This window comes from Nicotiana tomentosiformis, chromosome 2 (assembly GCF_000390325.3).
Source record: "Nicotiana tomentosiformis chromosome 2, ASM39032v3, whole genome shotgun sequence".
NCBI classification, from domain to species: Eukaryota; Viridiplantae; Streptophyta; class Magnoliopsida; order Solanales; family Solanaceae; genus Nicotiana; species Nicotiana tomentosiformis.
In genome coordinates, this window is record NC_090813.1 from 23,458,908 (window position 1) to 23,530,996 (window position 72,089).

The window sequence follows — 72,089 nt, forward strand, 5'->3', positions numbered from 1 at the left end:
GTCAGTTGCCTTTTGCTGCTTCCAGCCTTTTCTTTAGGTTTTGAATAATTAATTTGTTTGTTGACTCCGCTTGACCATTTGCGTTCGGATGATAAGGTGAAGAGGTAATCCTCTTTATCTCCAAGTCTTTAAGGAACTTTGTAACTTTTGCGCCGATAAATTGCGGCCCATTATCGCATGCAATCTTTTCTGGTATTCCAAACCTGCAAATTATATTTTTCCACAGGAAGGCAACAACTTCGCGTTCTTCGATCTTCTGATAAGGACCTACTTCCACCTATTTAGAAAATAGTCAGTTAAAATTAAAAGAAACCTTACCTTTCTAGGAGCCCGTGGCAGTGGTCTGACGATGTCCATCCCCCATTTCATGAACGACCACAGGGATAGAACCGAATGTAGGGACTCTGCCAGTTGATGTACTAGTGGTGCATAGCGTTGGCATTTACCATATTTTCGTATGAAGTCTTTGGCATCTTGTTCCATACTGGGCCAGTAATATCTTGCCCAAACTAATTTCAGCACCAAAGAATCTGCACCCGAATGGTTGCCGCATATCCCTTCGTGGACTTCTCTCATGACATAGTTAGCTTCTGATGCTCCTAGGCACCGGGCCAACGGGCCTTGAAAGGATTTTCTGTACAATTGGCCTTTTTTGAAGCTATAACGTGCAGCTTTAGCGCACAACGCTCTTAATGCTTTGGGATCTTCGGGTAACTTTCCATGCTCGAGATAATTGATTATTTCGTTTCTCCAGTCCCAGACCAAACTAGTCAAATTTACCTCATAGTAATCTATGTCCAAGACTGAGTTTATCAGTTGTACTACCATCCCTGATTCCGATCCTTGGATTTTTGTTGATGAGCCCAAATTTTCCAATGCATCTGCTTTCGCGTTATCTTCCCTCGGGATATGAGTAATTGACCACTCCCGGAATCGTGCCAATAGAGCATGAACCTTTCCCATGTATTGTTGTATACGTTCCTCTTTGGTGTCAAAAATTTTGTATACCTGATTTACCACCAACTGTGAATCACATTTGATTTTGACGACTTAGGAGTCAAGTCCCCGGGCCAATTTGAGCCCTGCAATCAAAACTCCGTACTCTGCTTCATTGTTAGTTAAAGGAATCGTTCTGATGGTTTACCTTAAGGTTTCACCCGAAGGTGTGATTAAGACTATTCCGAGCCTGGACCCTTTTACGTTTGAAGCTCCGCTCGTAAATAAGGTCCAAACTCTTGATGTCGATTCTGGCACCATTATTGCCTCCTTAGCTGCCATAGGTAATAGTCTTGGACTGAAGTCGGCCATGAAGTCAGCCAAGACTTGCGACTTAATTGTAGTCCTCGATCTATACTCTATATCGAATTCGCTCACTACCCGAGAGTTCGGGTTTATGAAGGATATTCCTCAGATGGAAAGTAGTTACCACAACTATCGGGTGACATTGGAAATATGGCCTCAGCTTTCGAGCGGCGACTGCGAGAGCTAAGGCCAGCTTTTCCAGATATGGGTAGCAAATTTCTGCTCCCGTTAAAATTTTGCTAACGTAATAAATAGGAGATTGCGTACCTTCGCCCTCTCAGACTAAAACTGCACTTACCGCAACTTCTGAAACCGCGAGGTAGACTAGCAACATTTCACCTTTTTTTGGTTTTGAGATCAACGGAGGGCTTGACAAATATTTCTTCAACTCCTTCAAGGCTTGCTGACACTCTGGTGTCCATTTGAAATTATTTTTCTTTTTGAGTAGTGCGAAGAAGCGATGATATTTTTCTGATGAACGGGAAATGAACCTGCTCAAAGCTGTCAATCTCCATATGAGCCTCTGGACTTGTTTTACGTTAGATAATTGATCTAGGATGTCCTCTATAGCCTTTATTTAATGGGGATTTACCTCAATTCCCCTTTGTGAGACCAAGAATCCTAGAAACTTACCCGAACTGACCCCGAACGCACACTTCTCGGGGTTAAGTTTCATATTGTGCTCCTTCAGGATGTCGAATATTTCTTGCAAATGCTTCAAGTAGTCACCTGCATTCAAATACTTAACGAGCATATCGTCTATATATACTTCCATAGTCTTTCCTATTTGTTTTTCGAACATCTTATTCATGAGCCGTTGATAAGTGGCTCCGGCGTTTTTTAGCCCGAAGGGCATCATATTGTAACAATATATACCAAATTTGTTATAAATGAAGTCTTATCCTGATCTTCTGGGTTCATCTTGATTTGATTGTACCTAGAATAAGCATTGGGGAAACTCATTAACTCGTGCTCGACCGTAGTATCAATCATCTGATCGATATTTGGTGATGAGAATGAGTCTTTCGGGCACGCCTTATTAAGATCTTTATAATCTACGCACATGCAAAATTTATTACTTTTCTTAGGTACTACTACTACATTAGCTAGACAGTCCGGATACCTTACCTCTCGGACTGAACCAATCTTAAGTAAATGAGTTACCTCTTCTTTGAAAAATTTACTCCTTGCTTCAGCAATAGGGCGCTTCGTTTGCCTGTCATATCCTCGTGCGACCATGCAAAACAGTCGGCATTAGTTTTAAGGAATTCAATAGAAGAAGACCTGAGTTCCGAGTGCAGTCCTGTTCCCAAATTGAATTTCCTTTCTAGGAATTCTTCTAGCAACACAACCTGCTCCAGTTCATCGCGTCCGTATCTTCCGGCACTTGAAAATACCTTGTTACCTGATTTTGTTCCGACTCTTCTGTCCCCGAGTTATCTTTCTCTGGTTCAGGGGCAGGTGCTGGTTCCAATAATTGCTATGCCACACATTCCTTTTTTTATCCGCTGGAAACTGAAATTGCATTCATCTCCCTTGCTGCCGGTTGATCACTCCTTAATTGTTTGATCCCCTCGGTGTCGAAAATTTTAACAATTGGTGATATGTTGAAGGTACGACTTTCATCTTGTGCAGCCATGGTCTTCCCAAGATGATGTTATACCCCATGTCTCCATCTACTACTTCGAAGAGTGTTGTCTTCATTACTCCCTCAGCATTCGTGAGCAGTAAAATTTCACCCCGGGTTGTCACGTTTGCGAGGTTGAATCCGGCGAGAAGTTTTGTTGCCGGGATAATGCTTCCAGTAAGTTTAGCTTGCTCCAGTACTCTCCATTGTAGGATAATAGCTTAAATTCCTGGATCCACTAAAACACGTTTAATTTTAAAATCTAGCACATTTAAATAAATTACCAGTGCGTCATCGTGCGACAGTAGTAATCCATCAGCATCTTCGTCTGTGAATGTGATATCGTCTTCCAGGAGACTTTTTTTATGAGTTATCCATACTTTTGTCTTCTTCGCTACTAAAAAGGTGACTCCATTAATCTCATTCCCTTCGAAGATCATGTTGATCGTTTGGCGTTGAGGTTCTCTCCTGCTTTCGAGGTTTACGCGTCACCCCTGTTCCGACCATAGTTGTTTTTAGCTCGATCACTCAAGAATTCTTTGAGGTGACCATTCTTTAACAGCGTTGCCACTTCTTCTCGGAGGTGTCGGCAGTCCCCAGTCCGGTAGCCGTTAGTGCCATGGTATTCACACCATAAATTAAGATCCCTCTGGCTGGGATCGAATTTCATATGTCTTGGGAATCGTGCCTCTTTGATATTCCTCATGGCCGACACAAACTCTACGATAATGACATTAAAGTTATATTCTGATAAATTTGGGTAAGAGGAATCTCGCGGCCCCAAGATTTCTCTGTCCTGCAGCGATCTATTGTTCTGGCCACGATCAATCCTTCTATCAACGGTGAACCTGTCTGCTGTCCGAAAGTTCCTGCCGCGACCTTCTGTCCGCTCGTAGGGCAAAAACCGCCCCTCGTAGTTCATCTATCCATGTCAATATCATATTTCATTTTTTTTCTGTTCTTCTCCCGTCCTTTGGTCAACGATGAAAAGCCGACCTGATAGTATTCGATCCTTATTTTTGACCCGTACTAGTTGTGTAAATCCTCCCAAGTTGTCGCTTGGAACTCGAGCAGACTTTCCTTCAACTTCTATGAAGCGTCCAAACTTTTTGGATTTAAGCCTTTGGTGAACGCTTCAGCTGCCCATTCATCGGGGAATGCCGGTAGCAACATCCTTTCCTTCTAGAACTGGGTAAAAAACTCTCATAATAACTCGGATTCTCCCTGCACGATCCAGAATATGTTGGCCTTTCGGGCATGTACCTTACTAGCACCGGCATGAGCCTTGATGAAAGAATCCGTGAGCATCTCAAAGGAATCTACGGAATGCTCGGGCAGTAGTGAATACCACGTTAAAACTTCCCTGGTGAGAGTCTCACCAAATTTCTTCAGCAACACAGACTCAATTTTGTGAGGAGACAAATCATTTCCTTTCACTGTTGTTGTGTAAGTGGTAGTGTGCTCCTGTGGATCTGAAGTGTCGTCATACTTCCGCACCTCGAGCATTTTGAACCACTTGTACGGTAATTGAATATACTTTTTCGAGTTCGGGCCTTTCAATACTGGTGGCACGCCCGGGATTTTATTGATGCAGACGTTTACTTCCTTCATGAACCGTAAAGACTCCTCCTTGAACGGGTCGTTATCATTGTTGAGGCCGGATCTGCTTCCCCCGGCCCCGTCGGAGCCAAATTCGCCCCCGGGAGTGTTGTTGTTAATTCTCCGCGTCGTTTGATTTGCGGGAACCTTTAGAGGAATTGTATATCGCCTATTCGCATTATTTGAAGCACCTGATAGCACCTGCTTTAGTTCCATCATAACCTAATCCTGCCGCGTGAGATGGCCTAGAATGACTGCATGTTGCTCTTGCAGGACCCTTACTGCATCCGCCACATGCTTCTCATCAGCATCATCAGGAGTTGCCTCCCGAACCTATCGAGGGTACCGCCTGTCATATACCGGTGTGGCGTCGTTCCCCTCATTGTAAGTGTCACTGAATGAATCCACGAAATGAAGTTGTTCCCTTTAAATTTCAAGGTTGCGTATGCTGTTAACAGTGTTATCTGCCATTTTTTGTGATTTTTCACTCAGATAAAGTAATCAAAACACATTAGTAAAAAAGGTAAGGATCAATTTAACTGCACGGCTGTCTAGGCCCCACAGTGAGCGCCAAACTGTTTACCCGAAAAATAGTACAGTTGAATTTGTTCGTGATTTCTAGTCAAGTGAATTAATTTGATCCAAAAGGTAATGAAATAACTGATAAAAAATAAAATACTTAGCCTTAGAATATAGATGAAACAACAGAGCTAATGAGTCCGGGAGCAAGGTCTCCGGACACAACAATGATAAACCAAAAGTGAGAATAAAATTGTATTAAAATGCTGTATAGAATCATGCCCTTCTTTAATATCAATTATAAAGGCCATTAATAAAGATGTAACGTAGGACATAAATGCTAAATTCCTTGTAACGAACCATCATCCTTAATGGTGCAAAATACTTTGTATTAAATGTTACCGGGCGCAAAGCATTTAATACTCCATTTATGATCGTTATTCCTTCCGGTGACAAGCGGAACAACTATGTTCGGTGGTTATCCCCATCTTGCATTCCATGTGTCCTTCCTTTAAGCGGCCACATATCATGTCATATTTTTTTCTATATAACCCTGTGAATAAAGGCTCAAGAAGTATGGGAAACACCATATCTATCCCCTAAAATAATTATTGGTAAATGTATATGTAACGACCCGGCCGGTCGTTTTGAGTATTACAGCCTCATTCCCCCATTCACTGCTCAATTTATGCTTTACAATTGTTGTATGACTTGCCGGGGTAATGGGTTCGGGTCCGGTGAGGTTGTGAAATGAATTGAGACACTTGATCTCCAAGATAAAAACTTAAGTTGAAAAGATTGACCGAATGTTTACTTATGTGTAAATAACCCTAGAATAGAATTTTGATGATTCCAATAGCTCCGTATTGTGATTTTGGACTTAGGAGCGTGTCCGAAAAATTATTTGGAAGTTTGTAGTTAAATTAGGCTTGAAATGGCTAAAATAGAAATTTAAGTTTGGAAGTTTAACCAGGGAGTTGACATTTTGGATATCAGGGTCGGAATCTGATTCTGAAAATTTGAGTAGGTCCATTATGTCGTTTATGACTTGTCTGAAAAATTTGAGGTCAATCGAACTTGAATAGATAGGTTTCGGCATCGAATGTAGAAGTTGAAGATTCTTAGTTTTATTAAGCTTGAATTGGGGTATGATTCACGATTTTAGCGTTGTTTGATATGATTCAAGGCCTCGACTAAGTTTGTATAATGTTTTAGGTCTTGTTGGTATATTTGGTTGAGGTCCCGGGGGCCTCGGGTGAGTTTCGGATGGTTAACGGATCAAATTCGGACTTAGAAGAAATCTGGAAAATTTATGTCTTCTGGTGTGATCGCACCTGCGGAGAATTGGCCGCAGGTGCGATGCCGCAGATGCGGCTTGTTTTACGCAGAAGTGGAGTTAGGCTGGCCTGGGCAGGGCGCATGTGCGAGGGGATTAACCGCATCTGCGAGTGCGCATCTGCGAGCGAGGCTCCGCAGATGCGGAGTTGAGGGAGAGGCACGTTCCGCAGGTGCGGGGGATGGAGCGCAGAAGCGGCTCTGCAGGTGCGGGATATGGAGCACAAGTGAGGATTTTGGGAAACCAAGTGGCTTCCGCAGACGCGGTTCCGCAGGTGCGGATAGGGGGGTCGTATGTGCGAAAAGCCTGGACAGAATGTTAAAAACAAGGTCCGCGATTTTGGCTTCATTTCTAACATTTCCAACATGGTTTTGGGGAGATTTTCATAGAGAATTCATGGGAAGAGTTGAGGTAAGTCACTTGTGATCATTTTTAGCCAATAATATTGGATTATCATTGAGTATTTTGACTAGATTACGTGTTTTGAGGTGAAATTAGAGGATTTGGGCCTAGGGATTTGAAAATGAGATTTGGGGGTTTTAAGGTCGAGTTGTTGTCAGAATTTGGTAAATTTGGTATGGTTGGACTCGTGGTTGAATAAGAGTTCATATTTTATAATTTTTGTCGGGTTCTGAGATGTGGGCCCCACTGGTGATTTTTGAGTGTAATTTTGGATTTTGTGAGAAAAATTAGTATTTTAATATGGAATCAATTCCTATAAGTTGTGTGGACTGAATCAAATTAATTGTAACTATATTCGAGCTATTCAGAAGTTGATACACGCAGAATGGAATTTCTGGAGCATTGTTTAGCTTGCTCGACATTGGATTCGGCTTGTTCGAGGTAAGTAACTCTTCTAATCTTGGAGCTGAAGGTATGAACCCTGACTATACATGTTATGTGTTTGGTGTTGCGGTGACACACATGCTAGGTGACGGGCGTGTGGGTGTGCACCGTGTGAACTGTGACTCTGTTATTTCTATGGTACTGTGTAGTTACCTGAACTTATCTATAATCATGAAATCTCTACGTACTAGAGTTATCGAGTTATGGTTCATATTCGAAACCATGTCTAGGCTATATGCTTATTCTGTGGGGGCCCACTGAGGTCATTATTGTTGTTGAGTTATTTGCTTACATTGCAATATCATACTTAGTCATATTCATTCATTGCATATCATATTTCAGTCTCTGTTATTATTTATTGATACATCATATCATCATGATTGGGCTAGTTCATGTCATTGTGAGCCCGAGAGAGACTGGAGAGATTGATGACTGAGTGAGGCCGAGGGCCTGATTTTGAGATATTGATACTATAGCACGTGAGTTGTCCGTGCAGCACGTGAGTTGTCCGTGCGAATTTTAGCGCTTGGGCTGAAGGAGCCCCTCCAGAGTCTGCACACACCCCCAGTGAGCGCGGTTGATTTATATTGAGGGATGGATCTTCCCTGAACATGGATCTTGTCCGAAGCATTTATACCTGGGATGGATCTTCCCTACGGGATGGATTGGCCCTACTCGGTATTGAGTGACTGAGGGTCAGTTGATGTATATATTCCAGGATGGATCTTCCCTGAGCCGGATTGGCCATATACAATACCGAGTGATTGAGCATGATGAGTGAAAAGTGTGAGACATCGAGATTGAGTACTCTGAGAGTGTAAGTACATGAGTTCATCTCTGAGATACAATGTATTGACATGCACACATGACATACAGGCATAGAGATGTATTTTCCTCATGCTATATGGTATCACGTCATTCATGACTTCTCACACATATTGACATATGGGTATAGAGATGTATTTTACACTTGCTATCTGGAAAGAAAAATGGAACATCTTATCTATTATTGAAAGGATATTTTGGAAGAATTTCTGTTTTTAAACTTACTCATATTTTTGACAACTTCGGTAAACGACTTGGGTTTTCACTGATATACTTGAAAAGCAGAACTATTTTCAGAAATCATGATTAAGTTGAGCATTCTATCTCTGAGTTACTTCTTTTATTACTTGCTTTACGTTGTTATGGACTGTTGTCAGCTATTGGTGTTGGACCCGACCTTTGTTTCAGCTCGTCACTACTTTCAACCTAAGACTAGGTTTGTTACTTATTGAGTACATGGGGTCTGTTGTACTCATACTACACTTCTGCACCTTACGTGCAGATGTTGGATGCCGATGTTGCGGAGACCGACGGGAGCTGGATTTGAAGATGTACATGTGTTTCGGTTGTAGCTGCCTTTTGTTCATGGTAGTCTTAGATTTATAAAGATCTGTTTAAGTACATTTCGAACAGATGGTGTATTATGTCATACTAGCTTTGTAAATTCTAATCTTAGAAGCTCATGATTTGTACTACCAGTCATTGGGGAATGTATAAGATTTAGATATTTTCTTTTACTTAATTGTCTTGTTAAATTTCATTGGAATTGGATAGTTGATAATTGGCTTACCTATTGGGTTGGGTTAGGTGCCATCACGACTAGTTGAATTGTGGGTCGTGACAAGTATATTTTTTGTATATTATATATATATATTTCACGCCATTTGTATGAATTCAAGTGACCGTTACCGAATTGCCTAAAATTTTACGGGTCCATCGAAAATGACATAATAAACAATAGCCATCGCTTCGCCACGACCATTCCTCGTTTTTGGCATTTAGGGCCATAAAACAGAAATTCAAGATGATTTACAAATTTTCGTGTACTATAGTCCACGCCATCTACATGAATTCGTGCGCCCGGCTCCGAATCGCCTAAAATTTTAAGGGCCCATCGAAAACGACCTAATGAATAATATTCATCGCTCGCCATGACCGTTTCTTGTTTATTGTTGTTTTAGATCCATAAACAGGAATTCAGGACTATTTTCGAATTTTCATGTGCTAGTCCACATCATCTGCATGAATTCGGACGGCCGCCTCGAATAGCCTAAAATTTTGCAGGCCCATACGAAACAACCTAATAAACAATAGTCATCGCTTCTCCATGATCGTTCCTAGTGTTTTGGCGTTTTAGGGTCATAAAGAAGGAATTTAGGTCGATTTTTGAATTTTTCGTGTGCTATAGTCCACGCAATCTGCATGAATTCGATCTGACGGCTCTGAATCGCCTAGAATTTTACGGCCCCATCAAAACGACATAATGCACAATAGTCATTGCTTCGCCCATGACCGTTTTCCGTTTTCTTGGTGTTTTAGGGCCATAGAACAGGAATTCAGAATGATTTCCGAATTTTCGTGTGCTATAGTCCACGTCATCTATATGAATTCGGGCAACCGACTCCAAATCGCCTAAAATTTTGCAGGCCAATCTGAAACAACCTAATGAACAATTATCATCATTTCGCCAAGATGGTTCCCATTGTTTGGCATTTTAGGGCCATAAAATATAAATTCAGAACGATTTCCGAATTTTTGTGTGCTATAGTCCACTCCATCCACATGAATTCGGGCGACCATCTCTGAATCACCTAAAATATTGTGGGCCCATAAGAAATGACCTAATAAACAATAGTTATTGCTTCACCATGTCCATTCCTTGTTTTGTTGGTGTTTTAGGGCCATAAAACTGGAACTCATGACGATTTTCAAATTTTTGTGTGCTAGTCCACGCTATTTGCATGAATTTGTGTGGCTGGCTTCAAATCGCCTAAAAAAATTTGGGCAATCAGAAGCGACCTAATGAACAATATTCGTCGCTTCACCATTAGCATCCCTTATCTTTTGGCGTTTTAGAACCATAAAACAAGAATTCTGGACATTTTTTGAATTTTCGTGTGTTAGTCCATGCCATCTATATGAATTCAGACGACCGGCTCTGAATCGTCTAAAAATTTGGGGTCCCCATAAAAAATGACCTAATAAACAATATATATTTCTTTGCCATGATCATTCCTCATTTTTAGGGTTTTAGAGCCATAAAGAAGGAATTCAGGATGATTTTTCGAATTTTCGTGTGCTATCCACGCCATCTACATGAATTCAGGCGACCGACTTCGAATCACCTAAAATTATTCGGGCCCATCAGAAAAGACCTAATGAACTGTCACGCCCGAAATCGAGGAGCCCGACCGGCGCTTAACTGAGTGAACCCGGCCGAGCAAACCTATTAGATTTTCTTCTACCCAAACTCATCCATGAATAAAGAGGAGATGTACTCCATTAATCAAACACTGAAAAGATTTCATTAACAACTTCCATTTTATTTCCATTAGAAACTTCATTTATAATTTCCAAATTATAACAAGTTTATAGATATAATAAAAAACATGTTCGCCAAAAATACCAACACATCTAGTTCAATTCCCAACATCAAGCACCACCCACAACCTGTCTACGGAGCCTCTAAGTACAACAAAAGAGTAGTATGGAAGTGCCAGCAACAAGGCCCCAGCTATACCTTAAAACACAATGTACAACTGAAATGACATCAGGCCCCAAAATAGAGTAGGGCTCACCAAAACCTGCTGAATAGAGAGTGACTGCTAACGAGGACCAAAGTTGCCACTGATGAACCACCTGCATCCATTGAAGATACAGCGCCCTCGGCAAAAGGGACGTTAGTATATATGGAATAGTACTAGTATGTAAAGCTAACTGTCCATTTTCAAAATAGAATGCCAATATAAGAGAGGGAAAACCATAGAAACTGCAAGTCACAATCAGTGATATCCAAATACCAAGTTAAAACATAATAATTTTCAAAATACGAAAATAATATTTTTTTTAGTTGGGAGATCTTTAGCACCGATATACCACTGCTCACAATACCAATACCACAATACTTTTAGCACGGAGTCCGATCACGACCCGATCGGCTAGGCCATCTCATCTGAGACATCAACCACAATCACAATTTCAATTACAATTTCCAGCACAATCACCACCATGTGTGCGACATGGCGTCCGATCATGACCCAATCGGCTAGGCCATCTCACCACAATGCCGTGTGGATCGATATTATCCTTTTCTATCAATCATCTCATCCCAATTAAGGGGAATAATTTTACCACATCAATCTCATCCCAAATAAGGGGAATAATTACAATCCACTCCTACACCGGCAGGTGTAGTTTCGGGGTTAGGTTATTTCAACCTATCCTTCCTCGGTGACTATCGATACACCCAAAATATTATTGATTTTTCTTACAAAGGAAACAACAATACAAATGCATTTACCTCATAACCTTTCATACCGTATATAGCCTCATTAGCACTTTCAACAATTTTTAACATCATTATTTCATTGGTTCTCTTGGCCATACATATGATTCTTCATTCATGACATAATGGTTGTATTTCATATTCCACACTTTCATTTCTTCCCTTTCATGGATCGTCATCATAAATATCAACATATATAATATTCCGGAAATCACAACTTTAAGTTCATTGAAAATGAAGAATCTAAGCATAATAGATTTCTTTCCAAAAAATGGAGTAAAATGATTGGCAATTGAAGCACATGTTAAAATCATAAATAAGTAACACACCATTTATTCTTGAATTACTTTTCCCCAAAAAGGCCAATACACAATCTCCACTAACGAATATCTAAGAACGCAAAACATATTGAAAATACTCATAAAGCATAGCATTAGTTAAAACAGCCACATTGGAGCATGACTTGAGGACATAAGCTTTTAGACAAATCTACTTTTGAAGTAATTTTGGAACAATTGAATCAAGGCTCATTTCATAATCTTTCTCATTTCATTGGCACCTCTAGCCACAAGTATAGATTTAATTCTTTGCACAATGTCCACACTTTAGATCTTCAACTCATTTCTTTCACTTTGGAGTATCTTTATAGATTATCATCAACAAGGCATTTCCAATCAAGACTTTAGGTACACATATGAGCAATTAAGAGTCTTAAGCACATCGAGTTTTTCTCACACAAGTTGGCATACTAGCTTTCATTTGAAACACGACTCAAAGCCATAACATTTTAATACACATATCATTCTTGAACACATTCCCGAATGATAACATAATGTGATAGTAACATTCGGAATACATTTTGAATAGATACATCTTTCGAAACTTTGCTTACTCGGGATAATCGAATTTATTAGGAACAACTTGGAACATGGGAATTAGGAACTTGATCCAACAATACTTGAAACTTACGGGAAGATCATGGAATTCATTTCTAAAAGAGTAGTTTTGCCAACATACCTCAAATTCGTTCCTTAATGATACTACAATGATCCACTACACTAAGCAACTTCAATCTACAATAACAACATCTAATGGGACCAATATTAGTAATAAATTCCATAATTTAGGCCATTTAGGTACTTTATCAAATACCTAGTAGACATGAATCTCTACATCTCTTAACCATAGAATTAGTTCATCCAACTATTACCATTTACCAATAATTTATCCCACCATCATTCTTAAACTATTCTTAACTTCTAACATCACATACATGACCATCCATCCACACCCAACCAACAAAATTCCATCAAATAATCACCTTTAAATCTCTACAATGGTTATGTATTTAAATTGGGAACCTATGGCTTCCAATCATCATACCATAAGTTATAACACATATTTCATACATAAATAATCACCATAGATTAGTTGGATATGTTAGCCATACCTCTTGTAGTGAGACTCTTGAAAATCCCAACTTGTAGGGTTCTTGACCAATTTGGGAATTTGAATGGAATTCTATGGATCTTCAAGATTAATCCTAGTTAATATACGTGTTTAGGAGTAGTAATCAACTCAAAATACTCCAAAAACATTATCTTGGTTCATGGGAGGGAAGTGTTGGATGGATTTCCCTTGATATGCAAGCCCTAACTCAAATAAATGACTTAACCCCTCTCTCTACCCGAACTTGGGGGTATTTAATGGGCTCCTACGTGCGCAATCGCGCACCTGGTCACGCATCTGGTCGCGCACCTGAGGCAGAATACCCTCTAATATGTGCGGCCGCGCATCTGGTCGCGCATATGGCATAGGTCCGGTAAAATGGCAATAACTTTCTGTAGAATTATCTAAATGAACAGTTTGATGCGTTGGAAACTAAACTCAAAGGTCTTTAATTTGATAGGTAGATCACCTCCTAAGTCTTTATAGTTTGGTAGAAGCATGCATTTGAAGTAGGATGTTGTGCGAATTGAGACATCCTTTCCACTTAATGTATCCAACTTATTCCACACAAGTTCTTGCCAATCACAAAACTCCTTAATACGTTCCAATACACCTTAAACATATATTTTCATTTCAAAATGATGTGGTCCTATCCCATAGGTATCCTTTAATACTCGAATAAGTTATTCCCAAATACAGTTGGCGCACTTTAAAATCATAAATCATTAGAAAAATTTAACAGGGCTTTACATGAACAATAATCATCGCTTAGCCATGATCGTTCCTTGTGTTTTAGCATTTTAGGGCCATAAAATAAGAATTCTGGACGATTTTAGATTTTCGTTTGTTAAAGTCCACGCCATCTGCATGAATTCGAGCGACATGCTTCGAATCACCTATAGTCATCACTTCGCCATGACCGTTCCTTTTTTTTGGCATTTTACGATAATAAAATAGGAATTTAGGATGATTTCCGAATTTTCATATGCAATAATCCATGCAATCTTGATGAATTTGGGCAACATGCTCCGAATCGCCTAAAATTTTGAGGGCCAATTGAAAACGAGCTAATGAACAATATTTATCACTTCTCCATGACCATTCTTCATTTTTTAGCATTTTAGGGCCATAAAACAGGAATTCAAGACGATTTTTGAATTTTCATGTGCTATAGCTCATGTCATCAGCATGAATTCGGGCGAATGGCTCTAAATCATCGAACATTTTGCGGGGCCATCAGAAATTACCTAATGAACAATAGTCATGGATTCGCCCTGACCGTTCAAGGCCATAAAATAGGAAGTCAGGATATTGTTTTCAAATTTTTGTGTGCTATAGTCCACACCATTTGCATGAATTCGGGTGACGGCTCCGAATCGCCCAAACTTTGGCTGGACCATCAGCGATCTAATGAATAATAGTTATCGCTTCGCCATGACTGTTTCTCATTTTTTAGAGTTTTAGAGTTGTCATGACCCAAAACCATGTGACCGGCACCCAACATACTATCCAATCTGGGTGAACCAAATCGTACAATAATGCCTATCTATATGCAAAATAAATACATGCGAAAACCTTTTTGAAAACACAATCATTTTAAATGATTAAAACCATACATGAAACAAAATCTTTAAATCCATCATTTTTCAATAATTGAAAAATACAAAAGAATAACAATATTTCTTTCATGCAAGCCATATGAATAACTCTCTATTACAACTCTAAAAGAATAATAATTGTCTATGGAATCTCTAAGATACAAGGATGAAATAAATATTTGGGACAAACCCAACCAAAGATAAATAAAATCAACATGAAAGCTACCACGAAAGAAGTGGTGCCTTGCTATATGCCTCGCAAAGAGAGTCATCATAACCCCATCCACTCATCACGTACCATGTCTCATCCTGGAAACATGTAAAGTAAGTGGGACCCTAGAGAGGGGCCTTTGAGGGCTAAGTACACTACGACGGTACTCAATAAGTGTAATAGACTCTTTCTAACTCAAGTTCCAAGGACAAGGCTTTACAAAAATAATGCAAACAACATTTAATATAGAATGATAATAATTATATCAATTCATGCTTTTTATCATTTTAAAGGAAAAGACTAGAAAAATATAAATAATGATACAAATTTTTAAAATATTTATATCAACCCGTGATACTAATAAGAGTCATGCAAAACTATTTCAACTTTATTAAGTCATTAAAATCACTTTCGGCTCCTTAGGTCTAAACATATCAAAATTATCTTTTATATTTTTTACCGGGAGTACTATACCAATACCGACATAATAAACAACCATTAGGTGATCGACCTATCAACAAGTATTTGACCCTACTTGTTTGGGCGACTTCCCGTAGTGCCGTACGAGTCGACTTAACCTCATTACTTTAAGTAATGATCATTTGCCCTTACAAGACTTTATCCCACAAACCTCAGCTTAACCTTAGAATGTGTTCCTACACTGACACGTGTAGTTCCATGGTAACGAACTCAACATTCCAATCAATCTCGGTGGTCTCCACTAGTAACTCCCAAAAATATTTGATATTTCAAAAATAGATTCATAGCTTATTAGCCTCAAAGGATCGATTTTTATCAAATCATTGCTCATGATCAAACTAAACCATTTGAATAAAAACAATCAAACATATGATCTTCATGTTAAAGCCTTTAGCAATTTAACATCCATCCTTCAAAGATACAACGAGTGTTATCTATTAATCAAGTTTCAAAGGAATTACCTTTCATAAAGACACTTCTTTAGCACTCAAATATTTTATATTCTTTCCAATACACAAGTTTGAATAAAACTTATAATATTTTTCTCAAGCATTATTTGACATCAAATCTTTAGAAATAAGATCTTTCAATTATAGAACAACAAGACTTTCTATATGCAACACAATTCAAAATATACATGGTGACATCCTTTCCCACTTATTCCCATAAGTATGGATGCACATTTACAAACAAACTCACGTAATAACTCAAATATGATTTTAGAAAAAATTCCTCAAGAGGAGTAAGTTTTAACCAACTTACCTAAAGTCTAGGCTTCAACTAGTACTATGATGCTCCAATTTGTTTAAAATGCTCAAACATCGTCAACAAGCTGATATCTACATTTATGAATTCACATATATCACTAGCGCATCACAACAATACCAATTAAACCAACTAAGTGCCTAGCACTTGGGTCCAACTTCATAACTTTCACAAAAATCGTTATTTCACTATTTGAAGGTCAGTCCTTGAATGTTAACTCTAATTCATCCATTAAATGTGTTATGAAATCTAGTCGTCCCAATAGAAACTCAAAACGACGTCGCTCAAATAAACCCAACACTATTCATCTTCCTTACCAACAAGATTTTCAATGTCAAAGCTAGGGTTCATCTATTCCACTCTTTCAACTACTTCTCCAACTCATAAGTAATATTAAAGCACTCATTTATACTCCATAAATAAGTTTCAAGTACTGGGAATTACCTTTGGAAGTAAACCCTAGAAAATCTCTCTTTTGGTGTTCTTGAAAATTTGGACCAATTCCTATGGATTTCAATCCATATAGATGATAATACTAGCATTAATCAATGTTAATCCATCATAAAAATATCATGAAACTCACCTTTGAAGTGTATTTGGATTGGGAATGCTCCACATTCTCTCTAAAATCCAAAACTTAGCCAAAAATATCATCTATTTCTCTCTCCTTGAACTTCCCATATTAAATAGCACGGGGGTTTGCGTGGGTGGCTGCGTAGGCCACGTATCCTGGTCATGCAGCATGTGTGGGCCACGTAACCTGGCCACGCAGCTTATGCCATTTCTTCTCCTCTTCCTCCCTTCTTCTAGAATGAGCCACGTAGCCTGCGTGGGCCACATAGTTATTTCAATTTTTCATAGTTATTTTCTTAGACACTTAACTTAGGGACTATGGCCCTCGTGACCTTCATATCCGAGTATTTCAATGAACTTGTTCCACTCATACTAGTATCGTGTTAAATTTAAATTGTATTCTTTAAGCTTGAAATCAACCTGAATCATTTGCACAAACTTACGGGCTTCACAAGGGTCATAAAATAGAAATTAAGGACGATTTTCAAATTTTTGTGTGCTATAGTCCACGTCATCTGCATGAACTCTAGAGACCGACTCCGAGTTGCCTAAATTTTTATGGGCCTATCAGAAATGACTGAATGAACAATAGTCATCGCTTCGCCATGACCGTTCCTCATTTTTGGCGTTTTAGGGCTATAAAACTATAATTCAGGACAATTTCTGAATTTTCGTGTGCTACAGTCCACGCCATCTATATGTATTCGGGTGACCGGCTTCGAATCGCCTAAAATTTTTCGGCCTCATCAGAAACGGTCTAATGAATAATAGTTATCGTTTCGCCATGACCGTTCCTCTTTTTTGGCATTTTAGGGTCATAAAACAGGAATTCATGACGATTTCCAAATTTTCGTGTACTAATGTCCACGACATCTACATAAATTCGAGCGACCGGATCCGAATCACCTATTATTTTTTGGGCCCATCAAAAATGACCTAATGAACAATAATCATCGCTTTTCCATAACTATTCCTCGCGTTTTGGCGTTTTATGGCCATAAAATAGGAATTTAGGACTATTTCCGAATTTTTATATGCTATAGTACACGCCATCGGCATGAATTCGGGAAACCTGATCCAAATCACCTAAAATTTTATGGTCCCATCAGAAACGACCTAATGAATAATAGTTATCGCTTCAACATGACTGTTCATTATTTTTTGGCATTTTAGGGGCATGAAACAGAAATTTAGGACGATTTTCGAATTTTCGTATATATTTTCGATATATTTGGTTAGTACATGTAATTATTATTGTCCGACCATCCAAAAGAATTAAAAGCCAAAGAAAAATGAAAAAGAAGAATTAAGATAAATAGTTATTCATTCAACCGTTTAAACTAAAAATAGTTTGTCTGTGTATTATATAAGTGTAATTCATGTGCAATCATTGTATAATCTGTATATCGGCTAGAAAAAAATAAATAACGAATCCAGGTAACTATTTGGATAAAGATCTCAAAAAAGAAACTAAGTAATTTGGTGCTTGAACCTACACCTGTAATAATACAACGCAGAATTGCAACTATTAGACGATAACTCTATGTCTCTAATGCTCATATTACATGTTGGTAAGTCTAAAACTAATTCTGTGTAAATATAGGGACATTTTCATATATATTCACTTTTGGGGTCATCATTGAAGTTATACACGCATTGCACAATATTTTTACAAAGTGTACCCGCTCATATCTGATAGTTCAATCTTTTTAATGCAACTTCAGAAATCAAATCTGAAATCCTTCTATCTTTCAAATGCAACTTCAGAAATTTCGAATCTAAAGTGGTTCAATCTCTTCAATATAAGTTCAGAAATCAAATCTTAAGCTCTTCTATCTTTCAAATGCAACTTCAAAATTTCGAATCTTAAGTAGTTCAATCTATTGAATGCAACTTCAGATTTCGAATCTTAAGTTCTGAAACATAAACATGTTTTTCGAATTTTAAACAATCCAATACACGATTCAATGCCCAAATCTACTCCAAATGAGTTCAAATTTAAAATATAACTATTAAATATCATAAAGAACAAAGCTCAATCATCAAATTGTCAAAATAACAACAAACTTAACAAACACATTTTGTAACTAAGAAGAAGAAGAAACTCTAAGCACAAAGAAGAAGAAGAGTAAAATAGTAAAACAGAAGAGAAAAGTATGTGTATCTGAAGTTATTCAAAAATTGGGTATCAGTTAAAAAAAATTTAAAAGTGAGTACAAATTAAATGGGTGGCGCAAAAATGTGCGCCGCATTAAAATTTTACGTAAATATCACTTGTACGGGTGATAAAAGATTTTTACTTATATAAACACATTATTATTTTTCGACGAAGAACTCGTTCGATAAACATGGCTTCGCCACTGCACTCGCAAAAATTGCACGGGGCGCCCTATTTGGTCGCCCTCATTTAACCTATACCCATTTTTTAAAATTTTTTTAACTTGTACCCACTTTTTAAACAACTCCATGCCTCTTTCTCCTCCTCCTTTGTTTTCTGAATACTGAAACTTGAGATATTGTTATGCGTTCTAGCCTGATGGTTCATATATATCTCCTTGTCCCATTATGTTCAGTTTGGTCTTATTCACAATAATTTAACCTCTTAGATATTTTAGCTTTACAGGCACATTGGTTTTTGGTTCTAATTTATCTGTAGTAACTTGTTTTCATGTCGAAAATATTTTTCATTCTTTAATCTTTGAAATGAACAGTATCAATCGTTGCTAATCACGATCTATTAAATTCATTGTTGTTTAGTACTATTTCGTTTATGTGCAATATGTTCTTTTGTTGAATTCTTTTTTTGAAAGATTATCTTCCTCATTTCCGTATATAGACTTAGAACTTCACTCTAAGAATGCTGAAGTTCAGCAAATATAAACAAAAACTTCAGTTCCTAGAATGCTGAAGTTCAGCAAATACAAAACAAACTTCAGCCCTAGAATGTTGAAGTTCAGCAATTACAAAACAAACTCCAGCTCCTAGAATGCTGAAGTTCAGCAATTACAAAACAAAAACTTTAGCCAAAATATGTTGTAGTTTTATTGAGCTGAAATTTATCATTGCACTATGAACTGAAATTTTGCGTGATTGCCTTTGCAAGTCAGGCCAAATTTCAGGCAAAAATATCTGAAGTTTTGCTACACTTCAGGCAAAACATTGTAGATACGCTTGCAATTATTTTTGCAAAGCGGGTATAAGTTAAAAGTTGACCCAAAAACTGGGTATAGATGCAAATAACCCCACTGCAGTTCACTAATCCAATTTACCGGTCGAATTTAGCCCATGTAGCTATGAGCCTATGACTGTGGCCCAAATGTCTTAACGCAAGTCCAAGCGCAATTCCTATTAGTATGAAGCTAAGAATCAAAAGTACCATGTTTACCATATTCACTCTCAAGATTCTGTCAAATGTGATTGAATGATAAGCTTAGTTTTAGCTGTATCTTCCCTTCTCATTTCTCGCAAGAAAATGCCAGCCAATATTAGAGAATAACTAGTCATTTGAAGGTGTAATTTATAATAGTTGCATTAAATCACTATAGTTGCAAGAATGCCAGCCAATATTTGACTTGTTCTATTGAGTAACTTGTGGTGTCTTTGTAAATTATTGGCACCATATTTTCTGCAGGTAACTAATCTGGTTGGATAGCTTCTTGGGGACACTAATTCCCGAATGTGTCATATTTTCTCGCCTACTTGATGATGTTCCAATAATCTCTGAGAAAGAAAATGAGGGGGGAAAATGAGAAACCTTCATTGTTTCTTGCAACTAAATTTAGAATAGACGTCTAGGGAATCTAGGGTTTTCTTTATTTTTTGTTATTATTATTATTATTATTATTATTATTCCTTGGCCAATTACATGGAAGGCCGATCAGAAATAAACTGTAATGAGTTTTAATTATGTTTTCGATACAATGATTAAATCACTCTTACCATATAGCTTTTGGTCATAATGTGAGATTTTCTCTCTCGTGATATAGATATCAATGTCGATATGGTTCATGGAATACGTTGCTAGAGTTCCACTTAAACATATTTCCTATCAATTTAACTTGTTATTTTTGTCTTCAATCGTGAAATATGCAGTGCTTCTCACTTGGGATGCTGGGAATTATCAAAAGAGACAAGGGGCTTGGTGTTCGAGTTGTGGGATAATGTGTTCGAAAATGGATCTTATTCACTAACTTTGATTCTTGACTAATGAAAGTTCTGACATTTTGCAACTTGAGAAACCTCGAGCAATAAATAAATCTACACGTACAATAATATATTATTTAATTGGGACTTGGGAGAACAAAAAAAAGTACCATACTACTGTGCTAAATTGCTAAGTCAAGCAAGATGAGATTCCATTTCCGTTAAACATCAACAAAAAAAAACAATGAAATCCTACAAGGCATGAGCGAGTAGTGTGTACGCAAATTTTACATCTACTTTACGAAGGTAAAGAGGTTATTTCCGATATACTCTCGGCTCAAAGAAAGGTGCATCAAATGTGAGCACAAAATCAAGAACAAAAGGTGCATCAGAGGACAATAAATTATTCTCCAATGCCTTCACAGGATGTGAACACAAAACCAAAAAAGGAATGTATAAAATAAACTATTGACATAACAGCAACTTTCTATCATAAGCCCTATAAATACAAGAAACTTGAGACAGTACAAATCAAGAAGTGCAAATATACACATGTTCTGTTTTAATTTTTGCTGCGTTTTGCTTCCAACTTTGTAGCTTGTTTAAGTGCTTCTTGGGCATCATTCTCCATCCCAAGGCTAAAAAGGGCAACAGACTGAAGGTAAAATGCAGTTGGCCACTCGGGAGATATAACCTGAGCTTGCATTGCATCCCCTAGAGCCTCTTGTGCCATGTCGCTCATTAGATAACACAAGCATCGCCTGGCGTATATGGTTGGTGACACCATGGTCCCTCCATCATTGAACTAATAAAACAAAAATTGTATTTATATAAGCCCCTCCTATCTTCTTCAAACTAAAATGTTACTATAAGATCAGCACCACAACAATATTGGATGAAATAATGAGTACAAATAGCTCGAATAGTTTAGGTGGTAAGAAATTATCTGTGTGTTGAGAGTCTGTATTTCATTTTCAGCTTCTTCAGACAATTGAGAGGATATTAGCCAAGTCTTTTGGTAAAACGTTTACATACGGAAGCAGAAACTCAGCAAAAATGTTAAAGGTGTACATGAATCAGTAAAAGAATGAACAATTTTAGACGGTCAGACCTGTGTATAGCACTCAATGGCAGTAACGGAATCCTTGGCTCGGAAAGCAGCATCTCCTCGCTGCTTAGAGTTCAAGGTTTCCTGCATCTGATTTGTCCACATTTGGAAAGAAAGCTGCAAACATACCAATAATCAATAGATAGAATCCCCAGATAACTGAAGGAGTGTATTACAAAAAGAAATACCGAAAAGAAGAGCAACACATCTCTCAATTCTTATGCCAAAACTAGCAGAACGACAAGTTCATCTTCTTTCTAATAACATAAATTGTAGTTCATGATGTTCATACGCTCTACTATGCGCCTTCGAATCGTGCATTGGGAAGACTCTGTTCAAATAAACACCAAGACACTATATGCACATTTGGCTAGCAAAGTATATTTGTCATAAGTTGCAATATCTGGCCCGCTATGACAGCAATTAAGACAACTGCTCTTACAGTATTCAAGCAAAGCACGTTATTCATTTGGGACACCCAGAATTAGACATCTGGGGGGGGGGGGGGGGGGGGTTATGAACCTTAAAAATCCCAATTTATTCACTGTAGTGAGAAAACAAGATTAAGTAAGTGGATCATGAGAAGAATACTGGCAAGAAGGCAGCTTCCATTATCTTAATTTTTGGGAAACAAGAGGGACAATGTACAATTGGCAATTCCCTCATCATCAATAAATAGAGCGGGGACAAACCTCATTGGCAATTCCTTCATCATCTTTGTACCCTGTCTTTTGCAATATCTCATGAAGGGCAGTAAGATCCATTCTCAAACATGCTTCACCCGTAGTTGTCAACAACAACGGTTGTTGTGGGGTTGCAGTTCCATGTCTAATGCCCAGCAAAACATGTGATGGCACCTGACATTACATCATCAAGAAATATGAGCCTCATGCATTATGAATAATAATAATAATAATTTTCTTTTGATATGGTAACCCCCCCCCTCCCCCTCCCCCCTCCCATACCCACCATAAACCCTCTCAAACCTTATCAGGGGCCAAGAGGCTTTTCACACTAACTGCGAGCTTTATGGTTAGAAGTGGAGAATCCTTTCCACTAGGCCATCACTAAGCAATATGAGAAAATTAAATTAAAGGAAAAAAAACCTAGTTGGGTTATCTGAGGCACATGTTCGCAGATTAAGCAAAACTTGTTTCCGTCCCACGAGTCAAAAGATTGTGGTCAATGTCACTCCACAAACATGATTCCCCTTTCAAGTTCCAAGAATAACTAACGACGTAAACTAAAGTTCACAAGAGACACATGTATACTATTGTGAGAATCAACCTTACTATGGTGTGAACTCAGATAACCAAATTTCAATTGCCTAAGTTAAAGGAGAATGTACTATATATGCTCACTTCAATCTCATATATGAAAGAAGGTCTCAACTCTTCAAATGTTGGAACGATCTCAAAGCAAGTCAAGGGGAATACAGTGCTATCATTTGGTCGTACCTCTGTTTCTTTCTGAATACTTATAAGAGAATTAACAAGAGATTTTGCATTTGGCCTCTCACGTGCTTCATATTGCAAACAACGGGTGGCTAGCCGCACAAGCTCGGTTCCATCATCATTAGAAATATGACCCTCCAAACAAGAATCCATCAGCGTCGAGAAATTCTTCACCCGAATTAGATCAAGTGCCTACAGGAGGGTAAAAAGAACAGCAACATCTCAGATTTAGGTACTCAAAAAATAGAGTCAAAAATGTCCATCCGTACATGGATTTCACACTAAGGAGTTTACATGATTTTCCGGAAACAAAGGTCCAACAATCTTCCGAGACTTACATGGCTTGGAGGTATATGTTTTCCACTCAAAAGATCTAGCAACATTGTTCCAAAGCTGTAAACTACACTTTCAGCTGTCACTCTTCCTGCCAATCGTAAAAACTCTTATATCAGCATTGGCTTTATTTGAATAAAGGTGGAAAACATAACATGGTACTAAAGAAAATGCCCGACTGCAATAAATTCATAAATTAATTAAGCAGCTGCCCATCCAAGCTAGGTTTTGCAGCAACTATAAGTCTAAAGTCACCGAAAGTCCACAGTATATAACACTAAACTGACAGTATAGAACACGAAACGGACTAATATAGAACACGAAACGGACTAACGCTTAAAGAGAGAAACATTTGACCTGTTCTCATGTACTCTGGAGGAGTGAAAGCCAAGTTTGTACTATAACTTTTTCCATCTCTACTGTTCTTCATTAGGCCAAAGCAAGAGAGCCTAGGATCACCATCCTGTAGAAAGCAAACTAAAATTAGAAAGCCACACAAATAGCAACACATTAGGATTAACGAGCATAAAGGCAAAACCAATTTTACCTGATCAAATAAGATTCTGTAAGCATTAAGATCATGATATATTGCTCGGCCCTTACTGCAGCAGTATTCCAAAGCTTGAGCTAAGTAAAAGGCTACCCTCAACCTCATCGCCCATTTCATAGGTTCGCTCTCCCCTATTGCATTTCATAGCAAATCAAATATCAGCATTTGCCCTCAACTCATAAACTAATTCATTAGCCTTGCCAAGATATATTTTACAACTAGGAATGCAGCCACCAAAGAAGAACATCAGTCTGTTATTTCCCTTAAACTTCTAAATCATGAAATTTAAAAATTTAGACCACGTCAACTTCGAGGAGTAATAAGATAATGCTCCTAGACTCTACAACTCTGTTATAAAAGATTTAGGTATTACTATAAAAATCAAGACTTTCGGGAAAAACTCACAGTGAAATAAATGCTTCGCTAGGGTATCATTTGGCATGAACTCTGCTACGAGCAACCTTTGATCCCCTTCGCAGCAACATCCAAGTAGATTTGCCAGTCTCTCACTCCTCAGATTCCCAACTGCCTTAGCCTCATCCTAATTACACAAACAGTGTCCATAACAGATTTCAGCAAGTTGTGGTGGTGCAGCCATCGTATATATATAAAATAGATAAACAATGTGTTCTATCTGAGCTTTGATAGATAAGGAAGTCGCACAAAGTTTCAACATGACATTGAGACTAAAGTCTTAAGTTCGCATCTCATTGCCACCCATAAACAAAAAAATCTTCTACGCGCTAGTCCTAGAAAAAGAAACAAATCCCCTCTATGGCTCTATGTGGTTACATATAATTTAACAGAAGTAATAGAGTTTAATCAAAAGCTAACCAAGAATTGGCGAGAATCAGGCCAAGCAGACCTATTGAAGCGTTTAACAGCAATACAATGACCATTCTGGAGCAGGCCCTTATAAACGACATTTGGGGCTTTCTCACCATGCTCAGACACTATGTTTTCCGCAGAAAATCCATCAGTTGCAATCATCAGCACGTCGAGACTAAATTCAGTAAAACTCGGTAACGCGTTTTTCTCATTTTCCCCTCCATTCTCTGTAACAGATTACAATACAATTACGAAAACAAGAAGAACATTCGTCAACCCATTCACAGAGTCACATAAAAGCACAATACAAATATGTGAAAGAGAAAAAATACCCAGATCAGAAAGATCGTGCAGAGATGGCTTGAGGTGGGAATGCCCGCAGCAGAAAAAGAATTTGGAACAGTAAACACCCATTTGACAGTGAAAACTAAGACAGCAAATTCTATGAGATTTCTTTGAACAAAAAGTTTAGACCCTTTTCAAGCATTAGCAGAACACAGGGGGGGGGGGGGGGGGAATTGTAGACAGGGTTCTATATAGTAGCTCTTTCTTGGGGACGAAGATAATTACTATGTGGGTATAGAAAGAAAGGATATTTTGTTTAGCTATGCAAATTCTGTTTGTTTGGTCCTTTCAAGAGCATACAGAAAGAAGGAAAGGAAGAGATTTATATGTTGTACTATGAATATAAGAACAGAAAAATGGGTATATGGTTGAATTATGAAGAAGCAGTGATTTTCATGTGTCTAACTTTTCAGAGGAAGACGTGTTTGAGCTTTTGCAAAAGAGAATGACCTTTTCTAGATTTATATACTAAATGTATCACTGTGTCTGCTTTTTTGGGTTTTTTCTGGTCTAACTTTTCTGCTTTTAGCTGCGTTTCAACTTCCTCATCATTCCTCTTTTGTGCTTCTTCTCTTCCTACTCCCTTTCCCAAAAGAAATTTACTAGCACCGCGCTTTAATTAAAAAAACAAATTAATTGATAAGCGGTTTCTCTTTAATTTATTTGGTACTTTTCAACTTAATTATTATGTTTAATATAAGATCGAGTATAAGTTAATTCATTCCTCTAGTGATCACATGAAATTTGAGTTTTATGAATTCTAAATTCTACCATAACTTATTTTGATTTATTGAGTTTAAATTAATTACTTACACATTTTTTGTGCCGGTCGCGATCAACCCGTTAAGGTGAAGAAACCTTTTATCATTTCTCTACATCTTTTGGTGGTGGTGCATCGTAATGTATTGAAGTTATCACTCTACGAGATAAATTAAGGAATTTATATGCAATATTTTCTATTAACTCTATTTAAAGAAGAAACAAAGGAACCTAGGTCTCGGAATGTCATTGTGAATTGGAATCTAATTGAGGCTATATATCTATTTTTCCGTTAATAGAAGCTATTCATTTTTGTTTAGTCTCACTACTAGATTTTGTCTTTTGCATTCACCTTTATCTTCACTATAATGTGTTTTCCATTAATAAACAGGTACCTTCTTCTCTCTTTATATTATACATCAACATCCGTGTAAATTTGCTAGAAGTTTAACTTAGGATTGAGTCTAAAAGAGAATATATTGCATTTGGCAGACGCTACATTCAGTACGACTAGGGTATACAAATCAAATCGAAAAATCGTACTAAACCGAAAAGTCAAATCAAACCGATTAAAAAACTCGATTAGGTTTGGTTTGATTTGGTTTAGTATTGAGTAAAAAAATTCGAACCAAACCGACATATAAATATATAATTTTAATATATATATTTTTAAGACTTTTTATAAAATTTTCTTTAAAAATGTCTAGAAATATTTTGTGATTCTCTTATGAGATGTAATATTTAATTAAATATGAAGTGCTCTATTTTTATTAACTTTAAATAATGGGTTGTATGATTATTTTCTCATCAAGTGTTACTGAAATGCGTTAATTTCTTTGTTCTTCCATATTCATATGTTAAGATCTATTAAATTCTTATACTTATCTTTTTTGAATTTGGAGTGGTATTTCGATAATTTAAAATTAAATAGAACATATCATTATTTAGGTATCATATTGATTTTTATGTTTAATTATTAAATTCGGTTAACCTTGAAAGTGTATATCAATGAAAAATTATTATCAAACGACTAAAAAGAAAACTATCATGTGTTACTAAAATAATTCTCCCATAAGAATATTTTAATAGATCATATGTTTGTCATTTTTTAGATTTTTTACTAAACATATATTTACTTATCAAAAATTTAACAAATTAAGATTGAAATAATATTCATGTAACAAAATAATCCGAAAAATCCAAAAAACTCGACAAAATCGAACCAATCCAAGCCGATATAATTGGTTTGGTTTGATTTCTATCGAAATCAAACCAACTCGGTCCATGTACACCCAGGGGCGGCCAGAGGATAAAGCCACTAAAGCGGTGGCTTTAGGCCCTAGAATTTTGGGGGCCCAATTTTTATTTCCCAATTCTTATTTGATGTCCGACTTTTAATTTGGGGGCATTGATTAATTCAAATTCGTACCGTGTAAAGTTTATTAAAGTGGGAACTGTTCCTTATAAGGGATTGTTTTCATTCCAAATACTGAAACCGAATACTTTCGGTTAAAGAAGAAGATATGCAATCCATCCCACCACAACTCTTCTCGTGAAGCCCTATATCTTTTTAAGAAAATATTAAGTATTTCAAAGTAGAAAAGTAAAATATTTTATATAAAAACAGATTACATTAATCATTAGAAAATATGTAAATACACTTTTAAAGTCTATTTTTTTCCTCGGGTTTTCATCATTGCAACAAATATATTGAAACATCAAAAAATTCTTTTAATACAAAGTTATCAACAGCTTGAATCAGGTTCTATTACTTAAGATCATACTGCACACGAGAGATTAAATGGTTTATGCAAAAAAAATTAAGTAATTTTATTCTCAAAAAGCTAGAAAAATCTACTTCAACTAAAAATATATAGGATTTTTTTAAAAAGAATCTCACGTTAAAATTTGGCTTTATGCCACCAAACTTAATGAGCCGCCCCGTGTACACCCCAAGTACAACATTGTTTTTTAAATACGATTTTACTAAATGACTCTAGTAATGTTGTTGAGTAAACTTGCATTGGTTTAAACTAAAATTCAAAAGGATGCTTCTAATTATTTATTCGTTTTGACAGAAATAAAGCACATTTTCTCACTGACTAACGTTTAACTATCACTATTTTTTAATCTGAAACCGTTGTGACATGATTGGAATGGAGAGTTCGTTGTTTACTAATGAATAACTAATTTAATACATGCACAATACCATGACCAGTTTAGAATTAACTTTGTATTACTCATTTCGCATACAAATAAAAAAATTATATGTTAAAAAACTCAAACTAGAGATCTCACACTGATCTGATCTCAAAATTTGTTACAACACTCCTTATCAAAGATGCAGAGACATTGATTTATTGCACTGGCCACTGCACTTCCCTGAGTTTTTCAGGTTAGTAACTGAAAGATCTGAATTCATATAATACTGTTAGATCTTCTAATTTGCCCTTAGTAGTATTATTATTGTGATGCAAGTGTTATTGACTATACCGTTTATAATTAATCCATTTTAAACATAAAATTGAAAGGGAAACAAAACTTTTCAATTTTCCAAATGTAAAATAAATAAATGAAAGTATGAGATAGTGGGCTAAAATTGTAAGAATTGAATGTGAAGGAACACTGCTCCATTCTTCGAAAGAAACAAAACAGATATCACAATAACATAGTAACACCAGAATAATAAGGACAAGAAGCGTGGATTAATGATATGCACGAGGCACTCCAATAAAAGTACCTTTCAAAGGATAAAAGTAGAAAAATGGATTTGGTTTGACGAATGTAATCTTCCAATTACGACTAGGTCAATATTAGTAATTATTTAATTTTAAGACCTTATCAAGTCAAGTCATTTTCTTTTTAATTCCATTTAGCCCAACGTATAACTTTATATCTTCCACTATATCTCAAAAGAATAATTACTCCTTGACTTGAATAATGGTGAGTTCTTGACCTAGTAAAAACTATAGGAGAAAGAGGACGAGACAGGAGCTGCCAAATTTCCAATTTCTAGAATAGTTACTGAATCTTGGACTGCTTCAACGGCCAGACACCCAAATTTTTGCGTTATACTTTTTTTTATGTTATCTTTCTCTCCTTGTACTTTTGTCTCCTTCCTTTTCTCCGTTATGTCTTTTTTTTTTTACATTATATATGCATAAATTGGATCGGATTGAAAGCACCATAAGCGCAATGATAAATGTACTACGGATTCAAGCTCTGAAAATAGATATGTTAACAAAAGCTTAGTGGCCTTAATAATCAACACCACTTAATATCTCCTAAGGAAACAAAGTAGGCCCATTCTGTTATTCCATGTACCACGACAAAGGTCAAAGGTGTCGAGGACCCTCAATCCACAAGTCATTGTTTTAAGTTTTAACCCCACTCCTACAGTATCTGATAAAGATGGACTCAAACACAGTGAGAACATCGGTCGTTAGACAGACAGACATACCCTAATCATGACAATTTATTCTCAAAATCTCACTTATATCCGACACCAAAATGTTAGGCTGTCAAAGAGTATCAACAAAAGCAGTTGTGGACAGGCTATTGTGTGCTATTGGTTATTGCACCCTTTGAGAAAAATGTCCCCCCAAAAATATAGGAATAATAAAAGAAAAAAGAACAAGAAATTGAATAAAAGGGTATAAATTAAATCAAGCTGACAGAACCTTTGCTCATTAAAATCTTATAAATGAATGTGATATGTTTCTTAATAGGCCGTCATCTATCTATGCTAAGCTGATGTGCTACGTACCTTACCAGTTACCATAATTCACACGACACAAAATGAAATAAGTCGTAAGCACACATTTTAAGGCACAAAATAAAATAATTTGTATGCAGGTGAAATGCAATTTGTGCCTCTTGACCATTTGCAACAGACTGCTAGCTTCATTATGATGTTCACTCAATAATGGGGTATAAAAAGGAAGGAGAATGGTAAGCACCCTCCACTTCTAATCAAGAGGTTGTGAGTTCGAGTCACCCAAGAGCAAGGTGGGGAGTTCTTGGAGGGAAGGATGCCGAGGGTCATTTGGAAACAGTCTCTCTACCCGAGGATAGGGGTAAGGTTTGTGTACACACTATTCTCCCCAGATCCCACTAGTGGGATTATACTGGGTTGTTGTAAAAAGGAAGGAGAATAGGGTTATTGCGTATTTAGTCTCTCTGCTATTTACTTTTTGTAGACTGTTGAACATAATAATATACGAAAATACTTGGCCAAAAAATTTCTATTGTATGGGTGTGGAGTTCACTTCACTACTCAACGTTTTATTAAATCAGGGAAAAAGAAGAGAGGCTGGTACAGCGTTTTAATCAGTGTTACCTGCACTACCACTATGTTAAACAAGGTGATGTGCCCAACATCGTTGCACCAAGATAGCTTCAAAATCGAATCGAAATCGAAAACTGAACCGAAACCGAATTTTAATGGCTTATTGGTATCGGGTTAACGGTTTAACAGACGAGGAACGAATTGAATTTTTTTTATTAACGGCTTATCGGTTTGGGGGCGAATTATTCAATTTTCTTAACGAATAATCCGTTAACCCGTTAAGATATATATATATATATATATATATATATATATATATATATATATATATATATATATATATATATATATATATTAAATATCAAAAACCCTTCCACTTCTTCCAGTACACTATCTCTAAGTTCTAACGCCTAATTCCTAAATAATCAGAACCCTAAAGCCTAAACTTCAACCAGCAGCCACCAGCAGAATTATGGTTCTCTTTATTCGACCATAATTCAACCAGCTTCAGTAGAAATTCAACCAGCACTCCAGCAACCACCCGCAGTACTCTATCTCGTCGATTTCCAGGCTTCCAGCATTATATCTTAGTGCCCTAGTATGAAGAGCAAGCTCATATTTTTGCTTTTTAAAATTGTAAATATGGCTCCAGCACAACCTTTGTGTTAATTATTAATATATTGTTACCTTTCTAAGAGAAATGAACAAGAAAAAAAGGGAAGGACCGCACGTTTATTGTAATTTTGCTTCATTTGTGCTATGAATAAATTAATTTAGATACCATTATATTTAATGAGCTAAACTACTGAAATTGTTCCTTTGCATCTACACCCAGGCAATCACATAGTTATCTCAATGAAATTTGATATCCTTGTATGATCCATGTTATAGCTAGCAAGAGTTACAGTGGCATATCCATTAGAACTACTTTTTCCTTAATTACATCATTTCATAGTCTGCTTTGGGATGTAATGTAGACTACAATGTGTTCTGCTTTTTTCACTCTACACCACATGACACACTACATCATTCTTATGTAGGCGCTAACAAACATATATGTCTGGACTCAATGTGTAATTTCCTATTCTGAATTTGTATGCTAGGCGGTCAACAAACAATTAATGCACTTAATATAGATTGAATTAGGCCGATAAACCGCCCGATAAGAACTAAACCGATACCAATCCGCCCGATATCTTATCGGGTGGCTAGCGAATTAATACATTTAAAAGCCGATAACCGTTAAGCCAAACCGTTAGTAATTAACCGCCCAATCTGCCCGATAAACAGCCCTACAAGATAGGGGTATCAAATGGACGGGTTGGACTGCTTATGGAAGTGTCAAAATGGGTTGAATCAATAAATTGGTAGGTCAATGACCAACCCAAAAATTACTTGGACTGAGTCAAGATGGGCTAAAATATGAATCATAGTCCAACCCGTCCAACTCTTACCTGTCTCAATTTGTGATCTAATATTCCTGTCTCAACAATCTCTCCTACATTTGTGATCTAATATTCCTGTCTCAGTTTTCTTCTAATTCTTGTTTCAGCGCTGTTTTTCGTATTAAATATACGTCAATTTTCACATTTTTAAGAAGGAAACAGGGACCAATAGTGGCACATGGCTAATCTGTGATTGTTCTTTATCAACAAAAAGAGATGACGATCTGAGTTAGAACAGTAAATTGTACTTCAGGCGTCAGAGAGATGAGATAACACACACTTGTCGTAGGAGAAAGGCAATGGATGTGTGCCCCAAAGGAAGGAGCAGGCATGTGCTATTTAGGTGCAATCTCTATCTTTTATCTGTGCAATGCACCTTTAAGTAAACAGGCAAAATAGGCCATACATAAAGATCTTGACAATGAGCAAAAGGAATACGTGGTTCTTGAGCCAAGATACTCTAGCATTTAATTGGATCTATTATTAATACACTCCCAACACCTGCCACTGTTGGCTCTTTCATAAAGGATCATCACATGCTCTGTACATCCCATGTTACCAGCCACTGCAAAGTTGCTGCAACTCATTTGTTGCATATTTTGCAGTTCTTGCCCCTTGTTTTCAACCTTAATGGAAATAAATAAGTGTACTAAGACTTTGGTGAGCGAAGGGGGTCTTGGCGTAACTGGTAAAGTTGTTGTCATGTGACCAGGAGATCACGGATTCGAGCCGTGGAAACAACCTCTTACGGAAATACAGAGTAAGGCTGTGTACAATAAACTCTTGTGGTCCGGCCCTTCCCCGAACCCCGCGCATAGCGGGAGCTTAGTGCATAAGGCTTCCCTTTACTAAGACTTTGGTGAGCACAATTAGAGAATAATGGCATTAACAAGGGAACAAAAATGGAATTCCATGATATTAAATTTAAGCATAGGGACCACGGAGGCATTCAAAGCATAACCCTCTAGACTTTGCATCCTACTCTACGGACCAAAACTATTGAACTTGGAAGAACACCACGCTCAGACCCGACCTTGTAATGACATCGAGCAGTAGTGCTTAAACCTGGTTCAGCTAGTTGAGCTGTCTGCATTCTATCGTCTATACACCATTCATCGCTGCTTCAACATGAACCGCATTACCATCTTCCATGATCTTCCCGTTGATTTGGGTTCTAGGCCTCTATAAACAATGCAGAAAACAATGTCAGAGTAATTTCATTAGTTACTAAAGGTACCTAACTGGAAAATGGAAACGGGTAAATCTCCATACCCAGTCTGCAGGATCACCAGAATTACCGTTCAGAAGTTTGTGATTCTCTTCTTTAGTCTTGCTATCCTTGCTTAACGGTAGCAACAAGGCTGCACTAGTACGGTCCGGCAATTCTGCAACAAACAGCTCATGCTTCAACTTTTCTTTTGCCCTTCTCGTTTGAGTATTAATAACAGGAGGAAAAGGACGAGGGAATAATAAAACCAGCACAAACAACCTGTTTGCAAGGAAGTTCAGATCAAATGCTAACCTGGTAACTTTTTGTCAATGAAGAATACTACTAGATTAACAGTGTACCTGTAGAAAATCAGTATAGCTCAATTAAGCCAGATATTTGCCAACAAATTTGCAAAACAGAACCTCAAGCCCAAAACTTAGACTCACCATGCCACAATAACGTCAACTGTGTAATGTTTACGTGATGCAACAATCAAAAAGCTCTGAGCAATAACAGCTAACCAAGCACATTGCTTTATAAACCTGCAGAATAAAATCAAACAATCACTAACAAGTTCCGGATGTGCTGGGAACACTTAATATACAGCCATTCTTTTCTTCTTGAGAAGATCAAATTAAAGGAAAAACAAAGAAATACAGAAGAAGGGAAAAAAAAAGTGCCAAATTCAACTTAAAAATATAAATAATGAGCCTAAGTAAACAATTTCTTTAACGTAAAATAAAAGGAAAAAAAACAAATTATATGGAAAAAAATCCTGATGTGCACAATCAGCAAATCTCATCTTCCAGGTTGAAGATTGAAAGAAAAGAAAGGAGAAGTGAGGGAAGTGGGACATCATCGCATTGTTTCAGTTGTCCGTCTAGTAAAACTACAATCAACTCTATACCCACCATCATCCATAATATCACTTGCAGAGTTGCATTCACCAAAAGTAAAAACAAAGTATTATGTTAAAGCAGATATATATTAATTACCTTCGTGTGCCATATTTATGATACATCCGCACAAAGACTAGAGAGAATATCATATGCGAAGAAAATATCAAATCACCACAACCATAAAGTACACCCCTGGGAACTGCCATAAAAATCATGCAAGCACCAAAGTCAAAGAATGTTATAACCCAAAACCCAAAATGATATGTGCGTAAACGTGAGTGCTACTCACAATTAATTAGTAGAACTTCTAATACACTATTAGGCCGAGGAAGTGTAGCAAGCTTTGAACCCTAGAAATTGCAAAATAAACTGTAAGGTGATGCGCGGTGCATAGACAGTGCATAGACAACACTAAACAAAATGCTAACCAATAAATCATCAATTGGACTACCTCACGACAATGATAATTTGGACCAGGAAGCTGTGTAGAGTAGAATGTTATGATCCGGAGAAATTGACAAGCCTGTAGCAAACAATTATTTAACAAATTAGAAGATAGATTGGATCGAACGAGATTCTCCCTGAAGGAAGGTAAAAGACTAGAAAAGAAGATAGATTTAACAAAACTACTCTAATTGAAAATTGACTTATGAAACAAAAGGAAGGTAAAAGACTAGAAAAGAAGGTACTTACAACTAAGAATGCCAGGACCCTGCACCATATCAGAACCGTATAGATCTTTTTGGTCTTGAAAATGAAAGGATAGAATGTCCACTACAGCAAAAGATGAGCAATAATTAGATCAGGAACATACAAAATTCACTTCATAGGTAAATAAATAAACTGTAAATGTTAATACCACATTATAAGCTTTAGAGTCTAACATCCAGGTTTTCCCTATTTTTCGAACCTAAAGTTAGCTTGGCCTAACAGTTAGCCTTGAACATATTCAAGTATGCTTATGATTTATGAATGCCTAGACGGTCTTTATTTACCCACAAACTATAATGAATGAGAAACAGAATACATCAAATTTAAAAGCAAAAAGAATGTAATTAACAAAAAGAGGGAGCAAAGAGACTCAGCGTTAACTGATGATGGAAAGATTTATATGAACACCAACTCACCAAGACAAAAGATAAAAAAATGGTGGTGAATACAGTTTCACTTATGTAAGCTTTGTCTGAACCAAGCTCCTGGAAATTTACAAGTAAAGAAAAGAAAAATAATCAATACACCTCTTCCAAAATAGTGGAGAAATGTAGAAAAACAACCAATAAAACCAACCGGAAGAAGAAAGAAGCCGGCATCCTGAAGAGTTGGTCCAGGCCGATGTATGTAATGAACCCCTCGAGCAGCAAGTCCGTGGATGTACTTAAGAAAAGAACAGAAAGATTTCACACTCATGTATCAAAAACACACTAAGATCAGCACCAAAACAAATTAAGAAAAGCATTAGAAAAAGGAAATGATACATTAATCAGTGGCCAACACCACTTCTCAACTGCAGTAAAATGTGTACTTAAGAAACGTAAGTCACAAAGGCCATCATTCTATACGCAACAAATTTGAAGGATCCTAAGCCTCTCGTCGCCCCTCAACCTGAACTACAACTACAATACTTTGCTACTAATGCAAGTCACCACTACATAAGCTATGCTTTAATCTTTATCAAAAAGAAAAACTAAAGGAAAAATTGTATTCACCTCAATATTTAGGCAAATCAACTCATCATAAAGTAAATACTAACAATTACACCTTTGGGGGAGGTAGCAGGTATATGCGCCCAAGCCCGCCGGCCCAGACACCACGGTTAAAAAGATATTAAAGTAATTATAATTACACCATTATGGATGAACACTTTTGCCCCGTTAAGCTAAATATCAACTCTCCACAAAGTGAAACTAAAACCAACATACACCCATTAACAATAATTGTCCTTTTCCCATGCCCAAAAGGTTAAAACTTGTCCCATTTGGTTCAAAATATTGAACAAGACCTTTTTTAACAAAAAAAAGATCAACTTTTGATTAAAACTGCTTTTCAACCAAAACACCCAGAAAGAAGACTTTTTTCCCAAGTGTTTTTATTCTGTACAACAAAAAAAGGAGGTTAATAAGAAAAGGAAGAACAAATTAAAAACCTGGAATATTAAGCCACCAAGAATATATTTCCAATTTTCAGTAAGAAGCTTGATCTCCGTTGTTGTCTCCGAACAAATTCTCTTCCACAGCTGCAAAAAAGAAAACCGATAAATTCCTTATCTTCAAATAGCAAATTAAGAAAATTTAAACACCTAAAAGACGAACCTTGGAAGCCTGACGACCAATATAAAGCGACATCTTTTCTTTTTTTTTAATGTAACCACCGCTTTTGTATTACATCATAAACCAACTTTGAATGTCAATATCATTCATCCTAAACCCACATTAAACCCTTCATCTTAATAAAATTCAATTCAAAGGCTAAACTCAAAAAACAAACCAATTTGCCAAATTGGGTTTTGGAGAGGGAATTAAATTACAAGGGGAAAATTTGAATAAGAAACAAATGGTCAAAGCTGTGGAAAAGTTGAAGGAAAATCAGTCTAACAGGAAAGGTCTTTCTCCTGGTAGATTGATTTCCTTTTGTGTGTGTGTGTAAAAACTGGTAAATGCTGCTTTTAATATGTGTGATTTTTCTTTCTTCTCACTCTAAGTTTCTCTCTCCTTTTGTTGAGTTTGATTTGTCTCCGATGTCTGCTAACGAGTTGAACACGGAGAGACGATTGCTAAAAATAAACACAGCTTTTGAGAAAGAGGTAAATTGTATATGAAAATCGCCGCGCGAGTTAGCAAAAGAGGACGAAATGAGAGATTCCTGAAAAGGACATCCTATATTCATTTTTATTACATATTCTATATATTTGTCAAGATTTTCTAAGTACTTCACATAATAGTTACTCCCTAAACCGAGGAAAAAAAAGCAGTCCAGTAGACGGAAAGAAAAACTTTTGAAATGTTTGGTCTTACAAGCTAAAAGAGTTAAAAAAAAAAAAAAAAAAACATGAGGCCATAACTTTTATGGGACTATATAAAATTTAAAATTAAATTATTTATAAGCAAAAATATATTATTATTTATGATATATATATATATATATATATTTCAAGTTAAAGGGTAGGTCCGCCTTTGACAACATTAATTATTTTTTGTAGCGATTTTGCAGAATCCGAAGTCACGAGTCTCCCGGCTCAATATCCCAGGAGGAGTACCTTCTTATCTTTTTTCGACAATTTTGCTCTTTTTGAAATTTTGAGTTTTGAAATAAAAAATACGAAATCCTTGGGGAAATTTTATCCATAATCCAAACAGCATAAACTCACTAACACAGATAGGGACATTGGAATAAGTTTTTTCTTTTTGGGAATAAATTATTTGAAGAATCACTTTTAAGCAATGGGTGATGGGGTTAAAGCCTTAATTATTGTCCATTCATATGGCATATGCCATAATCTTTCACTCTTTAATACGATTGGTGTAATGCACCGTCCCACTAAGAAAAAGCAAAATTTTGTAATATTGCAAAATTACAGAGAAAGGTAGTTTTTTTGTTGGTTTAAAAATTTGCTATGCGAAACTCATGGTTCCACTAATTCAGATTCACACTATATATATTCCATTTATGAGAACGATGCTCCCTACCTTGATTTCATATTTCTGTTGTTAGTTTAAAAATTTGTTATCCGAAACTATTGCCCAATTCATAAACGAATTCAGGATTTAATAGTTACGGATGTCATTATCTTTAATGTAAACTTACATCTAGTCAAGGAGGTCGAATTATGATGTACATTTGGCTAGTTCGTTCAATTTTGAATTAACTCGATTCGGTTCGATCCATTTTTCAATTAATTTGGTTCACTTTATAAGATGTTTTAGTACATAAATACACCGTGATAACTAAACTAAAAATGTTGGTCCTTCAAGAAAAAAATAAGAGGTTGTGAGTTCGAGTCACCCCACGAGCAAGGTGGGGAGTTCTTGGAAGGAGGGAGTTGAGGGTCTATCGAAAACAGTCTTTCTACCCATGGTAGGGGTAAGGTGTGCGTACACACTACCCTCCTCAAACCTCACTAGTGGGATTATACTGGATTGTTGTTGTTGTTGTTCAAGGAAAAAATAACAATAAATAGATCAAAAGAAAAATGATTAAAAGCATACTGAAATTTCAAAATCGAGATTTAGAAAAGGAAAACAAAAATAAATATACTTTTATAATCTACATAACTAATAAAAATGAGATTGTATAAAGAGAATACAAAGATGAAAATAAGAAATTAAGAGAAAGAGAAGGAAACAAAAATATGAAAAAGAGGGAACAAGGAAAAGCAAAATAAGCTTTGTTAAAAAGTTTGTGAGAGGAGAGAAGATCCTGGGTCTAGGGCCCGGCAGGAAGCACTTGAACCGTGACACTTATTTTAACTTTGTTACTCAAGGTGTCAAGCTTTGATTATATATCCTTTTTTATATGAAATATCAGTGGATCATCAATATTAATATGAAATTTTATCGGAGCGATCCGCGTACCACCCCTTCCTTCTGCATAGATCACCACTTGGCCTCACTTATTCAGATTCGCCCATTTATGAAAAAAAAAACCTCCCTACCTTGATAACATATTCATTACTATACCAAAAAAACACCCTCATAATTCTATAATATGATCTTGGCATTACAACAAGGTTGCACAGGAATATTTGCTTCCAACTTCCCAAGAAAAAAGAGCCAAATTGTATATGACAAGAAAGTACCCTACTGATATAATAAGGCAAAAGTGGAAATATCCTCCTTTAATTCATTTTGATTTTCTCCAAAAGCAACTTTAACCATTTGATACATAAACAAATTAAGCCTTAGAGCTCTGCTATATACTCCTCCTAGCTCTGACCCTAATTTCAGTACTTGTGGCCACTTTAATTTGGAAGTTAGATGGAGATGTATCATTTTTGATGTACCTATAGAATATTGCCTTGGCCTATCTGCTTGACTTGCTATAGAAAAATCTTCTTTATTTTCTCCATTATTTGGCTCCATGGACCCATTATGAGTCTGCAGTTTGCCAGAAAAAATGTAGCAGAGGAAAGAGTACTTCAGTATTCACGAAATGGTGAGGAGAAAAAGCAACTAACTGGCCGATTCCTTTGAGAAGAAATCTCTATTATTTCACATTTTCCCACTCCCATTTCTAGGAACGCTTATCGGGAGTATATTTACGTTTAACGGTTTGACTTATCGGTTACCAATTTATAAATGGAGTAATCTGTTAGCCAACCAATAATACATCAAGCAAATTGGTATCAGATTAGCGATTATCGGGCAATTTATCGACTAAATCAAACGGACAATAAAAAAGAAGTTGAAAACTAGAGATAAGGGAAAATTGTGATCTAAATTTATTTATATACTCCTGTATGTTCAAATCCATGTGACATGCAATATCCGGTACAAGGGAGAGTAAATAAGTATGTGCTATGGATTAAAAAAAATTGACAACTCAATTGAAAGAAAAAATATTTTTTACGAGGAAAACAAGTTAGCTAACTAATGCACAAACAAATACGAGGGAGACGACTATTGCTAGTGTTGAATTGAGAAATTAGGGATTTATGATTTCAAGTAGTACTTAATATACATAGGGGTAAAGGTGTAAATATAAAAATATTTAACGGGTTAACGGTTTATCCGATAAGAAAAGTGAGTAATCTGCCCCCAAATCATTAAGTCATTAATTATAAAATTTCAATCTGTTCACCAACCTTTATCTCGATAACCCGATATCAATAAGCAATAAATCAATTTTACTGTTCGGTTAACAATTACTGTTTGGTACCCCATTTTTGTTTTGGGTAACCAGAATTTTGATGAAACCAAAATTGTTGGTTTCTTTCGTAGTATATCCTGTACCAAAAGGACGCAATTAAGTTATACTTTAAACATCAAATTCTGAGGAAAAACTACAATCGTAATGCAATTAGTTTATGGCATATCGTGTGCCATAGGAAAAGCACTCGTACTAATACTAATACTAATATGAAAAAGGGAGTAGAAGGCAACATGTAACAGTTGAAAAATACGCATATAGAAAACTTCCTTTATTATTACTAACATTTTTTTTTCTAGTAATTGAGAACTCCTTTTTCAGGGGATAAATTCAAAAATAGCAAGATTTACAAGTGATAATTGAAAAATAGTCATAGTTTCAAAAGTAATCGAAATTTAGCCACTTTTCATGTAAAGATAACTCTGAACGAAAACACTATTCAAAATCCGAAAAATATTCCAGTATAATATACCGGTCCAGCATAATATGCTGGAAGCTCATTGTCACGACCCAAATTTTCCCTTTGTATGACGTCGTGACGGCACCTAGTCTCTACGACTAGGTAAGCCTAACATTTGCGGAATAATGAAATGAAAACATAAATTTAACAACTAACTGTAGCAGTAACAACATAATTGGGCACCATGCCTCCTGCATGTACAATAACCAACTATTTAAAAATACACAAAAATTCCAAAATCCGGAACATCATAAGTCACAAGTTACAGAAGGAAACTAGTATCTCTATACACCAGAATCTAATAACAGAAGTAATGAAGGTAAATGACATAAAAGGGAATAGATGGGGACTCCGAGGTCTGCGGACGCGCCAGATATACCTTGAAATCTCTGTACAACAACAAGCACTCTCAGCTAGTAGCGGGGCTCATAAGAAGTATCTGGATTTGCGCACAAAATATGTACAGAAGAGTAGCATGAGTACACCACAACGGTACCCAGTAAGTGCCAAGTCTAACTTTGGTCGAGTAGTGACGAGATCAGATCAGGGCCCTACTGGTATATATAAAATAAACTAAGACAGAATGAAATATTGCAGTAAAATAAGTATTAAAATTTAACAAAGAATGGAATCATAGCAAGTCAATAGCTCAGTACACTGAAATAACAACAGGGGATCTCCCGAGATACCATCTCGTAGTCCCAAACGTAAATGTGCAAGGGGAATCTCCCGAAATATCGTTCCGTAGTCCCAAAGTAAATATGCAGTACATGGGGATCTCCCGGAATACCGTTCCGTAGTCCCAAAGTAAATATGCAGTACAGGGAGATCTCCCGGAATACCGTTCCGTAGTCCCAAAGTAAATATGCAGTACAGGGGGATCTACCAGAATACTGTTCCATAGTTCCAAAGTAAATATGCAGAGCAAACCATAGAAATACAACTGCATTACGAAATCTTACGATTTAGACTAAGTACTAGTCAAGGAAAGAGGGAGAAAATTTCACCAAGCATGCTGCAGAGAGTTCACATAAGCAATTAAGACACGTAGACATGCTATTCTAGACTAAACAGGATAAATTCATATGCTAGTGTAGCTCAGTTAAAGGAAGACAAGTATTTTACTTAATGAAAAACGGAGTTTTGCAACAATAGCCCGAGTACGTACTCGTCACCTCACATACACGACGCTCATATATCAAAAACCGTACCAAATCCTAAGGGAATGCCCCCTCCTCTTCCCCCCTCCCCCCAAGGTTAGGTAAGCCACTTACCTCGAACCAAACTCAATCAATCGGTAATAATACCTTTTTCACGAATATCTAACTTTGAATGGCCCAAACCTTGCCAAAAATAATTGCATATCATAAATACAACTATAATAGGCTCATCAAATTAATGAAATCAATACTTTAACAAAAGTTCCGAAATTTGCCCTAAAAAGTCGACCCAGGCCCACATCTCGGAATCGAGCAAAAATTACAAAATCTGAAAGCTCATTCACTCACGAGTCCAACCATACCAAATCTATCAAAATCCGACCTCAAATGACTACTCAAAACCCCAATTAAACTCTTCAAATCCCTAGCCTCCAACTCCCAATTTTCACCTTAAATACATACTAGCTAGGTAGGAAAATAAATGGGGAGGCAAGATTATTGATCAAAAATAAGCACAAGGGACTTACCTCAAGAAACCCTTCAAAACTGCTCTCAAGAAATCGCCAAACCCGAGCTCAAAATATTGAAAATGAGCAAAAATCGCGAACCTTTGCATTTAAGTGTTTAGTCCAGAAGTTTCGCACCTGCGGACTCTCTGTCGCATCTGCGACGCCGCACCTGCGTAAATACCATCGCAGGTGCGGATTCCACTTAGAATCCCAGGGTCCGCTCCTGCGGCTATGCAACCGCATTTGCGACTATCGCAGGTGCAGAAATGCATCGCACCTGCGGCTTTCCCTCGCACCTGCGCCCAACTGCCCGCATTTGCGACTCTCGCAGGTGCGGGAAAATCTTCGCACTTGTGGTTCCTGTCCAGCTCCTTCTTGGACGCATCTGCGGTTCCTCCTTCGCACATGCGATCCCGCACCTGCGGTCTCCCCTCCGCAGGTGCGAAAACACCAGAAACCAGAAAATCTTCAGCGACTAGCCTAAGTCCAAATTCAATCTGTTAAGCATCCGAAACACACTCGAGGCCCCCGGAACCTCAACCAAACATACCAACAAGTCCTAAAATACCATACAAACTTAGTCGAGCCCTCAAATCACATCAAACAACGCTAAAAACACGAATCACCCTCTCATTCAAACTTATTGAACTTGAAACTTTAAGTTTCTATAATAGATGCTGAAACCTATCAAACCACGTCTGATTGACATCAAATTTAACACACAAGTCATATTCGACATTACAAACCTACTCCAACTTCCAAAATTGGATTCCGACCCCGATATAAAAATTTCCACTACCGGTCCAAAACTCCAAAAATTTAACTTTCGCCATTTCAAGCCTAAATGAGCTACAGACCTCCAAAATACAATTCGCACACACTTCTAAGTCCAAAATCACCCAATGGAGCTAACGGAACCGACAAAACTCCGTCCCGGAGTCGTCTTCATACAGTTCCAACTACGGTCAAAATCCTAAGACTTAAGCCTCCATTTAGGGACTAAGTGTCCCAAAACACTCCAGAAACCAAAACGAAACCTTCCGGCAAGTCACATAAGAAGAAAAAGGTACGGGAGAAACAGTAAATAGGGGATCGGGGCTAATATACTCAAAATGACCATATCCTGGTCGTTACATCTTCCCCCTCTTAAAATAATCGTTCGTCCTCAAACGAGCATAGAGACATACTTGAAGTGGTAAAAAGATGAGAATAACTGATGCGCATATCCTGCTCGGTCTCCCAAATCGCCTCCTTGACCGGATAACCTCTCCACTGAAACTTCACGGAGGCAATGTTCTTTGACCTTAGCTTTCTGACCTGCCTATCTAAAATAGCCATTGGCTCCTCAACATAAGATAGATCCTTGTCCAACTGGACTGAGCTGAAATCCAATACATTTGCCGGATCAACGTGATACTTCCGGAGCATCAAAACATGAAATACCGGATGAACTCATGCTAGGCTGGAAGGTAAGGCAAGCTCATAAGCAACCTCCCCAACATGCCACAACACCTCAAAAGAACCAATAAACCTTAGGATCAGCTTGCCTTTCTTTCCAAATCTCATAACGTCCTTCATAGGCGAAACCCGGAGCAAGACCCGCTCTCCAACCATGAATGTAACATCGCGAACCTTTCGATCTGTGTAACTCTTCTGTCTGGACTGGGCTGTGCAAAGTCTATCATGAATCACCTTAACCTTTTCCAAGGCATCCTGAACTAAGTCCATACCCCATAATCTGGCCTAGCCCGGTCAGAGATGATAGATACTGGTACGCCATGAAGCCTAACGATCTTGCGGATGTAAATTCGAGCTAGCTGCTCGGAAGAATAGGTAGTCATCACAGGAATGAAATGAACTGACTTGGTTAGCCTATCTGCAATCACCCAAACAGCATCAAACTTCCATTGAGTCCGTGCGAGTCTAACAACCAAGTCCATAGTGAACCGCTCTCATTTCCATTCCGGAATCTCTATCTTCTGAAATAACCCACCCGTTAGCTGATGCTCATACTTCACCTGCTGGCAATTTAGACATCTAGCCGCATACTCTACTATGTCCTTCTTCATCCTCCTCCACCAATAATGTTGCCTCAGGTCTTGATACATCTTCGCGGCACCCGGATGAATGGAGTATCGCGAGCTGTGAGCCTCCTTGAGAATCAACTCATGCAAACCGTCCACAGTAGGCACACATAGCCTGCCCTGCATCCCCAATGCACCATCATCCCCAATAGTGACCTCCTTAGCATCACCGTGCTGGACCGTGTTCTTAAGGACAAGCAGATGTGGTTCATCATACCGATGCTCCCTGATACGATCATAAAGAGAAGACCGAGAGACCACACAAGCCAATACTCGACTCGGCTCAGAAATATCCAATATCACAAACTGGCTGGCTAAGGCCTGAACATCCAATGCCAATGGCCTCTCTGCTGCTGGTAGATATGCTAAACTTCCCAAACTCTCTGCCCGATGACTCAAAGCATCGACCACCACATTGGCCTTCCTAGGATGGTATAAAATGGTGATGTCATAATCCTTAAGCAGCTCTAACCACCTCCTCTGACGCAAATTAAGATCCTTCTGCTTGAACAGATGCTGCAAACTCCGGTGATCGGTATAGATCTCACAAAGGACACCATACAAATAGTGCCTCCAAATCTTTAAGACATGAACAATGACTGCTAGCTCAAGGTCGTGGACATGATAGTTCTTTTCATGCACCTTCAGCTGTCTGGACGTGTAGGCAATCACCCTACGGTCCTGCATCAACACCGCACCGAGATCAATCCGCTATGCATCACAATATACAGTATAAGACCCCGAGCCTGTAGGCAATACCAATATTGGGGCTGTAGTCAAAGCTTTCTTGAGCTTCTGAAAGCTCTCCTCACATTCCTCTGTCCACCTGAACGGAGCACCCTTCTGGGTCAGCCTGGTCATAGGTACTGCAATAGATGAGAATCCCTCAACGAACCGACGGTAATACCCCGCCAAATCAAGAAAACTCCAAATCTTCGTAGATGAGGACGGTCTGGGCCAACTCTGCACTGTTTCAATCTTCCTCGGATCCACCTGGATCCCATCAATCGATACTATATGACCCAAGAATGCCACTGAGTCTAGCCAAAACTCACACTTTGAAAATTTTGCATATAACTTCTTTTCTCTCAAGGTCTGAAGCACAGTCCTCAGGTGCTGCTCATGATCTTCCTGAGTCCGAGAGTACACCAGAATGTCGTCAATAAACACAATGACGAATTAGTCAAGATAAGGCCGGAACACATTGTGCATCAAGTGCATAAAAGTCATTGGGCATTGGTCAGCCCAAAAGACATAACAAGAAACTCATAGTGACCCTATCTGGTCCTGAAAGCAGTCTTCGAGATATCTGGCTCCCGAATCTTCAACTGATGATATCCTGAACGTAAGTCAATCTTGGAAAATACTCTGGCACCCTGTAACTGATCAAATAAGTCATCAATACGAGGCAATGGATACATGTTCTTCACTATGACTTTGTTCAACTGGCGGTAATCAATACACATCTGCATAGAACCATCCTTCTTCTTCACAAATAAGACAGGAGCACCCCAAGGTGACACACTGGGCCGAATGAAGCCCTTATTAAAAAACTCCTGGAACTGCTATTTCAACTCTTTTAATTCAGGAGGATCCATATGATATGGAGGAATAGAGATGGGCTGAGTGCCCGGCAACAAATCAATGACAAAATCAATATCTCTGTCAGGCGGCATGCCTGGAAGATCAGCTAGAAATACATCTGGAAAATCCCTCACTACTGGGACTGACTCAACTGTAGGGGTTTCAATACTAACATCTCTCACATAAGCTAGATACACGTCATACCCCTTCTCAACCATTCGTTGAGCTTTAAGAAATGAAATAACTCTGCTGGGAGTATACTCTAAGGTACTTCTCCACTCTAATCGTGGTAAACCTAGCATAGCCAGCATCATAGTTTTGGCGTGACAATCAAGAATAGCATAATGGGGCGTCAACCAGTCCATGCCCAAAATAATATCAAAGTCCACCATGCTGAGCAATAATAAATCGGCTCTGGTCTTAAAACCACTAAGAGCAATCAAACACGACCGATACACGCGGTCCATAATAAGAGAATCTACCACAGGAGTAGACACAATAACAGGGAAACTCAAAGAATCCCGAGATACGCCTAAATACGGGGCAAAATAAGAGGACACAGAGGAATAAGTAGAGCCTAGGTCAAATAATACCGACGCATCTCTATGACAGATTGGAACAATACTTGTAATGACAGAATCAGAAGCAACTGCCTCTGTATGAGCAGGAAAGGCATAATATCTGGCCTGGCCTCCCCTCTAGTACGACCTCTACCTCCTCGACCTCCACATCGTGTTGGCTGAGCAGGTGGGGTGGTAGCTAGTGCTGTAATCATAGCCTGAGGACCCGGTGGAGCACGCTATGACTGAGAAGTCTGTGGAGGTGCACCCCTCCAAATCCTAGGGCAATCCCTTACCATATGGCGAGTGTCGCCACACTCAAAACAAGCTCTGGGAGGGCGTGGCTGCTGTGACTGGCTCGGGCCAGGTCTGTTGGACTGGCTGCTAGGAACACCCCGTGCAGGAGGCACACTAGATACTGGCGGTGCATAATAAGGCTCCTGGGGTCTAGATGGAACTGGAACACCGCTGGCGGCTGGAAGAGCTGAATGAACGGGGCAGCTCATATGACCCCTACCATGGCGAGATGCTGGGGCACGAGCTCCATAATAATAACTAGTCTCTCGAGACCTCTTGGCCTCTCTCTCCTCTCTATCTCGGGCAAGCATGTACTCCAATCTCCTGGCAATACTCATAACCTGCTGATAAGAAATATCCATCTCCAACTCCCTGGCCATACTAATCTGGATGCTGGGCTGGAGTCTCTCAATAAACTGTCGAACCCTCTCTCAAACTGTGGTAACCAAGGCCGGTGCATGTCGATCCAAATCACTAAAACTGACTGCATACTCTGACACAGTCATAGATCACTGGCGCAGCTGCTCAAACTCTGCACGCCATGAGTCCTTGAGGCTCTGAGGGACATACTTTCTCAAAAACATGTCCGAGAACTGAGTCCATGTAAGTGAAACTGCCTCATCCAGACTACTCATCTCATAAGCACGCCACCACTGATAGGCTTCTCCTATAAGCTGGAATGTAGTAAAAGAAACCCCGCTCATCTCCGCTACACCCATAGCATGGAGAATACGATGACACTCCTCCAGAAAACCGTGAGCATGATCTGTAGCCAATCCGCTGAAGGTAGGTGGGTGGTACTTCTTGTACCTCTCAAGTCTAAGCTGCTCCACCTCAGAAGCTGCTGCCCTAACCTCTGGCTGAGCTGGAGCTACTGACTGCATTGGTATAATCTCCGGGACCTAGTCGACCTGAACCCGCTGCTCTGGAGTACCGGCGACGGGAGTCTGTGCTCCTCCCCCAGCCTGAAATATGGCAGGAGCAAATGGAATCAATCCAGCCCGAGCTAAGGTGCTGAACATGCTCATAAACTGGGCTAGAGTCTCCTAGAGGGCTAGTGCAGAAACAGGTGCCTTGGGTGTCTGCCATCCAGTTGGAGCTACTGGGGGCTCCTCTGTAGCAGCTCATACGGGTGCCTTGGCTGCACCACGTGGACGTCCTCGGCCTCTACCCCGGCCCCGGCCTCTCGCAGCTCTAGCAGGGGGCACGGGTTCCTGGTCATCAGATCCGCATGTACGTGTCCTCACCATCTGTGAGAGAATATAATACAGAAGTTTAGAATTTCGAAGTCAACAATTTTGCACGACAAGAAATCAAAGAAGTGAAATTTTTCCTAACAGTTCCATAGTCTCCCGAAGATAAATACAGAGGTCTTTGTACCGATCCGCGAGACTCTACTAAACTTGCTTGTGACTCACGACACCTATGAGCCTAGAGCTCTGATACCAACTTGTCATGATCTAAATTTCTCCTCCGTATGACGTCGTGATGGCACCTAGTCTCTACGACTAGGTAAGCCTAACATTTGCGGAATAATGAAATGAAAACATAAATTTAACAACTAACTGTAGAAGTAACAACATAACTGTGTACTATGCCGCCTGGCATGTACAATAATCAACTTTTCAAAAATATACATAAATCCCAAAACCCAGAACATCATAAGTCACAAGCTACAGAAGAAAACTAGTATCTCTATACACCAAAGTCTAATAACAGAAGTAAGGAAGGTAAATGACATAGGAGGGAATAGAGGGGGACTCCGAGGTCTGCGGACACGACAGATATACCTTGAAGTCTCCGTACAACAACAAGCACTCTCAGCTAGTAGCGGGGCTAATAAGAAGTACTGGGATTTGCGCACAAAATATGTGCATAAGAGTAGCATGAGTACACCACAACGGTACCCAGTAAGTGCCAAGCCTAACCTCGGTCGAGTAGTGACGAGATCAGGTCAGGGCCCTACTGGTATATATAAAATAAACTAAGACAGAATGAAATATTGAAGTAAAATAAGTACTAAAATTTAACAAAGAATGGAATCATATCAAGTCAATAGCTCAGTACACTGAAATAACAACAGGGGATCTCCCGAGATACCGTCTCGCAGTCCCAAACGTAAATGTGCAGGAGGGATCTCCCGAAATACCATTTCGTAGTTCCAAAGTAAATATGCAGTACATGGGGATCTCCCGAACTACCATTCTGTAGTCCCAAAGTAAATATGCAGTACAGGGGGATCTCCCGGAATACCGTTCCACATTCCCAAAGTAAATATGCAGTACAAGGGGGATCTATCGAAATACCGTTCTGTAGTCCCAAAGTAAATATGCAGATCAAACTGTAGAAATACAACTACATCACGAAATCTTACGATTTAGACTAAGTACCAGTCAAGGAAAAAGGTAGAAAATTTCACTAAGCATGCTGTACAGAGTTCACATAAGCAATTAAGACACGTAGACATGTTATTCTAGACTAAACAGGATAAATTCATATGCTAGTGTAGCTCAGTTAAAGGAAGACAAGTATTTTACTTAATGCAAAACGAAGTTTTGCAACAATAGCCCGTGTACGCACTCGTCACCTCACGTACACGATACTCATATATCAAAAAAAGTACTAAATCCTAAGGGGAGTTTCCTCCACACAAGGTTAGGCAAGCCACTTACCTCGAATCAAGCTCAATCAATCGGTAACAATACATTTTCCATGAATATCTGACTCCGAATGGACCAAACCTAGCCAAAAACAATTACATATCATAAATACAACTATAATAGGCTCATCAAATTAATGAAATTAATACTTTACCAAAAAATCCGAAATTCGCCCGAAAAAGTCGACCCGGGCCCACGTCTCGAAATCAGGCAAAAATTATAAAATTCGAAAGCCCATTCACTCAAGAGTCCAACCATACCAAATTTATCAAAATCTGACCTCAAATGACTACTCAAAACCCAAAATCAAACTTTTCAAATCCCTAGCCTCCAACTCCCAATTTTCACCTTAAATACACACTAACTAGGTGGGAAAATAAATGGGGAAGCAAGATTATTGATCAAAAATAAGTACAAGGGACATACCTCAAGAAACCCCTCAAAATTCTCTCAAGAAATCACCAAACCCGAGCTCAAAATGTTGAAAATGAGCAAATATCGCGAACCTTTGCATTTAGGTGTTCTGTCCAGAAGTCTCGCATCTGCGGACTCTCTATCGCATCTGCGATGCCGCACCTGCGGAAATATCATCGCAGGTGCGGATTCCACTTAGAATCCCAGGCTCTGCTCCTGCGGCTATGCAACCGCATCTGTGACTATCGCAGGTGCGGAAATACATCGCACCCGAGGCTTCCCCTCGTACCTATGCCCAGCTGCCCGCATCTGCGACTCTCGCAGGTGCGGAAAAATCTTCGCACCTGCGGTTTCTGCCCATCTCCTTCTTGGATGCATCTGCGGATCCTCCTTCGCACATGCGATCCCGCACCTGCGGTCTCCCTTCCGCAGGTGCGAAAACACCAGAAACCGGAAAATCTTCAGCAACAAAAATTCAATTCGTTAAGCATCTAAAATACACCCGAGGCCCCCGGGACCTCAACCAAACATACCAACAAGTCCTAAAATACCATACAAACTTAGTCGAGCCCTTAATCACATCAAACAATGCTAAAAATACGAATTACCCTCCGATTCAAACTTAATGAACTTGAAACTTTAAACTTTTACAACTAATGCCGAAACCTATCAAATCACATCCGATTGACCTCAAATTTTGCACACAAATTATATTCTAAATTACGGACCTACTCCAACTTTCTAAATTAGATTCCGACCCCGATGTTAAAATTTTCACTACCGGTCCAAAACTCCAAAAATTCGACTTTCGTCATTTCAAGCCTAAATGAGCTACAGACCTCTAAAACACAATCCAGACACGCTTCTAAGTCCAAAATCACCTAACGGAGCTAAAGAACCGACAAAACTCCATTCCAGAGTCGTCTTCACACAGTTCCGACTACGGTCAAAATCCTAAAACTTAAGCCTTCATTTAGGGACTAAGTGTCCCAAAATACTCCAGGAAAAAAACGAAATCTCCTGGTAAGTCATATAAGCAGAAAAAGGTACGGAGAAACAGTAAATAGGGGATCGGGGCTAATACACTCAAAACGACCGGCCGGGTCGTTACACTCATACACAGATGCTCCAATCTGCAGTATATTATGCTGGAACTTTCCGCGTGTTGGAGTTCCAGCATAATATACTGGAAGTTCATACATAGGTGCACTAATTTTTAGTATATTATGCTGGACCGGTCCGTGTTACAGTAAAATAGTGGCTATTTTTTATTAATTTTATAAACTGTGGCTATTTTTGAATTATCAGTCCGAAAACTGGCTAGCCCGTGCTATTTTTACCTTTTTTCAGAGCAAATACTTTCTGATGTCCTCGGTTGCTCCTCTACGCCAGTGATTTGCATGAATGGCCTTGGAAGTAGTGATCTTGATTTTTTTATCCCGCTTTTCCCAAGAATGGCCTTGAAGTTTAGCAAGTGTTGGCCTTTGCTTACTTCATGAGCAACACATTTAACTTTTGACCTTAAAGGTTCGGCCATGGAGCAACCGAAGATCAAAAAATTAAAACCATCCATTTTAAAGGTAATTTGGTGCCTCTAAGCACCTGAAACAGGTTTCAGAATTGGCCCCTTTCATTGTAATTACGGGTTAATATGGTAATATGTAGCCCATAAGTAGGAGTGGAGAAGTAGATTAAAAAAAGAGTTATCCATGTATAAATGACACCAGATAACCATTCTAAATGATTGCTATTTAGGAATTGGTCAGCGTATCCTGAATTTCAGTTCAAATTTTTGGGACAAAAATGTCCTAAATTATCCTAAAGTTAAAATTTTTAATTTAAAATTTCAGAACAAAATAAGTACTGACTAATCTCTAAGTAGTATCCCTGAGAATGTCTATATGTACACTTGTCATGTTATTCATCCATATTATCCACTAAAAATGGGTTGGATAATGAATTTTTCCAAAATGGGTCAAATATGGACAAGAACCATATTATCCACTTGGAAAATGGATAGCCAATAGATAATGGATAACTAATGGGTTTAACTTTTACATCTGTAAAGACTCAAATTAGGGTTTCTCAAATTTGGGAGACTAGGAATTCTCCCAAAAGTAATCATATTCAAGAAGCCACGGATAATATGAATATCTGTATTATCTGGCGATTAACTCATTTTCTATCTGTATTAAATATGAGTTGGGCCGAATAATTTATTTGCCTTTTACATTATTCAATTTGACCCCATATCCGACCCAACCCGCCCGTTTGCCACCCCTACCCCTGAATGTTTAATTTCCTAGGCTATGCAGCTGTACTTTGGTAGCCCAAATTGGCTTCAGCAAGGCCCAACTCAAATTTTTGGTAGTAACAATAGTCTCTCTAGTTCGAAGTGCAGTAACTTCATGTCCATTGCTATCCCAATTAAGTTAAAAAAACATAATCAGACAAAATTTAAGAAAATTTGTCATAATCCTAGCAACAATAGGTACTTTACATACATGATAAATGCATAATTACATCCCAACAGAAAGCTATCAATTTGGACCGATAATCACGTTTAACAAAAATCTAAAGCATTAATTTTTCATGGCAGTTGATATTAAATGCCAAAGAAGACTTACCTTCTACTCCTACATAGCACATCCACCTAAAATAAATTCATCTATTTTTATGCGGAAATCTCGTTGTTTCCCGGCCTAAGAAATTCATTCCAAAATTATAGGACAATAATAATGCATTTTGAGCAAAATAAATTCTCCAATCATTTCAACAGCATAATTTCAAAATACTTTTAATATATTTTAAAACCCATATTATAATTTCAGTATGATTCACTCTCCATAGGACCATAGATAATTCCCAACAAGTACCACAAATATAATTTCAGCATATTTAACTATAATCCACAACATAATTTTGATTTTAATATAGTTTTTTTTATATCTATTAGTATAATATCAGTATGATTCGATTCACCCCCATAGGACCATAGATAACTTCCAACGAGTACCATAATAAATTTTAGTATATTTGAGTATAATTTATTATATCACAATATAATTTCAGTATAATTTATTATATTCATAATATAACTTTTATAAAATTTATGATATCCACAGTATAAATTTTAATATAATTTTTATACCCACCGTGCAATTTTAATATGATTCACTCTAAATAAACTCCCCAAAAATTTTGATTGTATAATTTTAATATAATTTATTATATCCACAACATAATTTTAATATAATTAATTATATCCACATTAATGATTTTCAAATACATGAAACCAGATCTCATTACAAATTGAAACCAAATCTGATTTGAACAACGAACTAAATAGAATTTCGAGTTTAAGCAGGAAGTTATACACGTAATTCCTCTAAAAAGTTATAGCAAATATATATATATATATATATATAAAATTGAATATATACTACTATATAGTATTAGTTTCATAATGATTAATTAAGTGAATAAAATAAGTGTAACGGTTAAAGAAGAGAGAGAAATGTAATGAAAAATAAGAGAATATAACTTGTCACACCTCCTTTTTTCGGTGAAATGAGTTTTTCCACTTTAAGTGACATTATTGAAATGAGATTATTTATTTATTTTTAAAGAGTCGTCACTTGAAATAATTATTACGGTATCCCAAGTCACCATTTATTTTGAATCCCAAATCAAGAAAATTTTGACTCTGTTAAAGTCTGCGAAAAATAGAAGACCGGGTAAGGAATTCTGTTAACTCGGGAGAAGGTGTGAGGCACTCCCGAATTCCGTAATTTTAGCACGACCGCTTTACAATTACACCTAGATTAACTATCCGATTATTACATATTTTATACCTATTGTGCATTTGTACTCTTTTACCGCTTTTAAATAATATATTTTTAACCATTTTTAAGTATTTATGAAATTTATTTGAACAAGTTACGATGTCGTACATTTGTCGTTTTTTTATACACACCGCAAATCGCGCCACATAAAACACACTTACAATTTACGACATGTTTATTTTTATTATTACTTTGAAGTTTGTTCAAGTCACGCAGGCGTGTACTTAAATTTGAAATTACGTATCATGAATATGCCACGGGAATCGTATCCATAGTCACGATGATTCATTATTAATCGCACCTATAGTTAATCCAAAATTTAGGTCATTCGTGAAGATCAACACGTAAGGGAATTTAAGAGAAAATGTGGTACTAGAACTATTAAATTACTAGTCGGATCTGTGTTAGCTAATAGTAGCATGATCATTGATTTGATGGTGATTCCCCTTTTGGATTATTTGAATCTATACAACTGGCGGTTGAGCAAAGGCATTACGGGTTATGTTTGATTTCACTACTCGTGTTAAAGTTCCAATAAATCATGTAGAGTACACATGGGTTCAAATTAAGGCCTAAAACGTTGCCTTGAAAATGGTCTGGCCTTTCAAAAATCCTAGAAGGTCCTTTATGGACCTGAAACTATTGGGCCACACAATTGTAGAGTCCAATAGACTCTAGAGTTTCATACACGTACACAAGCCCAATTACATTTTTGCAGTAACATCAAATTCAACTTTCTGAAATTCGACTTAAGAATTTAGGCTACTGGAAGTGAACCCAGCAACATAGAATCGATCATTTTGCAAACAAATCCTGGTAGTCGATTCATTCAATTACATGAATAAATGAATTTAAAATTTAACATACATACTGCTAATCATAAAATGAATGACAAAATCTTATCAATACAAATCCACATTTGTACTCCATTTCCAATAGCTTTCGAGAAAATGGTTTTCCCTGAATCGCATGCGTTCAACTTTTCAAACAGATCTTCGATTTACAGGGAAGCAATTAGCATTAATTAATAGATAAACAATAATTAGAATTAGCTTAAACATGTGAGATCAATTCAAGTGCGAATCATAGTTTTAGGAGATGAATTACTGTCAACAACAGGTGTTAACTTACTCAAATGCTACTGAACAGTTTGAACAAATAACCAAAACACGTTCATGGCATCAACATTAATCAAGAGAAAGAAATTCAAATAGATTTTAAGACTAAACATGCTAAATCTAATAGATCAAGCATTAACTTAATTGAATAAATCAGATTTCAGATTTACTGTTTAGTAGCATTCATATTAATCAATACATAGCTCCAACTCAAAGCATAGCAAACAGGATCAGTTGTGGGCAAACAAAAACAAATAAAAGGAGATTTTATGATGATACATGGCTGAAATCATGAGGTTAAGCATAGACTCGATATGAACAATTCAACATTTCCATTTACAAGTCCAATAAACTAATTACAAACGAGCAGAACATACATAGTAGCAAGGAGAGCAACAGAAAAATTGAGAAGATGAAATTCAGCAGTGATGAAACAGCAGAAACAGTCTCAAATCAGATGAATAAAAGCTCGAAACCCAGGAAAACTGGGGGAAGATCACTTCAAACCAACAGCAAGCAACTACAGTTTTGGCTTTGAATTATTTGAATCCAAAGTAATCTACAAAACTCTATTGTTCTTCCTTTGTCTTATTTTTCCAGAACTTTACTCTTTTTTTTTTTTTGGTTTTCTAGATATAGTTTCTAATATTTTTGAATTTTTGAAAGTTGGCTTTAACTGAGGGAAAGTGTGTGTGCAGATGCGTGAGTGTGAGAGGAGTAGAAATGGGTGAATCTCTGTGAATGTGTGAGGTGAAGGCATCTTTTATAACAGATTTTGTATAGTTGTTCTATTATTTCCTTTTCTTTTAGCTCCTCTTACTTTCTGTTTTTATTTCTTTGCCCCTTCAAATTCAGACCTGTTTTATCTTTTAATTGGCTGATAAGTCTCTTTTTTTACCTTCTAGAAGCTTCAAACGCGGTTACACAATTATTTTCTCCAATTGAACTCTCCACTTAAACCCTCTAAGTTCTTGTAAATTGCATTTGACTACTAGAGGTTGCTTGGGTCTTTGGCTAGCATGCCCATATCTTATACCAAAACCAAACCGTAGTCTAATTATTCAAAGCAAACAAACAAACTCAAGTGCAATCGAAACCTTAATTAATCAAAGCAAGTAATTAATTAATCATGCAAATATTGGATTAAGTACTTATCCTAAGCATTAATCAATAAGTTATTATGCGGGCAAACTAAGACTAACCAGAACAAAGTAACTAATTTTGGACAAACTAGATTGAGAACCCCGATAGACTTGTACCTTTATACCAAAGACTTCTGATCTATGAGTATTCAATCAAAAATATTAAATTAGATAAATGCTTCATTGATCAGAAATCGTGAAGGTGTGAAGGTTTTGAATGAAAACTGGCCCGTCAAATGGATTTTGACCAGATTTCGGCCGCTCCGCAATATTCCCAAACTATCAAGAAATGATGGCGCTCATTAGGAGAGGTTCATTTGGCGAGTTTGGCGGGGCTTTTGGGGAAGATGATGATAGATTAGGGATGACTGGAGAATGGGGATCATTTGGTGAAAATTTGAAGCGGTTGGGAATTTCGGCGACGGAGATGGGCAGCGCCGCCGGTGGAGATGAGGCGGAGGGCGGCGACGATTTCCAGACGTCCTGGATTCCAAATTAGGCAGAGGGTTTGAGGGAATTAAGGGAGGAGTATAAAGATTGGATTTTTAGGAGTTTGTTTTATTAAAAGGGTGTTGTTGGCAAAACGACATAGTTTGGAGTGAAAATTACGTCATTTGGGCCTTCTGAAGGGATGGGGTTCTTGGACGGGGTCACAAACAGGCTTTGGTGAGACTGGGCTGCTGGACTTTGGGCCCAAGTTGATCTAAAAAATTAAAAAGTGGATCCCTTTTCTTCCTTTTCCTCTAATTCAAATTTCAACTCTAGCCATTTTCCTTAACAATATCTAATTTGACACTAATTTGCAAAAAGTAACCTGTTCACCCATTTTAATCTAGTAATTGACTAATTATTAGTAATTGGTATGGGGCTGAGTGTTGGCTAGTCAAGATCGCTCATGTCCAGACGATATAGGTAGCAGAGATGATGATGCTGAGATGGATGTGCGGGCACACCAGGTTAGATAGGATCAGAAATGAGGCTATTCGCGACAAGGTGTGTGTGGCCCCTATTGAAGACAAGATGCGGGAAGCGCGACTTAGGTAGTTTGGTCATGTGAGGAGGAGGAGCACTGTCACGACCCAAAATCCATAAAGGTCGTGATGGCGCCGGATACCACTGTCAGACAAGCCAACAATAAATACTAAATAAATTCTCATTTTAATATATTTGAAGTCATAGTTGTTCCCCTCAATTAAATAGCAGAAGATGAAGTTTACAAAATACGTAATAATATCTTTAAAAATTTCCAATACAGTGCAACCCATAATCATCCCAAAACCTGGTGTCACAAGTGCATGAGCATTTACTAAGGAATTAAAAATAAAATACAACATCTGTCCAGAATATAAATTAGACAGGAAAATATAATATTTCTGAAGGAGACTCTGTTGGCTGCGGATCGTAATACATAATGCAGTTCACATATGTCCCCACAATTATTAACCACACCTCTGCGCCCACAAGGCCGCTAGACAAATATGTACCTGCACAATAAAATGTGCAGCAAGTGCAGCATGGGTACGAAAACAACGTGTACCCAGTAAGTATCAAGCCTAATCTCGAAGAGGTAGAGACGAGATGACCGACTTTGACACTCACTATGGGTCAATAATATTAAATAATCATGAAAATAGAAATAATTATATCAACGTGATTCACAGAGTTAACAATAATTTTATTGAACTAGCATAAGTAATTAAATTCCTTCAATTCCAATAAATTTCCAATTTATCAATTAGCCTCATTTACAGGAATAACAGTAATTCCTTAACAAGCTGAGATAATTAAATTCTTTAAATTTCAATAATTTTCAAATTTCAATTAGCTTCACAAGCTGAAATAAACTATCAAAGTATTGTGTAATTATTATTATTAAGCATGATTTCTGCCGAGGTCGTTCGGCCCGATCCAGAGTGTCGTGTACACTGCCGAGGGACGTGCGGCACGATCCATAGATGCATCTATCCTGCTGAGGCATTTGGCCCGCTCCATAAGAAAGGAGGACATTTTCTTATGTACCTCCGGAATGAGAGTATGTTTATTATAAGATAAATTCGAGAGGATGAATAATTTTATTTTAACAATTAATTAATTTAAACAGAAATAAGCATATGAGATTTTCATCTTTTACTATCTCTCATTAACAATTTACGATATATATCAAATAATGTAATTAAATAATGGATATAATTTACACAAGTAATTCTTGCTTTGAGTCCTAAACTACCCGGATTTTAGCATTAATAGTTGCTACGCACGGACTCTCGTCACCTCGTGCATACGTAGCCCCCACAATTAGCAACAATTATTAATTTAATTACCTATGAGATAATTTTCCCCTCACAAGATTAGACAAGAAACTTACCTTGTCTCAATGCCCACTTTCGATCACGATGTCGTGTAAAAATCCCAATTCGGTGTCGAAAATCCGAAACTATCCAAAAGTTATATGAAATAATTAATACATGTTAAATAATTCGAAATTTATCTATTAAATAAATTATCCTATCCAAAATGGTAAAATTTTTAAAATTTACCCCGTACCCACGTGCCCGGATTTCGGAAATTTTCGGAGGGAATCGTTACCCATAATCTCAAGAACTCAAATATACCATTTCCATCCAATCTCATAGTAATTTTCGTGGTTAAAATGCAAAAATACCAATTTCTAGGTTTTTCTTCAAAACCCCAAATTTTTACTAATTTTCATAAATTTTCACGCCTAAATTCGTATATAAATCAAGTATTTAACTTGCAATAGGTAGGAATCACTTTCCTTGACATAAATGATAAAAATGGAGCTCCAAAACCGCTCCTAGGTCGGCTCCCATGGAGAAAATGAGATAAAATAATCCAAACCCATATTTTCAAACTTATACACTGCCCAGGCGACCCTTCATCGCGTTCGTGAGACCCAAATCGCGTTCGCGATGAACAAAATTCTCAGAAGCCATTTTCAAACTCTTCTCAGACAGCTTCTAGTATAATGATCATAACATTTTGTACAAAATTCCAAATAATAAATGGTTTGACTTTATGGAAACTAAACATCAAGGACTATAACTTTTATATGTTGATCATCTCCCAATTCCTTATAGATTGTGAGATATAATTTTTCAAAGTCAGCCCTGTGAAATATACATTTCTTCATCTTCACGGATAGCCTATAGTGTATCAGCCATAACTCTTTGTACACAACTTCAAATGCTAAATTGTTTACCTTTGTAACAACTAGACACAAAGGGCTACAATTTTTATTTTTCGATCATCTCCAAATTCATTATAGATTGTGAGATATGAGCCTCCGAAGTCAGACCTACGGAAAGGAGATTTTCTTCTTCGCGAACGCGAGAATCGCTTCGTGAACGCGAAGAACAAAATCCCAGAAGCCAAATCCTTCTTCGCGAACGCAAGAGGATCCTCGTGAACGCGAAGAACAACACCAGACACCAGCATCAGCTATTGCAAAACAACCCAAAATGATCCGGAACCACCCCGAAATACACCCGAAGCCCCCGGGACCCCGCCCAATCATACCAACCAGTCCCATAATATAACACAAACTTGTTCGAGGCCTCAAATCACATCAAACAACATCGAAATCATAAATCGCACCCAATTCAAGCTTAATAAACTTTAGAACTTCAAACTTCTATATTCGATTTCGGAACCTATCAAATTACGTCCGATTGACCTGAAATTTTGCACACAAGTCACATTCGACATTACGGACCTACTCCAACTTTCGGAATCGGAATCCGACCCCGATATCAAAAAGTCCACTTCCAGTCAAACTTCTCAAAAACCTTCAAATTTCTAGCTTTAGCCAAATGACTCCAAAATGACCTACGGACCTCCGAATCCACTTCCGGATGCGCTCCCAATTTCAGAATCACCATACAGAGCTATTACCATACTCGGAATCCCTAAAGGACATTAACCTTGAAATGCACTTCAACCCAAATTTTTGGAATTCTTCCAAAATACTAACTTCCACAATAGGTGCCGAAACATTCATGGGTTATCCAAAACCCGATACGAACATACGCCCAAGTCCGAAATTATCATACGAACCCGTTAGAACCTTCAAATCCCGATTCCGATATCGTTTACTCAAAAATCCAACTTTAGTCAATTCTTCCAACTTATAGCTTCTGAAATGAGAATTTTCTTTCCAAATCAACTCTGAACTTTCGAAATTTCAATTCCGACCATGCGTGCAAGTCATAATACCTGAAGTGAAGCTACTCGTGGCCTCAAACTGCTGAATGACGCGCTAGGGCTCAGAATGACATGTCGGGTCGTTACAAGAATAGACGCCCCGGTGAGGAGGTATGAGAGGTTGACATTGGAGGGCCTATGGAGAGGTAGAGGTAGGCCAAAGAAGAGGTGGGGGGAGGTGATTAGGTAAAACATGACGCAACTTCAGCTGACCGAGGACATGACCTTTGATAGGAAGGTATGAAGGTCGAGGATTATGGTAGTAGAGTAGGTAGTCAAGAGTGTTCATAACAATAGTATTGGTACACTGTTTCGCTTTCTGTTAGTAGTAGGTTTTTATGACTAACCATTATTTTCTTTCATTGTTGATCACCTTCTGTCTTGTTGTTTCTATTCTGCTTTTATATGGATTTTTGGTATTGTCCCTTCTTGCTTATATTTTCATTAATGTGGTGCTTATGCTTTCTTGTGCCGAAGGTCTATTGGAAACAATCTCTCTATCCTCACAAGATAGGGGTAAGGTCTGTATATACAGTACCCACCCCAGACCCCACGGTGTGGAATAATACTGGATATGTTGTTGTTGTTGTTGTTGTTGTTGTTGTTGTAATTGACTAATTATTTAAATAACAATGCTTGTGAAGTGAATAATGTATTTTTGTATATTTAGTGTTTTATAAATGCAAACTAACACGTAATTTAAAGGCTATGCAATTAAAATCTAAAATGTCATGCATGAAAGAATAAAATATTTTTTCTATGATTTTAAAATGTTTCTAAATATGCAGATAAATGTAAACAAACAAATAAGGAAAAATTCATAGAAATTCTATAAAGAAGATCAAAAGACAAACTATAAAACTATATTTTGTGATTTTTAGGAGTGATGTTTAGTAGGGCACAACATATGTGCTCACATAACTAAATCCATAATGGGTTTGTTTTGGCTGCTCATTAATTATGTTCATAAGCTCTACCTGCTATTAGTATAAAATAATTTGCCATTTATGGAATAAACAAAGAGTAATAGTCTTTTCTTAAATATTCTTTAAAAAGTGCTCACATGTGTATTTTCCCATTAAGTTTTGAGTCCGGAACTAAAATAATATATTTTTGGACTCAAGACACAAAAATACATATAGCGCCCTTTTAAAGGGCGCTATACCTTAACGGTCATTTGTACGTTAAAGTATAACGTCTTTTAAAAGGGCGTTATATTTGAATAAGAAAAGATGGCCAGGTATAGCGTCGTTTGTTAAGGCGCTATAAGCGGCGCTATACCTATATATTAAACTCGTCCCCTTCCCTTCCCCCACCAAACAGAACTCCCCATCTCCTCTTAAAAAAACTAACGAACAACGGTCCCCCCATTAACGACCAAAAAACCTCGAGTGGACCCCACCCGTCCCACAAAAAGTAAAGATTCTCGGTCCCACATCCTAGCTAAGGCGTTCTCTAGTTGTGGGTTGCTCGTTTCGGCTCCAAATCGCCAAATCTTTAACTTTCCAAAAACCTTAAATTCAGGTATTCCGACTTAGTTTTTGTTGAAACTCGTATAAAAAATGCATATTAGTTATTTTTAATGTATTCTATGTTGTTTTGTGATTTTTTTGCGATTTAACTATTTTGTTATTTTTATCCGGACTATAATATTAGTGTGCTAAAATAATTAGTAAAAATAGAGAAATTATTATTAGTTATTAAAAAAAATATTAATAAGTTACTTTTTACTGTGGTATTTGTATTTTCGTGAATGTTTTATGATTAAATTTATTTGTTGTTTTTATCTGGTTTATATTATTTATTTGCTTAAAGACTAGTAAAATAGATAAATTGTTACTTTAGTTCTCTCTAGTGGTATATTGTGGCATAATGTAGTGCTTGTATTTGTAATGTAGTGCCCTTTTAGCGTAGTAAAATGTAGTACCCTCTTAGCGTAGTATCCTTGTAGTTATTGAAATTAATCATTTAAGTATCTATTATACCCAAAATACATCAAAATAGCTGATAGTTCAAACATAAACTCTGTCCAATTCTAGTCAGCGATCGTAAGAAAATAACATGAGAGAACAACAATATTTTTCGGATACCTTGGTGCTACTGAGCCTCAAATATCGAGCCCGGAACCCATATGTGAATATTTAATAATTAAATCTTGTATAAATATGAAAATTAATTATTTAATTTTATTATAGTAAAAAATAACTGAGTCATAAACAAAAATATATAATAATAATAATAATAATAATAATAATAATAATAATAATAAAACTAACATATAAATTAATAAAACTTACATATACAATATTAAACTAACATATAAATAATAAACTAACATTTAAAATAACAGACATGTTGAGTGATAAATCGAGAAAATTTTCTCATCTTGAACACAAGAATTTAGGATATCTTGGTGCTACTGGGCCTCAAATATCGAGTCCGTAACCCATATATGAATATTTAATAATTAAATCTTGAATAATTATGAAAATTAATTATTTAATTTACAAACAAACATATAAAATAATAAAACTAACATGTAAAATAATAAACTAACATATTAAAGTAAAATAATGTAATTAATCTTGTTTAATTTACAGTTGACGACATGGAGGTTCTGCCTTTGCATCCCGGACCTGCCAGTCTGGAGCTACTGTTGTTACATGATGATCATAGGTCCTCCCACATATGGGAGGGACAGTTACTGGCCCAGACTTTTCGTGCTAGGAGAGTAGACGATATGTGGGGCTTTCTCAAGGACCGCGCTCTCCTTCCCCGTATAGTCAAACACCTTCGGGATACGGGCTTTTATAAGATTATGGAGATCAGCCGGTTGCAGCTCGATTGGTCGTTGATTACGGCCCTGATAGAGCGGTGGCGACCGGAGACGCACACATTCCATTTTCCCATTGGCAAGGCCACCATCACGCTGCAGGACGTGGAGATCATGTATGGGCTGCCCGTTGATGGACACCATGTTGCTCTGCCGCATGCCATGAGAGAGTAGATAGGTTTGCAGTACCTGGACATGCTGCAGCGGCTCACCCGTTTACAGCTACTGGAGGAGACTGCACTGGTTGGGGCCAGTCGTCTGTAGTTGACGACTGTCCGACAATATTTGGAGGTATTGCACCCTGACATCACAGACGATACACCGGAGCTTCATATTTACCGGTATACGAGGTTGCTGCTACTCCTTATATTTGGAGGGATTTTGTTCCCGAACACTTCAGGGAACCTAGTCACCTTGAGATTTCTTCATCATCTTGAGCGGCTAGATGATTTACCCCAGTACAGCTGGGGTGTTGCTGTTCTCGGCTACTTGTACATGCAGATATGCCGGGCGAGCATGGGCACCCAGCGTGATGTTGCTGGATTTTTGCCGCTGCTATAGGTGAAAATATATTCGAATGATCTATTCATTATAACATACCCAGTAAAAATATACCTTAAATGTTGGCCTTCAAGTGCCTAACACAGTTACAGTGGTTGGCATACGGTTCCTGACATGCACGCAAATTTGGTACAGAACTTAAAATACCACCATGCCGATCAGATATTGGACAAATACCTGAACTTTGGTTGACAACGTGCTCCTTCAAGTGATTCAAAAATAATATCCACGTCTCTTGGCTTTCATTTCCACAAATAGAAAATGCTAGGTTAAATATACTTCAATTAGCATTTATTGCAATGGCGATCAACAACTTAATATTATACTTTCCATAGACATGAGTGTCGTCTATGGATATTACTGGCCGACAATACAAAAAACCATCAATGGCTGGTTTAAATGCCCAAAACACATATCTAAATATGTATTCTAGTATTCCCGGACTCCGCTCAAGCTTCTGTTCAACAACAGTCCCGGGGTTAAAGTGCTACAATGCAGCCATGTACCTGGATAGAGAAGCAAATGAATTATCCCGGTTAACATAAACAATTTCAACGCACGTTTACGCCCGAGAAATGCCTTTCTTTTGATAATGGTACATCCAATATACCTGATGGACAAATGTTATACATTCTTTGATCTTGTACCTTATGGACGCTTCAATGTGTGGAATCAAGACAAGAGAAATCAAGTCAACATTCAAGTTAAAATGATTCCCAGTGAATGTGTCCATTTCACAATTGTGGGTGCCTATGTATTTCCCCACAATCCACATATTTGTTTTCAACTTTCTCGCACGTAGCATCCAGTTAGAACCTTGAAACCATCTATGACAAATAACCGTGTATACTTCCGGAGATGACTCATGAACCACGATCTCACGACACTATTTTATGCTATACATTCACACCGCCCTGCTTAGGCGCGCTTTATCAGCAAAAAGCATGCCCTTTGACAGCACCGTTGCTCTAGGTTCATCCCACATTGCTGTCCGAATTATGTCAAGATCCCGTGTGAGGGCATGGACATCCGGCATTCTTGGCAACTGATCAAGGTAGGAGATATCCCTTGAATGAAATGGCACATGGGACTCGTACACTCTTGGTCTAACGGGGGGTGGAGTATGCTCCCTCGTCAAATCAGGTTCATCATTCCCGTCCTCATCATCGTCACCCTCATCAGAGAAGGGTGTGTCATCTCCAAACTAGTCAGCATTATTGTCATAATCACTATCATCTTCCTGACTTTGCGCATCTACCATATCCCAATTAAATATGTCATTTTCGGGCAATTGAGTAAGGACAGGACCTTCAAGTTGCTCGTTTTCACTGCACAACCAATAAAATAATGTGTTTCTCAAATTCATCCAAAATTTACATATAAACTTTATCACTTCACTTACAAATCATAATGTGTTAATATCCCATGATGCACATTATCCTGTTGGTGATAACTCCCAGATGGACCACCATGATCCAACACACAAAAACTAGGTATATTCCAATTGTCAGTTGGTTCATAACTTGTAAAATTCATATATGGCTGGTACCCCATGTGGAATATATGAGTATTAATACAAATTCAATACATAAAAATAAACATCATAACACAAAGGAAAATTGAAGTTTACCACTCTGCTTGTGAATTATGTAAACTTGGGGAGAAAGTATATACTCGCTCCTCATTCACCCGTGGAGATAAGTTTAGATCAGGCCAAATTCTTTCACCTGCAACCTGTTCGGCTAAAACTGCTCCAAAATAACCACCCGATGAATGAGGGATATCCCTGCTTTGCGGAACCTCATTATTGCGAACGTCTTTAGCCTTGACATACATTTTCAATATTTTTATCACAAGAAATTCTTGGTGTTCATCTGGAGTCCTCAAAAAATCTGCCAGAGTTTCATCATCTTCGATGTTAAATTTAGCATAACAAGCAACCCCTTGAGGAGTAACAGAATACAGATATCTCCTAATTACTTTAATATTCACCGAACGTTTGCTCATACTCATTTTTTTTTTACATAACAACAATATCAATCTATCGTACTCCATTGTAAGTGGCAACTTAACATGACACTGTGGAGAACAACTATACCATACTGATTTATTCTCCACAATAAACTCATCCCCCCTCCCCCCCCAATATAATGAAATCCTAATTTTTTGCTCTTCGGACACTATGACAAAATATAAAATAACTTAACGAACAAATATTTTGAAAGACTTAAAGGATGCTGAATGGATTTTACCAAATTCTGAAACTCCTTAAATAAGGACAAATCCAGCCCGGGGGGTATAATTATTTGATGTATAGTGCATCCATAATACACGTTATATCCATATGATTATTGATGCGTCAGTTAAGTGCAAATGACTTATTGGTGGGGCCATATTTTAAATAATCGCACTATACCTTAACAGACAAAACTGCTGTTAAAGTTCATGGTTCGATTTGGATCGATTTTTCCCCAAAAAGAAACCAAACCAATTAAGTGAGTTTTTCAAATATTTGAACCAAACCAAACCAATTAAGTCGGTTTTTTTATCGATTTGGTGTATGTCGGTTTTTGTCAGTTTTTCGGTTTTTTCGGTTATTTATTAGTTTTTCTTAAATATGAGGTATATACTACCAAACACATATTTCGGCGACTATATTTTTAACATAACATTGTCAAATCGATTGCTCTGTGAGAAATCTATCATTTTGCCAAGATATATTGATGATAATTGAATCAAATAGTGATGAATAATTTTAGGACTTAATTAAAAATTAATTATTTTTAACATGAAATAAATTCTTATATTTAGCAAAAGAAAACTACTAATCAAACTAGAATGTAAAGGTAAAGAACTAGATTATTATAATGACAAAGAACTAGACTAAAAGTGCAAACTATTAAAATGTAGCATAAAATTTTAGAAACTCTTTATAAAAATATACATATATATAGGTATAATAATAAATTTAAATAGTTATTTTTATATTCGGTTTGGTTCGATTTTTTCGATTATTTTTTTATTAAAACCAAAATCAAATCAAATTTGGTCGGTTTTTAAAAGTCAAAAATCAAAATCAAACAAAACCGAAAAAGTATCGATTTTTTTAGTTGATTTGATTCGATTTTCGATTTGATTCGATTTTTCGGGTTTTGACTATTAGTCCAAATGAACCCTATACTTTGGTTTCGCTGACCGAAAGAGGTGCTTGGTGGCCCACCAACTGCCAGACCGAAAGCGGGTGAAATAGGATTGCTTCAAAACAAGTAATTGCACATTCGATTCTCCCCTTAAAAGGAAAATGCAAATCAACCGACTACTTTTTAGCACATTTGCTTTTTTGTGTGTTATTCACACGCCCCAAAAATCATAAAGTAAATAACATAAAACAATCCAACTATTAAAAGCTCTATATTTTAGTACACGAAATAAAATTTTAGTAGTCTTATAGTTACTGATGTGCACTTGCACCTTCCTACGCCTGTAATTGCCTTGACATGCCAAATATTTTCAACCAATTAAAAAAAAAGGAGCTATTTCTACGAACGAGAAACCATTCATTATTTTACATCTAGCTTTAAGGACTCTAGAAATTTAAGGTAGCTTGGCTACTGGTACAATCTTTAAAGAGAGAGGGGGTACTGAACCTTAAAAAAACTAAGGAATATCAATACAATAAACACTGTTTTCAGAAATTACAGAAGATAAATTTACCTTATCATATCATATACTTCAAAGGAAACAATAAAATTTAGATGGATGGTAGTCTTCTTTTCAACAGTTTGTGGGACATACTACCAAAGTTTTAAATCTTTTTCCGTTTTGTTCATATACATATTTAATCGGTGTACAAAATATTTCGCGTTCACGCAACGTCCGAGAGGAAACAAACTATCTTAATGCAAGCATTAGTAGTCGCTTCCACGATTTATATAATATACTCTTTCTTGGAATAAAATTAAGCAAAATGGAATCATGTAATTTCAACTGATAAAAAACAAAGGGGAGGGCGTGCAATACATTCTCGAAGTGGAAGCGTGGGATCCTTTCAGTCAACAAGGACAAATAATATCTCACTTTGTCTCCTCCATTTGCTTTTAGTTTTGTTTTTCTTTTCTAGACTCCATCTGTTTTCCTCTTTGATTTCCACCTTTTTAAACCCCAGTATATATTGTGGTCCTTATTTCCCTCAAACAGAAACCTGTAAGTCAATATTTTCTATGGCCTGGACAAACAACAACTCAGGCCATATTCACAGTACAAAATCTCCTCTTTGGCACTTGTCATTTTACTGGGGCAGAGACACTATTTTTCTCTTCCCGTGTTGGCCTGGAAATAGCCGAGGAATGTACGCGTTGGGTTTGATCTTTGTCTTTGTTTTGGCTATTCTTGTTGAGTTCTTCGCAAATCTTAAGTTGGTAAAACCTGGATCAAACCGGGCTGCAGCGGTTTTCTTCCAGGCCGGGGTCCAAGCAGTTCGAGCCGGTTTTGCTTATTTGGTAATGCTGGCTGTTATGTCCTATAATGGAGGAGTTTTCATTGCAGCCATTTTGGGCCATGCAGTTGGTTACGTGATTTTTGGAAGTCCCATTTTCAAAAAGGATATGGACAGATAATTGTGTAATTTTTGGAACGAAAGTAATTATTTAACTTATTAAGCATTGTTTTTACCAAAAACAAGATAAAGAAAGAATGATGGATCAACATACAGATTAATGTTTGTTCTGTTTTTATTTTCCAGTTTTTTTGATTGGTTTATGGCTATTTGAGAGAAATTTGAAGCTTGCATATCGAATAAATGTTTATGTGCCAAATATATGAATAAAAGTTGCAATTTTGTATGGATGAACTCATCAGGAAATGGATGGATAGGAACGTGTGTGATGAATGTTTTCTAATCGGATGGACTCTCCCCGTTAATATAATGGATGTAAGTTATACTTTATTTTTGTTATTTTGTTGCTTGAATTATTTTCTTGTATTTTTAAGAAACTCATAATTCCAATAAGTTTAAAAAAAATTCATCGTCCTAATAGATTTGGGAAAGTAAAAGCTATTGTCCTTGTCAAATTGAAAAACTTTTCTCTTATAGGTTTGGAAATATTTTGGATATATATATATATATATATGAGTTGTAGTTAGGAATTCTATAGATTGTATTATGTTTTTCTTCTCATTCATAGTAAAAAACGGAGATATTAGGCTTAGCCGAACCTCGTTAAATTCTTATGCTGATTTTTCTTCCCTATTTGATTTGTCTGTGATTGTGTGGCTTCTTCCGCAACAATTTCCTTGAAATTAACTATGACATTGAGCTTCTAGCTGAGGTTGGCTTTTGGACCACGGGAACTTTTTAGCACTTACTATGTGTTTTCCTTTCGCTTGCTAGTTTCACTATTGATTGATGATGACTCGAAGAAAAACCACAAGGTTTTTGGTATTTGTGAAATTCATGTGTGACCCCTGATACTATAGGCTTTTTTGGGTGTGCGAACAAAGTTTTATATTGATAGCTGAAAAAATTTGGTGCATGGATCTCTTAACAGTGTGAGGCCTTTTGAGAAATATCGTACGAGTTTGGCCCAAATCAGACAATATCACACTATATTAAGAGTATTTTCGAGCTGGTTGAACTCAATAATTAGTAGCAGAACCCAGATTCCGGGATGAGTTTAGCGATGGAGTGAGTGTTGGTGCGGGGCTTAGTTTGCTTACCTTTACGAGCTTGGAGACGCGCGTACAAGAAGAAGCTATAGGGGTTTCGGTTGTCATAATACTCTAACAATATAGGTGGCACACAGTTAATTCCGAAAAATGACCCGTGGATTGTGGTAATAGGCCACGAAGAACCTATATAGTTCGAGGGGGAGATTGTTGGATGTGCGAATAAAGTCTCATATTGGTAGCCGAAAAGATTAAGAGCCTACATATAAAGTATAGGCATCTCTTAGTAGTGTGAAGTCTCTTGGGAAAACCATACGAACTTGGCCCAAAGCGAATAATATCATATCATGTTAAGAGTATATTTGGGTTGGTGGACCCCAATAGGCTTGTCATGGGCACTCCTCCACAACATACATTTCTGTTTGTAGCCTTTACAGACTAATTCGATTGTTATTATCTTTTGATATATTTTTCTTGTGTAGTCTGATTTATCTCGCCAAGATTTGTTTTGTTACCTTCCATAACGCCTAGTACTCCTACTTTCAAATTATATAACTAAGATCATATGATGTTTTTTCATTGTTCAAGTAAGGACAATTATCTGTATATAAAAGGTGCATACCGGTAAATTTAATCTTTAACCGGTGAGAAACTAGCTGAAGCTTAACTCAGGAATTCGTAACGGAAAAGAGTGGAGAGAATGATGGCAATAAGCCCTTTAATTAGGGCGATTACAGAAGTAGAAGTTACTCTTCATGAGTGTGATGGCTATAATTGCCAATCATGCATGTAGTTTGTTAGAGAAACTCTTGCTTTGCTTTTAAATTACTACTCCACTCACATTATAAAGCTCTACTTAACTATACTTCATAAGGCAAGTATTTCTCAGTAAGTTCCCACAGCAATATACAGTTTTCCACAAAAAGAGAAAAGGAAATCAAGAAACAAAGTTATCATGTCCTCAACCAATTACTCTGTAAGCTCAATCTACTGGATTTCATATGTAAAGAGACAATTCCCAGGATTGCCTGATTCTGAAACTAAATGGTGCTTCTGCTTTCTTGCTTCTCTGATTTTCTTGCTTGCATTAATGTCTGAATTCTGTTCTTTATACCCTTTTACTATGAAGAAAGAAGAGAGATCGGGCCTAAAAGTCTTATTACAAGAAACTGGATTTCATGGACTTAGAATGTTTATGACTTACTTGGTCATCATCTTCATTATTACCACAGATTTTAGGTTTTTCCTGGTCGCTGTTTCAGGCCACGCAACAGGAAGATTTGTTTGTAAGGTATACCAATATCATATTGATCAAGCAATGAGTATTGATCCACCATCCGATTTAGTAATCAAAGTGTGATTGGTACATTGCTGAAGTTCAGCTATACTCGTACTATTTATATACTTTATTATTGGCCAGTTTCACTTCATATGAAAATTTTAATTTGACTCTAGTTCTCTCCTCCCCCTCCCCCTTTTCCCTTTTGTTTTTATATAACTGACATCAAGTAACTAACGAATATACAATATTCATCTAGTCACTAGTATTTGTTTTTTAACTTTACCATGTCGTGAATCGAGACGTATGTTTAGGATTTAGGAATATTTGCACAAGTATATAGCCCAACACAATACATAGAACCTACATAGAGAAACTGCATAGCCAATTTTTTTTTTTTTTTTTTTTTGCAATAATATTTATAAACTCAGTCTACAAAATTATACCTTTACTGTAAACAATATATCAACCTTGTATAAAAGTATATAATCATGTATAAGAGGTGTTTATACAGACTTTTATACTGTTGTACAAACTTTTACAAAAATTGAGTTTCGTTTTTTCCATCTTTCTTCATTTTTTCCAACTTTTCATGTAACAAGAAAATTCTTGAAGTTAAAAGGAAAGGTCCGGAGATATATATTCGAAATTGTTCACCTTTATTTTCTATTTCACTTTTGGTTTTACTATACTCTTTGTTGTTAGCAAATGGTTTTGTGCAGCTCACTCTCTTTATAAAAGCCTTGTTTGTTCCGATATTTTTTGACTTTTATAGTGAATGGTTGTTATACACTTGTAATAGCATTTGAGGTTTAAATATTTTTTGATCGTTATAGATAAAAATTATCCAAAATCAACTTTTTTTCCTTTTCCAATGTTACATATAAAAAATAAGAAAATTATTCAAATTTAAAATCTCAAAAGATATATGCATATTTCACTTGTTAAATATTGAAGAAAGCTAATACATTATTAATAAATTCATAACTAAACGTATAAAGATTTAAACTTCTAAGGCGCATATTTTAAAGTTACTTAGAAAAATAAATTCTTTTAAGATTAATGGAAGAACTTTATAATTGTAACTTGTTTCGTAGATTTCATTATCTTACTAATAATATAACGCATGATTTGGCGAAGATTTGCGTCTAAATTTTAGCAAAAAGGTATCCAGTTGCTTTCTCTTAAAGACAATCTAAGAGCTTAAAGTTAAATCTTCTATCTGTATATTTGTTGGCATTTGTCCAATGAAAAATATATCATGTGTAAAACTTGACATTTTATGTCTTGTGCAAAATAGAAACTTTGTTCAATGGAAAAGATTACGTGCATATCTTTAGAATTATCAGTAATAACCTTAAAGATTTCACATGGCCGTTATAGATGGGTAATTTTACAAAGAACGTTCTGCTATAAATATGGTTGCTGCTATTATTGGTAAAAACTGTTATAGAGAGGTAAAATATAACTTAAAAATCGGTTCTGAAGAAAACTTGATGTTTATAGTGAATAGTTGTTATAGAAAGGTCTTACTGTATCTATAATTACTATAGAATTCCAATGTCAATTGGATGAACAATTATTTAAAAAAGGTCTAAAGTTAACTAACGTTTTTATTAAGATATATACAATTACTCTCAAATTGGAGATATCCAAGAGTAAAAACGAATAGTATAATACTATAAATCTGTGATGGTTGATGTAGTTGCTCAATATATTAAATTCTACTAAATATTAAGCTAGCATATGGATATAAATTTGGTTGAAACTTGAAAAAATTAGTTTTTGATGATGAGATGAAAAATGATATTTGAAAGTTGAAATTGTGTTTGGACATGC

General features: G+C 37.1%; 3 protein-coding genes across 4 annotated transcripts; all 3 read right to left on the bottom strand.

Moving 5' to 3' along the window:
* Nucleotides 1-21,075: 21,075 nt before the first annotated feature.
* LOC104118396 (serine/threonine-protein kinase BSK5-like) lies at nt 21,076-25,940 on the bottom strand. Its single transcript, XM_009629627.4, has 10 exons — nt 25,384-25,940; nt 25,058-25,278; nt 24,629-24,764; nt 24,221-24,354; nt 24,031-24,136; nt 23,679-23,764; nt 23,344-23,532; nt 22,579-22,743; nt 21,890-22,003; nt 21,076-21,583 (listed from the first exon to the last, which is right to left on the bottom strand). The coding sequence occupies exons 1-10, from the start codon at nt 25,463-25,465 to the stop codon at nt 21,341-21,343; spliced, it is 1,476 nt and encodes a 491-aa protein (XP_009627922.1). The 5' UTR covers nt 25,466-25,940; the 3' UTR covers nt 21,076-21,340.
* Nucleotides 25,941-32,743: 6,803 nt separating this feature from the next.
* Nucleotides 32,744-36,851, bottom strand: LOC104118397 (phosphatidylinositol:ceramide inositolphosphotransferase 1-like). 2 transcript variants are annotated; one of them, XM_009629629.4, is made up of 12 exons: nt 36,307-36,851; nt 36,141-36,230; nt 35,285-35,371; nt 35,125-35,193; nt 34,691-34,771; nt 34,449-34,520; nt 34,287-34,347; nt 34,094-34,196; nt 33,545-33,640; nt 33,411-33,457; nt 33,187-33,273; nt 32,744-33,070 (listed from the first exon to the last, which is right to left on the bottom strand). In XM_009629629.4, exons 1-12 carry the CDS (start codon nt 36,337-36,339, stop codon nt 33,063-33,065), a joined length of 834 nt encoding a protein of 277 aa, XP_009627924.1. In that variant the 5' UTR covers nt 36,340-36,851; the 3' UTR covers nt 32,744-33,062. The 2 variants fall into 2 exon arrangements, with proteins under 2 accessions (XP_009627924.1, XP_009627923.1); XM_009629628.4 differs by having other exon boundaries at nt 33,161-33,273; nt 36,307-36,844.
* Nucleotides 36,852-47,022: 10,171 nt separating this feature from the next.
* Nucleotides 47,023-47,397, bottom strand: LOC138904484 (uncharacterized). Its single transcript, XM_070192982.1, has one exon. It carries the CDS (start codon nt 47,395-47,397, stop codon nt 47,023-47,025), a length of 375 nt encoding a protein of 124 aa, XP_070049083.1.
* Nucleotides 47,398-72,089: the final 24,692 nt, after the last annotated feature.

Bases quoted from the DNA above. Each gene is read 5' to 3' on its own strand.
- LOC104118396 (XM_009629627.4), bottom strand. From the start codon at position 25,465: ATGGGTGTTTACTGTTCCAAATTCTTTTTCTGCTGCGGGCATTCCCAC. The intron at 24,765-25,057 runs GTTAGCTTTTGA...TTGTGTAATTAG, and splicing joins CTGATTCTCGCCAATTCTTG to GATGAGGCTAAGGCAGTTGG. The intron at 24,137-24,220 runs GTAAAATTGGTT...TGCTTTCTACAG, and splicing joins ACAGAATCTTATTTGATCAG to GATGGTGATCCTAGGCTCTC.
- LOC138904484 (XM_070192982.1), bottom strand. From the start codon at position 47,397: ATGCAGTCAGTAGCTCCAGCTCAGCCAGAGGTTAGGGCAGCAGCTTCT.
- LOC104118397 (XM_009629628.4), bottom strand. From the start codon at position 36,339: ATGTCGCTTTATATTGGTCGTCAGGCTTCCAAG. The intron at 34,772-35,124 runs GTGAGTTGGTGT...CTTTTGCTGTAG, and splicing joins TTTTTTTATCTTTTGTCTTG to TGGACATTCTATCCTTTCAT. The intron at 34,521-34,690 runs GTAAGTACCTTC...TGTTTGCTACAG, and splicing joins GGGTCCTGGCATTCTTAGTT to GCTTGTCAATTTCTCCGGAT.